At 44.7% G+C, this 72089-nt stretch overlaps 2 protein-coding genes, 2 long non-coding RNA genes and 2 pseudogenes across 4 annotated transcripts; 4 read left to right on the top strand and 2 right to left on the bottom strand.

The window, feature by feature from the left end:
• Positions 1-27390: 27390 nt before the first annotated feature.
• LOC136485931 (uncharacterized) lies at positions 27391-29055 on the top strand. Its single transcript, XR_010766611.1, has 3 exons — positions 27391-27674; positions 27766-27874; positions 28363-29055. It is a non-coding gene; the product is annotated as an uncharacterized lncRNA (long non-coding RNA).
• A 5876-nt stretch (positions 29056-34931) lies between these two features.
• Positions 34932-37047, bottom strand: LOC136485930 (pentatricopeptide repeat-containing protein At4g28010-like; annotated as a pseudogene).
• A 1831-nt stretch (positions 37048-38878) lies between these two features.
• Positions 38879-40188, top strand: LOC136485929 (uncharacterized). The gene is made up of 3 exons (XR_010766610.1): positions 38879-39198; positions 39285-39499; positions 40003-40188. It is a non-coding gene; the product is annotated as an uncharacterized lncRNA (long non-coding RNA).
• Positions 40189-41849: 1661 nt separating this feature from the next.
• LOC136485928 (L-type lectin-domain containing receptor kinase IX.1-like) lies at positions 41850-49069 on the top strand. The gene is made up of 3 exons (XM_066482726.1): positions 41850-43455; positions 47473-48010; positions 48130-49069. The coding sequence occupies exons 1-3, from the start codon at positions 42585-42587 to the stop codon at positions 48761-48763; spliced, it is 2043 nt and encodes a 680-aa protein (XP_066338823.1). The 5' UTR covers positions 41850-42584; the 3' UTR covers positions 48764-49069.
• Positions 49070-58112: 9043 nt separating this feature from the next.
• Positions 58113-60276, bottom strand: LOC136489872 (uncharacterized; annotated as a pseudogene).
• Positions 60277-62264: 1988 nt separating this feature from the next.
• Positions 62265-63926, top strand: LOC136489870 (ETO1-like protein 1). The gene is made up of 3 exons (XM_066486389.1): positions 62265-62362; positions 62664-62958; positions 63561-63926. Exons 1-3 carry the CDS (start codon positions 62301-62303, stop codon positions 63924-63926), a joined length of 723 nt encoding a protein of 240 aa, XP_066342486.1. The 5' UTR covers positions 62265-62300.
• The last annotated feature ends 8163 nt before the right edge of the window (positions 63927-72089 follow it).

Here is a 72089-nt window from a genome sequence, read left to right as displayed (position 1 = left end):
AGTCTCCGTTGAGAAATGCCGTCTTTACATCCATCTGATGTAATTCCAAGTCGTAATGTGCCACTAATGCCATTATGATTCTGAAGGAATCCTTACATGAGACTGGAGAAAAGGTCTCATTGTAATCAATCCCTTCTCTTTGTGTAAAGCCTTTTGCCACAAGTCGGGCTTTATATCTCTCTATATTCCCTTGAGAGTCAAGTTTTGTTTTGTAGACCCATTTACAGCCTACTGTTTTGGCTCCTTTAGGAATTATCTCCAAATCCCAAACTTTATTTGCATTCATTGATCTCATCTCATCTTCCATGGCCTCAAGCCACTTTGATGAATGGTCACTTTTCATGGCTTCTTCAAATGAGGTGGGATCATCCTCCATTTGAAATTCTTCAGTGTTGTACACTTCATAATCAGCAGGAATAGCTGATTTTCTAACTCTTTGAGACCTTCTAGGGGCCTCCTCAATTGGCACATTTTCTGTTTGAGGCTGTTGTTGCTCCCCCTCATGTGTGGCAATAGGTTCTATAGGATCCTGAGCCACAGGTTCCTCATCATCATTCATTGTTGCCACAGGCGGGATAACAACAGGTGCTGGCACCACAGTGTCTTGTACTGTTGGTGCAGCAACAGCAGGTAGTGAGAAAAATGGCTCATGAATGATCGGAGTGGGTGCATACACCCGCTTCTCTTCAAGGTCAATTTCTCGAGCTACCATGCTCCCCCTAATCATTTCATCCTCTAGGAAGACAGCATGTCTCGTTTCCACAAACTTTGTATGTCTGTTAGGACAGTAGAAACGAAAACCTTTTGACTTTTCTGGGTAGCCAATGAAATGGCAACTCACTGTTTTGGGATCTAGCTTCCCAATGTTTGGGTTAAAAACTTTGGCCTCAGCAGGGCTCCCCCACACACGCAAGTGGTTAAGTGAGGGTACCCTTCCTGTCCACAACTCATACGGTGTTTTGGGCACCGACTTACTTGGTACTCTATTGAGAATATGAATGGCGGTTTTTAACGCCTCCATCCACAGACTCGTGGGTAAAGTGGAGTAACTTATCATACTACGCACCATATCCATCAAGGTACGGTTACGCCTTTCAGCTACTCCATTCTGCTGAGGTTCGCCCGGTGTTGAATACTGGGCGACTATACCATTCTCCTGTAAGAACCTTGCAAAAGGTCCAGGAACTTGTCCATATGGGGTATGCCGACCGTAGTACTCTCCTCCACGGTCAGACCTGACTATCTTAATCTTTAAATCATGCTGATTTTCAACTTCTGCTTTAAATATTTTAAATTTATCCAACGCTTCTGTTCTTTCTTTAATTGGATAAATGTAGCCAAACCGAGAGTAATCGTCTGTGAATGTTATGAATGAATCATAACCATCCACACTTTTCACAGGAAAAGGACCACATATGTCTGTGTGAATAATCTGTAGAATTCCTGCGCTTCGTTTGGCATCTTTCTTAATTTTCTTTACATACTTTCCTTTTATGCAATCTCTACATTGTTCTAACTCTGAGAGCTCTAATGGAGGAAGAATATCATTCTTAACTAGTCTTTCTATTCTCCCCCTCGAAATATGGCCTAAACGACAGTGCCATAATTTCGACAACGCATCTTGAGCTCTCTTTCGTTTTCTGTTTCCATTGTTCGATGAGGATACATTTTCATTCACATCACATACGGAATTAACATTTTCACGAAGTGATAACAAATAAAGCTCGTCTTGTCAGAAGGCAAGACTAATACATTTATTATTAAACAATATCTGACATTTGCCATTTCCAAAATGGCAATCATAACCATCATGGTCCAACTTTGAAACACTAATCAAATTTCTTTGCAAAGAAGGTACATAAAGAACATCTCTAAGAATAATTATGAAGCCATCAGCAAGCTCTAACGGAAGATCACCAACGGCCTCAACATCTGCTTGTTCTCCATTTGCGACTTTAATGAAACTTTCGCTTCTTTGCAAAGTTCTCATCGAACGGAATCCCTGTAATGAATTAGCAACATGAATAGTTGCACCTGAATCAATCCACCAAGTAGATTTTGAAAACTTTACATACAAGGATTCATTTACGAACGTAATAATGTTCTCACCTTTATTCTTCATAATCATCTTTAAGAAATCAGGACAATTCTTTTTATAATGTCCTGTCTTCTTGCAGTGGAGACACTGGTCTTTAGCCACTGGGAATTGCTGGTTCTGAGACTGTTGCATGGCACCTTTTCCAGATGATTTGGAGGAAGAACTGTTATTATAGTTCTTTTTCTTATCTTTTAGGTAGTTGACAGAACCACCTTGTGAAACTTTTATTCTTTCCTCCTCCTGCACACACATGGCTATGAGCTTTTCCAAATCCCATTTTTCAGGCTGTATGTTGTAATTAACAACAAATGTGTCAAATTCTTTGGGCAAAGAAGCAAAAATCAAATGAATAAGAAACTCATCCTTGAGTGCCAAATCCATTGGTTTGAGCTTAGATGCCAGATTGCTCATTCTCAGTATGTGCTCTCTAATGCCACTGCCGCCACCAGAGTACCTTTCTGTGACCAGCTGCTTGATCAGCTGGGTTGCATATGTCTTTGAAGAGCCAGTGAACTGACTCTTTATTCTGTCTAGGTACTCTGTGACCGTGTCACAGTCTGGAATTGAGCCCACAATAGCAGGCTCAATTGTGTTCTTTATCACTGCCAGACACTTCTTGTTGGCAGTGACCCATTTCCTATGCTCAAGGTCATAGGACATCTTTACGGGAGCAAAATCCCGCTCTCTGTTCTGCCATGCAGTATCAGTCTCATCTGTTTCCCTCACCGGTGCCTCAGGTTCTTTAGGGCACGGTGTGGTGACAACCCAGTCAACCTCAGCGAGGATAAAGGCCAGGTCTATCTTTTTCTTCCACTCAATATAGTTATCACCTTTTAGAGTGGGGATTTCTTTGATACAACTCATCAAGTTGTATCCTCCTGAAAACATAATTCAAATAGGGTGAGAACAGAAATAACAACAATAATTGTATGCCTTAGTTTAACGTTGGTCAAAATTAAAACATACAATTATTTTCTACACTAATTCTACATCACCGTTGGGCAGAAATAGAATTAATGTATAACAAAAAAACATTATAATATTGTCATTAATCAACGTTGGTCAGAATAACAACAACATTATAATCAATTTAAAACATATCCATTTTCAAAATTAAATTCTCCCGTTGGTTCGAATTTAATAATGAAAATTACATCTTTAAATATGCAGCGGAAACTTTAACATTTAATAATCTTTTCCTATTTTCCAGAAGCAAATTTACCATTTACTGAACAAAAAAATATCGTTGGATAAATTTTGTACAGAAATTATCATAAAAAATCAATTCAAATTGATCAAACTGTTTTCTGGAAAATAAGAAAAACAAAAACTGTGACTTTACTGTTCATTTGACCATTTCGGCCCAGCCAGCACACGCGCGGCCCACGGCCTGCCCACGCGCGCGCGCGCGCCAGCGACTCGGCCCAGCTGCCGCGGCCCATCCGCGCGCTCCAGCGCACCCGGCGCCCAGCCGCGCGGTGCTCTCTCCCCCGCGCCCAGGCCGCAACCTGGGCCTGGGCCGGGATTTCGGCCTGGCGCCCTTTCCCGCCTGGGCTACGGCGCTGGCCCAGTCGCGCGTGGCCGTCCATCTTCATCCGACGGCTGCCCGCGCGCGTCGCGAGATCAAAACCCCCCCGGCCAGCTCCGATACCATTGTTAACTTTACTTATATCGACTAGAGTAGATCTAGGCCGGTGAACCCATAGAACCGTGAAACACATGCACATTTAGACCTAAAACACTACACCGAGAGGGAGATAGGGGAGAGAGGGCTGGTGATGAACCTGAGCCTCCAGATGATGTCGCGGTTGTGCTAGCCATGGCGGGTTCGGTGATGGAGGCAGCACACGGGCAGCGACGGGTGGAGTAGAGGTTGCACGGACGTCGATGCAGTGCGGTCGGGCGTAGCAGTGGCGACGGCGAGGATAAGCGGAGCTTCCCGTCGCTGGCTGCGCGCCCTCTCGAGATCGGAATTAGGGTTTGTCGGTGGGTTTGCGGCTCACGGCGATTCTCGTACTTTGAGCCGCCGGCCCCCACCTCTTTATATAGCGCAGTGCGATGGGGGCCCACCAACCATGTAGGGTTGGGCGCCCCCGATCAGGGCGCGAGACCAAGGCCCAATAGGCCGTTGGGCTTACTGGTCAGGAGATCAATCTAACACCATGACCACCCGGAGCACAGTTCCACAGACTCCGTTGTTGCCCTCCTCCAGGATGAGGAGGAGCAGGCACACAACGACCGAGGCCGCAAATGCAGTCGCGTTGCAGTAGTAGAGAAGGTGAGGTATCGGCCATGGTGGGTGTCCAAAAGGATTAGGTCACCGGCGAGGTGATGACCATCCTTTGTGTTGTTGTCGTCCTGCCAGACTCCTCCTGGCAGGTTGAGGCCGGCAACGTATGTCACCGCCACAACCAGAGTGGACAGTAGAAGAAGGTACTTCTTCAGCTTGTACTCTGCTGAAGGATTGTTGTCCTCGGACTGGGTCGGTGCCATTTGGTTGGAGGGTGCTCTGCTTTTGCCTGTTGGATATTGCTTGCTAGCTTGTTGGTGGTGGAAAGAACACTCTTGAGCCGATGTGATTGAACCGGTGTGCTTTCGAGCTATTATTTGTTATATAGTAGCAAATATTCTTGTGCGTTGCAACCGGAGAAAAAATACTAACATAATCAAGTCCAGTAAACAATTAAACATTTGTTTGCAAGGAATAAACAATTAAACGTAGCTTAGACCTAATTCTAGGACTGGGCATTCAGTTTTATTCCTCACTTTTTAGAAACTTCAGTTTCCAACAATGAGTAACCGATCAGTTAATCATAGAACTAAAAACCGATAAGTTCGGTGTCGGTTTTTACTTTATTTTTTCAATTTAAGGTGAACATAACCGTCGTTCTCTACTGCGCAACAGAACGGACGCAAGAAAACCATGTACTCACGTGCATGGGATTGCCTGCACTGCCCCCGACTGCCATCCATGCTGCCGCTCCGCTACTCGCACGCATGGCAACACCTCCGGAGGCCACTCGTCGCTCGCCTCGTTGCCTGTAGCCGCAACCTCGCATGGATCCCGTGCGCCCTTACTTCTCTGCAGTTGCCGAGTTGGCGGAGGGGGCATGGAAGGAAGGCTGGAAGGGGCCACTTGGTTGATGTCGAGCCAATTAGCTAGGCTAAGGCCCAAGGCTAGCCCATATGTGTTTAATAATACTTTAATATATGGTTGCTACCTCTTGTTTTACGAGAAGAACTCTGGTCATCAATGTTTCTGAACTTTGTGATATGACAATATAAAATAGAGTTTAGATTTAAGAATGTTATAAACTTTTACCTATTAAAAATCGGCCTCAGGTATTTAGTTGCTGGCTTGTTGCTAATGGTCAATGACCGTGTGGCCGGGCCATGCGCTTCCGCCCACGCTAGGGCAAAGGCCAGTGTGGCTACGTCCTCGGTGCTCGGCCATCCCGCCGGCTAGGCAGCCACCCGCCCACTTCTCCTGACTACTAATCTGGTAGACAACTGTTCTTCTTGGCCCCTTTGATTCACGCAAGTAGGAGCGCGGAAACCGGCACTGCTTGTCGACGCCCAACGGTAGCAGTGTCCTGATCTGGTTTTCTGCGCCGTCGCTTGCTGTCCAGCTTTAGCCTAGAGTTCGATCCGAAGCAGGATGGTAGCTATACAGGATTAGGATTCGTATCTTTACAGGTTACCTCAAGGAACAAAGTTGCCTTTTGTTAGCCTGAGATTATTGCCGTGCTACACGTGATTGGGGATTAAATTATTCTCAGGATTGCTGTTGCTAGTCATGAGACCAATTGGAATTGTTTCCTACTTATTTTGCAGAGAGATAGAGTTGTAGCTGTAATCCTTTTGATTTATTGTCCGGTTAATTTGTTCTTGCATGACCCAATATATTTTGGAATCGGACTTTGTATCACGCTAAACAACAGCTATTCTAACTCGTATGAACATGACTTATATATATATGTAAGTCCATCCGATAGATAGAGGGAGACGGACAAAAAATAGGTGGTGAGAAATTTTGCCTCTTTATTATTAGGTATAAATATAGATATAGATATAGATATAGATAGCTCTGCAAGTGCATATACATATATAGCTTGATGTGATGTTTCCTTATTAGCATCTGTGTGTCAGCTAGTCGTATCATGACTCCATCAGGTCATCTCGGTCAAAATTTTATATATCCTTCTTCTTCCCTTTTTCCTATACCTAGCAAGAATATAGCATGTTTTTTTTTGTTGTTTTGTAACTTAACAAGCATATCAGTCATGGTCTTCAGCAGTCTTGGTCACTATGGAGACTTTTGAGTTGTCAATATTCACACGCAAGTTAACTCCCATTCCCATTGCGAAGACCAGCAATTAACAGCAAGTCGACTCCACGACTAGTGAACCAACACACATCGAAAGCTGATTCCAAGAATGCAGAAGATGCTGTATACTTCTGTAATCAATATGACATCATGCTACTTGTGTAATCAATATGACATCATGCTCTTCTCTGATACTTGATCTTTGTTTAAACAGCTCTTGCTCAAGTGCTACTATAATTGCATTCTTGTAGTCAAAAAAAAAAAAAAACATACAAGGATTCATGTTCACACAAGTTCATGCCGATGCATGTTATGCTATTCACATCGTGTAAGGATTGATCTAACCTGCCTTAAGCTCATTTATTAATGCATAACGAGATTCTAGAAACTGATAGGCAGGCTGTCGCTGTATATATGCTCGTCATTCTTTTGTAATATATACAGGAAACATATGACCGAAACATATATTGTATACAAACATCTATCTATCTATCCTACTATTACTAATTAGAGACCCTCAACGGAGGCACCACGTTAATTCTCACCAGACGCACTAGGAAAAAAAAAGATAAATTCTAAAAATTCTCACAATTTTAATAAGAAATATCTAGTCTTTGATTTGGTAGACTCTAATCATCATCATCGATAATGGACATTGGATCTGTAGCTTATTGAAAATTACCCATGTCGATGCGGGACCCACAGGATACCCCGCAAGAAAGAGAGAAGATCTAGTCCAACTAGGATTCTTCCCATGTAATCTCAGTAATAGAACTATTAAGTAATCCTACTAGGAAATCTCATTGTAAACCGATTAGGACCCTGGCCTCCTGACTATATAAAGGAGGGCAGGGCTCCTGAAAGAGGACAATTTGGTACGAGAACACTTCATAATCAATCCAACGCAAAGGCAAACGCCGACTGGACGTAGGGTCGTTACTCGATCTACGATCGAGGGCCTGAACCAGGATAAATCGACTGTCTCTTGCGTTCACCATCGAGTTCAGCATACGCCGAAGCTCGAACTATACTGCCACGGTACCCCTGTGGCAGGATATCGGTGGTAAAACATCGACAGCTGGCGCGCCAGGTAGGGGCCTTCGGCGACTTTGCATCCGAGAGCTCGATGGACCTCAATAACATGATCTTCCCGACGGGATCAATTTTCATCTTCGGCTCGTGGATCTGCGAGGCAGACAACTACGGCAAGCTTCAAAGTCATCTCCTCAAAGATCTGGATCATCATGAAGAATCCTCTATTTCGACAACTACGACAGATCAACTCATCAGAAGATTCGCGCAGCTCATAATACCCGATTCGAATAAGATTCCATCCGACTCGAATTCAAGCTCCGTATCCGAGATGAAGTCTTATTCGAGTGCTTTCAAAAAGTCGAGTTCTTGTTTGGCAAGATTCCAGAATACAACCCAAAACAACTCGGATTACCCTCAGAGTTTTTTCAAAAGGCCGAGTTCTTTTCCATTTGGGCTGGACAACACGACAAAATCCTATCAGGGACAGTTTGAAAGGTCTTTCAAATCAACACTTGGGATACCACTGACAGGAGCTCAGGAGGGTCTCGTTCTAACGATAACATCGCAAGACTGTATCATCCACTGGCCAGGATCTGTTCCTGAGGATAGCGGAACCCAACTAGTCAGCACAACGACAACAGCTATTCTACCTTACCAAGAGGGAGACTCAATCTACGACGTCGAGGCGCACACTGAAGTCATCAGCAACTCCGACAGTATGACAACTAACGACAATAACGGAACAACTCATGCACGGGAAGTGTTGATGGTTCGACACCCTCGGTCGCCATTAAACCCCCCAGAAGCACCCGATGTCAGGTCATCAGATGAATCAGAATCCAACATATCACCCTTTGCTCAGGGCTACGATGGAGAAACCGAAAGTCAGAGACAGGCTCGAGAAAGGAAAAACAAGTTGAAACAAGGGCGCCAGCACCACGCTCGACAGCGTAGAGAAGCCTGGACTAGATACGAGTCAGAATTGGCCGAATACGACAAAAGAAAATCACAACAAGAGGCCGAAGGGAGACGCACAGTGAGTACGCCTTACGATAAGATTCGAGAAGCATTAGAAGAACTTAGGGCAACTTCTCATCACGGGGAGAAGTACGAACAGCTCCAGGACTTGCTCCGGTCAACGATCCCAAGAACACATGAAGAGAGAACCCGATCAAGAATACCTGCCAGATCAACAACCCATAGGCAAGAAGATCAAAATCAAAGGAAGTCCGCTTTTGAAAGACTTGGACCAGGCGGAAGCCATAATGGGGAAAGCAGGAGGGAACATAGTCGGGGCCATCAATTTGAACAGCCAAGGAAGACTAGGAGTAGAGGGCCTACCCAGACAGCCTCGCAGAATTATTCCCATCAAAACAACACTTGGCCAGAAGAAGGAGCCGAATCCGAATTCAAGGAAGCCGGAACGCATGACAGATTCCCCTGTTTTGCAAACAGGTTGGCATCAGTTCGATTACCTCACAAATTCAAACCGTCTAATCACTCCAAGTATGATGGCAAAACCGAACCAAGACAATGGCTCAGAATATATTCACAATCAATTGAACTAGCCGGAGGAGACGATGATATTAAAACCTTGTTCTTCCCCATGGCACTGGAAACGATGCCCCTCCAATGGTTTGATAAATTGAACCCAGGATCGATCAGAACTTGGGAAGACTTGCAAAGAGCCTTCTGCGAAAATTTCGCAAGTATCATCAGACACCCGATCACTCATGCCGAACTGAAAGGACTCAAGCAAAAGGGGGGGCGAAAGTCTCAGAAATTACTATCGGCGATTTGGTGAACTGCGGGCTCAAGTGCATGACATCACCGAACGAGAAGTAATTGAAGCTTTCTCTCATGGAATCATGGCTAGGTGGCAATTTCAAGACTTCTGCAAAGAAAATCCGAGAAACAATGAAGAATTCAGACGAACAGTAGAAAAAATGATTACTGCAGAAGAAAAAACACGAGAAAGGTTCCCGGATAGAAGCAACCAAGACAACCCGGATAGGCAAAATCATCGAAATAACAGACATCAAGAAAAAAAGCGTAGACCAGACAATACCGTGGCAATGGCCGACAAATCAAAGAAGTTTTCTAAACCCAGAAGATATGAAGACATTGAAAACATACGTTGCCCATTACACCCTAGCGGGAGACACACCATCGGAAATTGCTACACTTTTAATGATCGATACACGAGAAAAGATAGTAAGGAGAACACCAAAGAGGACAATCTCAAGAAAGATGAAGACAACCACGAGGACAAAGGATTTCAAAAACCCAGGGGAACGATAGCAGTAATCTTCTCAGGAGCTCCAGATTGCACAAGCAAACGTCAAGAAAAACTAGCACTACGAACCATCATGACAGCAGAACCGGCTACACCAAGATATCTCAATTGGTCACAATATCCAATCCAATTTTCAAGAGAAGACCAATGGACTAGCGTAGGGAACGCAGGCCATTACCCACTGGTTTTAGACCCAACTATTGCCGGGATGACTGTCACCAAAGTACTAATTGATGGGGGAGCTGGACTCAACATCATCTTTTCAGAAACTCTAAGGAAGATGGGACTACAACTCGCTGGGATGATTACACCAACAAGCACTCCCTTTTACGGAATAGTACCCGGCAAAGCAGCCATGCCACTCGGACAAGTTACTTTACCCGTCACTTTCGGAACTCCTGCGAACTATCGAACAGAGTTTATCAAATTTGAGGTTGCGGACTTCGATTCGTCATATCATGCGATCCTCGGACGACCAGCACTGGCAAAATTCATGGCAATACCACATTACCCGTACTTATTGCTTAAGATGCCAGGACCCAACGGTATCCTTTCTCTTCGAAGCGATTTGAAGCGTGCTTTTGACTGCGACGTTCAGGCGATCCAAATTGCGGCAAAAGCACAGGCCGACAATGGGAGAAAACAAATAGCCACAGTTGTTGCAGAGATAAGCCAAGAAGAATTAGAAATACCGGCTAAAAAGCCCAGCATCATCACACCACCAAAAGAAGCCGACATCAAGCAAATCGATTTGGGCACTGGCGATACCTCCAAGACAGCAACCATCAGTGCTCACCTCTCGGCAAAATAGGAACTCGCGCTCACCAACTTTCTTCGGGACAACAAAGATATCTTTGCCTGGAAGCCGGCCGACATGCCAGGTGTCCCAAGAGAGTTGGCTGAGCACAGAATTGATGTTAATGAAAACTCCAAGCCTGTAAAGCAGCGGCTATGACGATTCTCACCCGACAAAAAGGCAGCGATTAAAAAAGAAATCACAAAACTGATGGCAGCCGGATTCATCAGAGAAATCCTTCATCCGGACTGGCTAGCAAACCCGGTCCTTGTGCAAAAGAAGAACACAGACGAGTGGCGTATGTGCGTCGACTACACGGATCTCAACAAGCATTGCCCAAAAGATCCATTCGGGCTACCACGCATTGACCAGATAGTCGACTCAACAGCGGGGTCTGCACTATTATCCTTTCTCGATTGCTATTCAGGGTATCACTAGATTGCATTAAAAGAACAAGACCAGAGCAAGACTTCTTTTATTACCCCGTTCGGTGCTTACTGTTACAAGACCATGTCGTTTGGACTAAAGAACGCTGGTGCCACATACCAAAGAGCTATACAAACTTGCCTTGGAGATCAAATCGGTGAAAATGTGGAGGCATACGTGGATGATGTAGTGCGTGGGATTGAAGCCAGCACTAAGCAAATTCGAGCTATAACAGAAATGAGGCAACCTAGGACTATCAAAGATGTTCAGAAACTAACAGGATGCATGGCGGCCCTCAATCGTTTCATATCAAGACTCGGAGAAAAGGGGTTACCCTTCTTTAAACTACTAAAGAAGACAGACAAGTTTGAATGGACAAAGGAGGCTGACGAAGCTTTCAAGAAACTTAAGGCATATCTAACATCCTCACCAATTCTCACACCCCCAAGGAAAGATGAAGACATGATGCTATACATTGCGGCGACTACTACTGTAGTCAGCACGACAATAGTCGTGGAAAGAGAAGAAGAAGGACGTGTGTACAAAGTACAGCGACCGGTATACTACATCAGCGAAGTATTGTCTGAATCAAAAATCCGGTACCCGCATGTACAAAAACTACTCTACGCCCCTACTTATCACCTCACGCAAGCTTCGCCACTATTTCGAAAGCCACAAAATTACCGTGGTGACAGACTTCCCACTCGGAGACATTTTACACAACAGAGATGTGATAGGACGTATATCAAAGTGGGCAGTTGAACTTGGAGCTCTTAACATCGACTTTACCCCACGGAAAGCAATCAAATCTCAAGCCCTTGCCGATTTTGTGGCCGAGTGGACAGAAATTCAACAGCCTTTATCAGATACAATCCTTGATCACTGGAAGATGTACTTTGATGGGTCGCTCAAACTAGGCGGAGCCGGTGCAGGCGTTCTCCTCATTTCCCCAGAAGGAAAACAACTCAAGTACGTCCTTCAGATATTATGGCAAGCTACAAATAACGAAGCAGAATATGAAGCCCTCATCCACGGGCTACGAGTGGCAATTACCCTCGGAATAAAGAGATTACTTGTATATGGCGATTCAGCAGTAGTCATCAACCAAGTAAACAAAGATTGGGATTGCACAAAAGAAAACATGGGTGCTTACTGTGCTGAAATACGGAAACTTGAAAAATATTTCCAAGGATTAGAAATTTTACACGTACTGCGCGATTCCAACATTGCAGCAGATGTCCTTGCCAAGCTCGGATCAGACAGAGCAAAGGTTCCACCCGGCGTATTTATAGAAGAGCTATCAGTTCCCTCTATCAAACAACCCGGTGAGACATCCAACGAAATTCAGGCTAAAGGCGTTCAGATCTTGGTAATCAACACCTCATGGACCCAAGTTTTCATCGACTATATCAAAGAAAATAAATTACCAGCAGATAAAGCGGAAGCCACCCAAGTTGTTCGCAGAAGCAAAAACTACGTTTTAGTAGGAGATAGACCCTATAGAAGAGCAGCTTCATCAGGAGTACTCCTGAAATGTGTTTCATTTGAAGAAGGCAAAGAGATCCTAGACGAGATACACTCAGGTTGCTGCGGAAATCATGCTGCTTCAAGGACACTGGTTGGAAAAGCATTTCGCACCGGATTCTACTGGCCAACCGCTCGAAAAGACGCAGAAGAACTTGTCAGAAAATGCAAAGGTTGCCAAATGTTTGCAAGACAAGCCCATGTGCCAGCTCACAATCTTATCTGCATCCCACCCGCTTGGCCTTTTTCCTGCTGGGGGCTGGATCAAGTGGGACCCCTGAAGAAAGCAAAGGGCGGTTTCGAGTACATCTTTGTGGCAATCGACAAGTTCACCAAGTGGATTGAATACAAACCACTCGCGAAGTATAGCGCAACCAAAGCAGTCGAATTCATCCAAGAAATTACGCACCGCTTTGGCATGCCCAATCGAATCATCACAGATCTAGGCTCCCCCTTCACAGCTACAGAATTCAGAAGCTGGGCGCAAGACTGTGGTTTCAGTATAGACTATGCATCTGTTGCACATCCAGAAGCCAATGGACAAGTAGAAAGGGCCAATGGACTCATACTAGCCGGATTAAAACCAAGGTTATATGAAGAACTAATTGATTATGGGTCCAAATGGATTGAAGAATTGCCAAAAGTAGTATGGGGGCTACGAACTCAAATAAGCAGAGCAACAGGCCATTCACCCTTCTTCCTAGTTTACGGATCAGAAGCCGTACTGCCTGCCGACTTGATCTGGACATCACCAAAGATAGAACAATACGATGAAGGAGAAGCAGAACAAACAAGAAGATTAGAACTCGATAGCTCAGAAGAAGTCAGAGTAAATGCCACCCTCCAATCAGCCAGATACCTACAAGGTTTAAGGCGGCACTACAACAAAAGTACCCATCCTCGATCATTACAAGTTGGAGACTTAGTACTAAGAAGGATACAAAAGACTGACGGACGACATAAGCTTCTCAGTCCATGGGAAGGTCCGTTCATTGTCACAAAAGTCACCGGACCGGGCACATACAAGTTAATAACTGAAGATGGAAAGGAAGTAAGCAATACATGGCACATCAGTCAGCTAAGAAGATTCTACGCGTAAAAACAAGATATGCAAGCCACAAGGGACCAACATTCACAATCGTCGAAAGACGATATTCTTCGACAACATATGTATTTGTTCATATTCATGATCAATAAAGATGATATTCATCCACAGCATGTCTTATCATGACTTCCAACGAGTTGTTTACCCGAAATAAAAAGCAAAATGGCTGAAAACACGCCTGAGCTTCCCGGCCGAGAGCAAAATAGCTGAAAATACGCTTGAGCCCGCCGATGAGGGTAGCTAAAAGCTAACACCCGAAACAAAAAGCAAAATGGCTGAAAGCACGCCTGAGCTTCCCGGCCGAGAGCAAAATAGCTGAAAATACGCTTGAGCCCGCCGATGAGGGTAGCTAAAAGCTAACACCCGAAACAAAAAGCAAAATGGCTGAAAGTACGCCTGAGCTTCCCGGCCGAGAGCAAAATAGCTGAAAATACGCTTGAGCTCGCCGATGAGGGTAGCTAAAAGCTAACACCCGAAACAAAAAGCAAAATGGCTGAAAGCACGCCTGAGCTTCCCGGCCGAGAGCAAAATAGCTGAAAATACGCTTGAGCCCGCCGATGAGGGTAGCTAAAAGCTAACACCCCGAAACAAAAAGCAAAATGGCTGAAAGTACGCCTGAGCTTCCCGGCCGAGAGCAAAATAGCTGAAAACACGCTTGAGCCAGCCGATGAGGGTAGCTAAAAGCTAACACCCGAAACAAAAAGCAAAATGGCTGAAAGCACGCCTGAGCTTCCCGGCCGAGAGCAAAATAGCTGAAAATACGCTTGAGCCCGCCGATGAGGGTAGCTAAAAGCTAACACCCGAAACAAAGAGCAAAATAGCTGAAAACATGCTTGAGCCCGCCGATGAAGCCAAAACTAGTCAACCAAAACTGAACTCTAAAAGACCCTCCAGCTCCTCGTTCCGAAAAGCAAGAGGCTCGGGGGCTACACTACATCCAGATAGGAATACTTTTTCCTCAGAAAAAGTACAAGCGCCACTCAAAAGGCAACATTCTATGCATTCTATGCCGAGTCGTTTTCTCATAGCGCGGTGTCAACACAAAGATTTACATCTAACAAGTCACAGCGCGGACAAAGCACTCGACAAATCGTGGGGTCTCATCAGGATAACACACAGAGTCGTTTTGTGAAGCAGAGACGAAAACAGGACAAAATACTCAGCAGGACAAGTAACTTCGACCACACCCAGGCAAACAATACATCAACGAAAACAAAGAATCTTCATTTAAAGAGGAGTGTAATATTACAAGAAGCTTTACAAGAAGCCGGTCAGTCGGGTCAGGCATTATCATCAGGAAGGGAAATGTCAATATCTAGATTTTCTGCAACCCTACTGGCTAAACCGTCGACCTCAGGCTCCATCCTCTCAACGGCGTCAAGGTATTCTTGGCTTTCAGCTTCCTCTGCTATCTTGGACAGAGGCGCCTCAGGAGCAAGGACCCGGACCTGGGCTAGCACATTTTTGGTACATATTTGGGCACACTTCTTCGCAAATTCTTGGAAACGACCTGGAATCCGGGGAATGAACTACGCCCAAGATTGCCCGTCATCCGCTGGAGTCCGGAGAACATCGGCTACTGAACGAAAAGATTTCCACAGAACATTCCAATTTTCAGTGGCCGTCGCCAGCTTCTCGGTCAAGCTTTCAATAGTTCTTTGGGCCTGCACAAGATCTCTATCAGCTCCGCGCCTAATCAGCTTAGCAAGGGCAAGTTCTTCCTCAGCATGAGTAATTACCTCCTCAGCCTTATTATGGCTAGAACGGACTAGAGCCTTCATCTCATCGATGCTCTCCGAGAGCTTCAGCTTCTCAGCTCGGAGAACTAGACAGGACACCCAAGAACAAGTCAGCGAAGAAAAAGAAATCAAAATACAAGAAAAAACAGGCAGAGCCCACGGCACCTTTGCATTCATTCTTCGCAGACTCCGCCGCGGTCTCCGTCTCCATTACCCGGGCACGAAGGGTTTTCTCCTCCCTTTGGTGCATTTGACATTCTGTCTCCAACTCAGCCCGGAGAAGGTCGAGATCGGCTTTTAGAACATCCACCTCAGAAGACAACTTTCTCTCATTTTCAGATGAGAAAAAGAAGCCAGAATGATCACGGGAGAAAGACTGAGCCAAAAGAGACAAAGAAAAATAAGACGTAAGGACAGAGGAAAAACTAGCATGCAAAAAAGGAACGGCAGTAAAACCTACCTGGAGTTTCTCACCAAAAGAAGTCGCTAGGGTCGATAGGCTCCCCCAGGCTATGGTCAGCTCCGACAATCGATGGGTGGCATCGAACTGTTGCACCACGTCATCGGAAAAAGAAGGACCGCCGGAAGCAAGAGAAGGGGAAGGAGAAGCCGGATGGAGCGAAGAAGGAACGACCAAAGCAACCTTCAGGGAAGCCGGAGTCAAACCCTCAGAAGGACCCGGCGCGACGGCCACAGTCACCTCCGGAGCGGCCAAGGCCGCAACTTCGCCAGGTAGCTCTGAAGCCCCCACAGCGACTCCATCAACAGAATGTTGTGAGTCCTGAGGCTCAGAACTCGTTGGCACGGCGGGAGGCAGAGAAGAAGTCGAGGAAGGAGTAAGAGAAGACGAAACACTGAAAAGTGATAAAAAGGAGCGCCGATAAGAACCAGAGGAAGGAAAATAAAAGCCAAAAAGATAAAGCTGGAATCTACTCACCCGACCACTCTTTTCTTTGCGAAGCCGAGAGAAGGCCTCGCAGGGGGAACCATGACAGTAAAAACGCCCCTGCCACCCGGCGACGAGAGCGGAATGGCTGGCAACGGAGCCGCGGAAGGAGCCGGAGCTGGAGCCGCGGAAGGAGCCGGAGCTGGAGACGTGGAAGAGCTCCGTACTGAAGGAGCGGTAGAACTCGGTACCGGAGCTTCCAAAGAACTCGACACCAGAGTTTCAGAAGAGGTCGACACGGGAGCCTCGGAAGAACTCACTCCCGGCCTCCGATTACTTCAAAAAAGATCAATACTAAAGATCAAGACCAAGAAGAGAAATTCAATGCAACAGGAATATGAAAAACGACTCACCGACGCGTGATGAGGGGTACTTCATCATCTTCTTCCTCCTCAGCCAAGGAAACCAGAGCACCTGCTGAAAAGAGGGTAAAAAGTACTCGGATCATGAGAGAAACAAGAAAATAAAAGAACAAAGAGTATTAAATGTGCTCACCTAAGAGCATGCTAGCAACAACTGGAGTACCTGGGAGAGTACTTGGTTTGCGAGGCTTCTTGGAAACAGGCAGGCCAGATGAAGACCCATCCGTTTGCCCCCTCTTCGGGACACTGCGAGGACCGCGAGGGACTAGACGAGGAACATATTCTTCATATACATCAACAAATCCGGAAGAAACCCCAGGAAGGGCGGCAGAGGTTTGGGACTTACTAACTGCAGAAGTTCCTGCAAGTCTATCTCCAGTCTCCGCCGCGACAGGGAAAGCGTCAGGAGAGACCGGGTCGACAAAGTTCCGCCCAAACTCCTGCGAAAACGGATAAAACACCGAGTCAAAGGAAAGCTAAGCAAGAGCAAACGCAGCTAGAGTGCATAAAGTACTCAAACAAAAAAAAATAGACAACTCACAGCTGGGGGCGGGTTGTTGGCTAAGAACTCGGTGACAGCTGGGGGAATAACGCTCACCCCTTTCAGCATCTTCTGAAGACGCTCGAGTACCTCCTCACCGGTCAGCTCAAGAGCTGGGACCATGCGTGAAGGATCCTCGGCCCCAGAATACTCAAAGCCGAGATGTTCCCGCTCCTTCAAAGGCTGAACCCGGCGACGAAGAAAACTCGAGACGATACCAAAGCCGGTCAAACCCTGCTGCTTCAGCATGTTAATCCTATCAAGGAGCGGCTGGATCACTTGAATCTCAGCAGGCGATTCAAGTTTCTTGTCCCATCGGTCATTCACCACAGGGCCAGACCCGGGATGAATGGCAAGGGAAGGGATTAAATTGGCAGTATAAAACCACTCGGCGCGCCAATCCTTTATAGAATCGACCAGATCATAGTCAAAAAACTTAATTTTGAGACCCTGACGAAACTGAATTCCACAACCGCCAAGAACGCTGGTCTCTTCACGGCGGGGCTGAGGTTTCAGGCAAAAGAAAAAGCGAAAAAGAGACAGAGAAGGAGGGATTCCAAGGAAAGCTTCGCAAAGGTGAACGAAAACAGAAAGATGGAGAATGGCATTGGGGGTTAGGTGGTTCAGACTAATCCCAAAATAACCAAGGAACTGATGAAGGAAAGCGGAAGCAGGAAGGCAAAGTCCGGCGCGGACAAAGGAAACAAAAAGGACAATCTCACCAGGACCCAGAGCTAGAACCCGATGTTCGCCCAGAACCCTCCATTCAGCGATGACTTTGCTTTGGATCAAGCCATCGCTAACGAGCTCGCGCAGCTGGTCTTCGTTTGTTGTTGGGGCCGGCCAAACCTTCTGAGCAGCCCTCATAGCCACAAACTCCTGATTTTGGATCAATGAAAGGGATGATTCCTCGTCTACGAAGGTCGCCTAAGACTTGCTTGCGGTTTTCTTCTTTCCCATGAACTGGTGGAAGCAAGAGAGGCGCTAAATAGGATGAAGGATGATGATGCTCGGGTTACGGCAGCAGTGGCGGCGGCGGATTCTGAAAGCTAGGGTTTAAAGGCAAGAGTTGGGCAGCAAAGGGTCTTTAAATAGATTTTTCAGCAATACAAACGGCCCACAAGGCCCGATAGAACACAATGTGGGAATGCGACGGTCCATTTACCGACGCAGTTAAAACAATGGAGGGCACAAATCCATACAACAGTACAAACCAACGGGCAGATTTCAGACTTATCCGTCCAGCACCACGACAGGTTTATCAGATCGCTACAAGAACAACTCGCCAAAACAAGAACAAAGAAGGAAGAAAGAAAAGGCTACCTCATAAAGGAACAAGAGAACCCGGTTATTTGAGAAAGAACCCGGTAATCTCATGGATAACGGGGATCGCAACAGAAAAGTAAGAGACAACTCAGAAGACAAGATTAGTTACATTACAAGAAGAAGATTACAAATCTTAAAGACAAGATTCGTTACATTACAAGCGACTTCAAAAATAGAAGATACAATCTTACAAGACCCAACGAACTCGGCACTACGAAAAGCAAGGTAGCAAAGAGGAACAACAGGTTTATCAGATCGCTACAAGAACAACTCGCCAAAACAAGAACAAAGAAGGAAGAAAGAAAAGGCTACCTCATAAAGGAACAAGAGAACCCGGTTATTTGAGAAAGAACCCGGTAATCTCATGGATAACGGGGATCGCAACAGAAAAGTAAGAGACAACTCAGAAGACAAGATTAGTTACATTACAAGAAGAAGATTACAAATCTTAAAGACAAGATTCGTTACATTACAAGCGACTTCAAAAATAGAAGATTACAAATCTTACAAGACCCAACGAACTCGGCACTACGAAAAGCGAGGTAGCAAAGAGGAACACACACACGGCTAGGCTCTGGAACGACTACGTGTCCCAAATTGCTACTCAGAAGGACAAACCACCATCAGCTACGCTGTTTTCTTCAAAGGAAGGACGCAGTGCACTCAAGGCGGAAATCGGCAGCACGGCAGGGCAACTTGGAGCAGAGAAAGCCGGCGGGCATCTGTCTACCCAAGACCGATGTGATACTGCATATGGTGTTGATCTGCACCGGACAGTCTCAAGACAGGCGACGAGGATCAACCCGGAACTGCCAGATGAAGAAACGAAGCCCGCATCACAAGACTTCCTCCAACTACCACCACATACATCCTGGCACAATGCTGTCGCGGGATTAGCCTACCTCTAATCCCTATCACAAGACTTCCTCCAGCTACAACAAAACACACAGGAACTACAAAATATGCCCGGGGGTTGCTCTACTTCACAAACTACCATGCTTATATCCACGAAGGTTTCAACGGAATATCCAATAGATGAAAACTAGCGCTCCGGGACTGTATTTATAGACCAAAGGAGCGGCGCACATGGACCAGGAGCACCGATGAAATAAGCCTGACAAAGAACACAGTGAAAGGACAGGACTCAATAATGGACGACTCAGGCGAGAGGAAAACAGTGCTCGAAGACGAGCATATTCGGAAGAATATACCAGCACAGTACAACCCGTGAACAAAAGGCATTTACACTCAACCACCACCATACAACTACATCTGACAGCAGCAAACTATCAGAGAATACGCCAAGACCTCGCATCCGAGTTCTTCCTGAACAAAACAACACGGATATACGCTCGGGGGCTCGGCCAGCAGCATAGCTTAATCAACACTAAGCTAGGGAGTTCGGCCTTCATTTCAATTACTCCCGGGGGCTCAGAATCAAAGACAAAAGACAAAAAGTACAAGAAACTCAAGACTACAACGACGACGACGCATCAGGACTTTTTCAACCGACTTCTTTTTCAAAAGAAAAGAACTCGGAGAAGGCACGAGGCTGCGGGATACATAGCCCCAGAATTTTTTGAAGACAGGAATCTGGACCCTCCAACTTTTGCAAGCAAAAGCAAGAGGCTCGGGGGCTACACTCAGTGAGTGCAATTTTTATGAAAAATTGCACCCACCAAAAAGAACTCGGACGTAGGCTCGGAGGCTGCAAACCGCGAAACTACTCGGATGATGGTTTAATCCAAGACTAAAGGACCGCCTCGGAAAGATACCACAGAAACTACTCGGATGGTGGTTTAATCCAGGACTAAAGGACCGCTTCGGAAAGATACCACAAAAAACTACTCGGATGATGACATAATTCAAGTCTCGGTGAATACTTCAGAACCCTCCAGCTTTTTGTTCCAAATAGCAAGAGGCTCGGGGGCTACACTCAGTGAGTGCACTTTTTCTTCGAAAGAGCGCACGTCACCAAAAGACATTGCGACAAAAAGAACCCGGAACGATCCATATTCGAGTTCTTTTTGACAAAACTTCAACGAACAATCAGAGCAACTTCAAGACAAGATCCTCCAGCTCCTTGTTCCAAATAGCAAGAGGCTCGGGGGCTACAACCAGATGGATGTACTTTTTCTTCACAAAACACTCACCACTCGAAGATCCCAAGAAGCGCTACAAGGTCTCACTCTAGAAAGCACTCGGATAACATTCTGTTCCTACCTAACAAGACTTGAAGGAGCAAAGCGAGACTTTCAGAGCTCAACCATGAAGTGCTCGGGGGCTTGTCGATGCGGGACCCACAGGATACCCCGCAAGAAAGAGAGAAGATCTAGTCCAACTAGGATTCGTCCCATGTAATCTCAGTAATAGAACTATTAAGTAATCCTACTAGGAAATCTCATTGTAAACCGATTAGGACCCTGGCCTCCTGACTATATAAAGGAGGGCAGGGCTCCTGAAAGAGGACAATTTGGTACGAGAACACTTCATAATCAATCCAACGCAAAGGCAAACGCCGACTGGACGTAGGGTCGTTACTCGATCTACGATCGAGGGCCTGAACCAGGATAAATCGACTGTCTCTTGCGTTCACCATCGAGTTCAGCATACGCCGAAGCCCGAACTATACTGCCACGGTACCCCTGTGGCAGGCTATCGGTGGTAAAACATCGACAACCCACCACTGCTATTATGAAAAATAAATAAAGTAACCCCTTAATTTTGCATGTAAATTACCCACCTCTGCTATTACAAAAGATAATTCAAAATAACCCCCTAAATTTGCATCTAAACTACCCACCTTAGCCATTATGAAACATAATTTAAAATAACCTCCTATCATTGCGTCTAAATTACCCAACTTTGTCATTACGAAAGATAATTTAGTCCTCGAACTTTGTATCTAAATTATCCACATATGCCATTATGAAAGATAATTTAAAATAACTCCTAATGATTTTATAAATTATCTACCTTTATCATTATGAAAGATAATGCAAAGTAATATTCTAAGTTTGCATTTATCATATCCATATATGTCATTATGAAAGATAATATAGGGTATTTCTTTATATTTATAGGTACATTAGTCATTATAAAAAATAAACAAAAATCTCTGAAATCTACACACAAATAGTAATATATATTATTAAAAAATAAATCAATATCCATGAAGTACGATACACATATATATTTCTAATTCACAGATAAAAAAAATACTTAAGACTAGAACTGAATAAAAAAATGCAAGCCAAGTGTCGGGATGCAAGCCAAGTTTCAACTTATGTGTAAAACAATACTACTAGGACCTAGACTCTTTTTGATAAAAAAAATTGAATAAAAGATAAAGAATACTAGAATTGCTAATTAATATGCGAAAAATTGCAACAACTTGATTAATAGTTAAAATATAAATAAGCTATAGATTTACTATTTCATGAAAAGGGTTGTATCAAGAGTTTATATATCTTAAGACTAGATTTTGACTAAATATATTTTACGCTGGAGAAAAAGATAAATACTAGAAATTCTAACTAGATCCTAAAAATTTTCGTAAAAACCATAAACATCTTACCATTAATTAGGTATAACCTAATCACCATTGATAATAATAATAGCTATTGGATCTATTCTATTTTCTAAATAATTATCCACTTATGCTACTATGTAAAGCAATATAAACTAACTCATGACTCTAATTTATATTGTACACATATATCATTAAGAAAAATGATCTAAGGTAGACCTAAATTTGCATTACTAATGTCCTCTTTTTATGGTCGATAATTTACATAACTCAATTTCATCTCATTATTAGAAAAATTAAATAACCCCTCAAATATAAATCTAAATTATCAACATCTCCTATTACAAAAAATATTTAGACAACAAACAGAGCATATATATATTTGTACATTACCCACCTCTATCAATATTAATATATCAAGATTTGATTAAAGTAAATATATGTGTCGTGCCAACATGCAAGAGCAATAAAATATATATGTTATGTTTCATTAGATAAAAAATATTTCTTAACAACTCATATAGTAATGATACTAACAAATTATTTAAAACCATATAACCATAACTATAATTTATCTAGACTATTACTTTAGATATATTTATATATTTTAACTAAAATATTTGACATGTCCATATTGATACTATAACCATAACTTCAAATATAATTCCTCGATAGAAAATTTCAATCATCTTGATAAGTAAAGACCACGGGTGGCTATATTTTCCCGGCCCTTTAAGAATACTCTAGAGTAAAATGTCGATCATTATAAGGTATACGTATTAAAATTGTCTTAAGGTTAGCATATCTACCCCTGTTTGAGATCTCATTTCAAACTCTATGACTTATCTTAAGTGATATGGTAGATGTTTCAAAAATGGCTTATGCTATTGTAGTACTTAAAAACATACTATATGGCCTAAAATACTTATTTTAAAAATGCAGGAAGGAGAGTAATGAAAGATACAATAAGAACAAGAGTTTCAACTTAACTTGAGGAGATAAAAAAATCCATAGCAGTTGATAAGAATAAATTTTGAAAAATCAAAATTTAGATTCATGGCTTCATAAGATACATGATGCAACAAGAGCCACCATGATTAATGATAAGGTTTCAAAGTAATTGCATATTTAAAATATATAGAGGTGTCATGCAAAGCAAAAATATGAATATGGATAAAAAATATATAGATTAGTTCCTTGAAAAAATAGTAGATAATAAGTTCATGATGATTAGATAAGGCTACTGAGTATCTACTATGTATATTATGTTAGAAAATAAACAAAGAGAAAACATACAATTTAATACAAGTAGTTCTTTATTAATCAGATATACCCCTCTATTACAAATTATAAGATGTCTTGAGTTTTCTAAATGCATAACTTTTGTTATACACTTAGATGTATTGTCCAGATAGATAGTAAGAAAAATATGTCTAGAAAAGCTAAAATATCTTATAATTTGGAACGAAGGAATTATTAACATACCTAATAATTATATCTCCTAAAATTCTAACCCGTGCAAGAGCACGGGTTGATGGACTAGTTATATTAATACAACAGAATAAAAAGAAGCCCTCATGGTCGCCTAGAGGGCCTAGAAATTACGAGATTGATCGGCAAAAAAGGGAAGAATATCCACCATTGTATTTTATGATAGATCTACGGTCGAGAATGAATAAACACAACTGGGAAATTTTGGTTTCCAGTAGTAAAAGTATTAAAAAAAGAAAAAACATGCATAGTTAAATTTTATGATGATCTAATAATGGCCGAGAATAAATAGAGTATAAAAACAAAAGAATATGGAATGTTAGATTTTATGATAATCCAACGTCCGAGAATAAAAAAAGTATCGATATCAAATACGACTAAATATGCTCGGCAGTCCACCGAGGGGGATACCCACGATGATAGATTGATCGGAGAGGTGCGCGTGAATAGGAGCAAGATGGTGACAGAGACATAAGATTAGACAGGTTCAGGTCGTCAGCTCGACGTAATACCCTAATCCTGTGTTCTGCCAGTTTGTATTGGCTATCATATGAGATTGAATGTGTTCTGAGGGGGTCCCCTACCCACCTTATATAGCCCTGGTAGGGTTACATGCCGATCAGGTCTAAGTTCAATCGGGTAACAGATAATCTTTACATGTAATCTTACATTCGGCCATATCCTAATAGATCCTATGCTATCTTCAGGATGTCGCCGAGGTGCCTTGAGGCGTACACCGAGCAATGCCGTGTGCCACAAGCCTTCGTCTTGTGGGCTGAACCGTCCCTGCTAGGGCGGCCCATGTCCATCGCCGTGGGTACCCGGGGTCAGACCCCGCACACCTAAAATTATGAGATTAATCGAAAAAAGAAAAGAATATGCAGTGTTGGATATTACAAGGATCAAAGGGCCGAGAACAAATACACTAATCTTATCAAATACAACGCCTAGAAATTATTAAGAGATTAATTGGAAAAAAAGAAAAGAATATGAATCTTCGAATTTTATGATGATCTAATGGCTAATAATAAGTAGAGTATTCATGTCAAATACAAAGCCTAGAAATTACGAAGATTAATCAGAAAAAGAAAGAAATCTTATGCATTGTTGGATTTTACGATGATTTAACCGCCGAGAACAAATAGAGTATTTGTGTCAAATACAAGGCCCAAAAATTATGACATTAATCAAGGAAAAAAGAATATGTACCACTAGACTTTGTGATGATCTATATTAAATACAAGGCCTATATATTATGAGATTTATGAGGAAAAAAAGGAAAAAGCAATGTTGGATTTCACGATGATCTAATAGTCAAGAATAAATAGAGTATCTGTGTCAAATACAATTAATAAATAACTCAATTCAATTGATATCTAATATGGCAAGAAAAATATTATAATCTAATTAAGATACAAATGAATTAAGACAGTACACATGGGCGCAAATCAAAGCTTCTGTTGACGGCAACTCGATTGCATGCAATTAGATGATGCCAACGAACAAATTCCAACAAAACCGGTTATCTGGTCAAAATTAGAAGAAAAAAATTACTAAGAATAGTGAAGAATTTTTTAGGACTACTCATCACAACCTTGGGTGTGTAACCTACTCATCACAAGTCCACAACCTTGGGTGTGTAACCTAACTCGTCACGCATCGAAGATGCCACTTTGGACCGTGGCCACATGGGTGTGTTGGTCACTTTTGCTTGTTCCATATTCCTGATAGATAGCCTCAGTGGCGTGGACGTACGGTGACTGCTCACGGAGTATATATGCGCTGTCGTTGTTCTCCATACTGTGTGAGCCTGTGAGGGCACCCAAGCCTACTAGTAACAGGCAGCAACGTACTACGTACGTGAGTATAAATAAACCATGCATTCCACGTTTTGATTCCGTGGAATGATTTTACAGGACAAAGTACTTTCGTTCCACGCCCACCGCATCTCCTTTCTTTCCAAAGCGACGACAAAGCTGGACACTGACGGTGCCTCGGGCCCTCGGCTCGCACGGAGCCACTCCACTTTATTCCCTGTCCAACTCCAAGTCTCTAAACAGGCTAGTAGTTTGGTCTCTATTTATCAGAAAAAATAGAAACAAGAACAATTTGGTCTCCCACTGATCCAAACCTGATCCTTCTCTTTCAGTGGAAGTAACAGTACATGTACAAGTCACATCGTTAGTGCCATTGGCGATTGAAAAGTTCGTTAGATTTTTTTCCTGACATAATCTATTTATCAATCAGTAACGAGATGGCTATGATGAAGAAGTAAATCTCAAGATTTGCCGATTTATTTTATATTCATTTACACAGACGAGTTGAGTATGTGTATGCGCCTGGCACCACCTCTTCGCATGTTAGGTGGTGTTTGGTTCCAAGAACAGGGATGGTTCCAGGATATCCCACCTTGTCCAGCGTTTGGTCCATAACTGGAGAGAATATTCCTTGGAGATCGAGGGCAACCTCGTCTACCAAAATTGAATGGATTTGTTTGTCCCACTTGGGACACGACTTCTTGCGCGCGTATGGCAAAGCATGGGCCACGCTGGAGTGAAGAAGAAGAGGGCAACATAGTAGAGAGGGCTGCCATGTGGGCGTGCTCTGCGGCCGGCCCGTGCGGTCAAGCTCCACCTCGATCCCGCTGCGTGCGGCCATGTGGGCGAGCTCCGTCGCCGGCCTCGCCACGTGCGGCCGTCGGGCGAGCTCCCCAGTTGGCCCGTGCAGACAAGATCTGCCCCGACCTCGCCGTGTGCAGGCATGCTCCGCCGTTGGTCGCGTCTAGGTGAGGCCTGTCCCCGACCCTGTCACGTGACGCCGTGCTCTACTGCTGGCCCCGCCGCGTGCGGCCGTCGGGAAAGCTCTGGCCCCAGCATGTGGGGGTGCGGCCGTTTGGGCGACCCGATCTACGTGCCTAGGAAAGGGAGCTGACCAGATGCGGGAGGGAGTAGAAAGGGAAAAAAAAGACTGACACATGGGCCCTACATGTCCGTGTCTGATACTACTTTGGGTGTCTCCAAACAAAATAGAAATTGGAACAAACTCGACCTCCCTCAACCAAACACCAAAATGGGATCGTCTCATCTCTGAAAATTGAGATTATGGGCCTGTCTCATCTCTAGGTGTCTCCCAACCAAGTGCAGCCTTAGCCATACCGATCGAACCATTGGCGTCTCCAACTGTTCCATGGAGGAGTATACAGTACTATGCCTGTGTGACTATGCGAAACTGCGAGTGCACCGTAGCGCAGGGTAACACACGTATAGCGTGCACAGGGAGAAGCGGGGGGCCTAGTGACATGCATTGAACCACTGAATTGCTGTAAGGTGGGACGTTGGGCACAAAACAATCCTTGAATTTGTGCAGTAAGAGCAAGTATAATAATAGGCTGTGAGTGGATTGAACGTTGAGGTGGGGGAAAAAGAAGCAGAGAGAGAAAGGAAGCGTGCTGTAAATTTACAATTAGCTTATACACAAGAACTAAAAACTTTGTGATAGAAAAAAAACATGTATTAATAATGAAGAACTAACTGCCACATGAGTGGCCGAAAGCAAATTTTTCCCGTCGGTGCAAACGACTCCTCTCGGTTGCACCGCTCCGTCACGGACGCCTTAACTTTCCCCTGCGTTTCTACTGTACCGAGGGGAAAAGGTGCTGACACCGACAGGGACGCCCAGAGCCAAGAGTCTGCAGCTGAGCGCGCGCTCCAATCGCTGGCGTGGCCCATGTATCAGAGATAGAAGCGTGAAAAAAGAGCGTGCAGTGGACAGAGAAGAGTAGTGCGCGAGGGGAATTTTTTTTCCCACCCTTATCCTCTCACGCTGCCCCCAACCAGTCATCTCGCATCCCCGCCGCCCATGCACTTGCTCGCATAAGGGCAGCGACCCGCCCAAGCGGGCGCATCCGCCGGCGCCGCCGCCGCACCACCCAGCCGCGTCCGCCCGCCGCCACCGCACCCAGCCGCGTCCACCGCCGCCATCTCACCCCCACCCGCATCCGCCGCCGCTGCGTCCTCCCAACCTGCGCGCAGCAGCCACCGCCGACCCCACTCGCTAGATTTGCGGTCGCGGTGCCGAGACGAAGGCGCAGGCACAGCAATGGTGCACTAGCCATCGGTGGTGCAGCAGCCATGGTGAGAAATCTCTCTCTCTCTCTCTCTCTCTCTCTCTCTATGCCAACCTCTTCCGCTCAGATCTACTCTGTCTCTCTCCTTCAATTAGCAGAGGACTCATCACTTCGTCGCTGGGAATCGGGTGCGGTGGCCACGGCGACAGGATTTCTCCACGAAGAGCGACCGGCGAGGCTGCAATCCCCAACAACCTAACCCCCCGGGTGAGCTCTAGTCCAATGGCACTACAGCCGTTTCTGTGATTCTAGCATACTCAATCTATTGTTCAAATCTCTAGTGGTACTATGGATATTCATATCTTGGAAGGATGTGCTTCTTCGTGATTAGGATCTAGGAATGGCTATATATGTATTTGTGAGTAAATTCAGATAAGCTAGAGATTCTGCAATTCAGATAAATCATGTTTGCAATGCTATGCTAGATATCAGGTTAACATGAATGTAGAAAAATAATTGTGTGTATGTGGTTCTTTAATTGTTTGGAACTATGTATGTGCATTGTCTGGGAAAAAAGATAGGAGTGGTTGAGAATGTATTTGATTATGTTTCTCTTTTTCCCTATTCTTCGGAGGCTTTCTTTTATTTTTTTTTTAAATCTGCAGATACTATGGCCATGTTGTATGCCACTATGGCACACCCATTTTCTACTCCATCTTTGAATTAAAGCACTCTCTTTACAATTGTTTCTGCAGATGCATGGCTTTGAGGCGCCATGGGCCGGTGAGTTCTCTATGAGCTACATCCCAGCACAGGCGAGTTTGCTGCCCCCACTGTAACATAACTATAGTTGATTATTACTGCTTACTTTCAGTTTTGGAGGCAAGCTAAACAAATGATGTACTGAATGATTTCCTAGTCTTAATTTGGCTTTGAAAAGCATATTTGGATCTGAATGCCATATACAGTGACTTTGCTACCGTCACCTGTTAGGCTGTTATCACTAATAATCCATAAGTGCATGAATTTAGCCACCAAAACATTTTTTTTGTCATCTCTGTGTTCTTAGAATTTTTTTATGTATAGTATTCATTTATTGTTCCATATCTGTAGTATTCCTTAGAGATTGCATCTATTTACAATTTGCACTTGTTTCTGTCCTATGAATAATAAGAAGCTATCCATTTGCACTAGTATTCCTTAGAGATTGTAAAGAATACTTGAGTGTTCTACTCTTATGCTAAAGGTGTCTGCTGCACAGTGAAATGTGTCTTTAGTGAACGAACATATTACGCTTTGAATATATCCACAAAATGTAATCCTAAGGTGCTGCAACGATGCAAGATTTCTAGTTTACTTGATAGTTATATTTGTAAAGATTATTTTTGTAACTTCAGTACTTTTATTTTCACCATGTGGCTAAACCGCTTTCAGTATTGAGAAATAACTTGAGTGTGTGTCTATATATATATATATATATATATATATATATATATATATATATATATATATATATATATATATATATATATATATATATATATATATATATATATATACACACACACACACACACACACTAAGTTTGGTGCCATTTATAGTGTTTGCACAAGTATCCACTACTGGAGACGGCCTCTTTGCCGAGAGCCTGAGGCCCTCGGCAAAGGCCCATTAACCCTCGGCAAAGGCTTTGCCGAGGGCGGCCCTCGGCAAAGAGCTCTCGGGGAATTTTGAGTCGGCGAAGAAGGTCTTTGCCGAGGGCCCTTTATCGGGCACTCGGCAAAGCCTTTGCCGAGGGCTGGAGCGGCACTCGGCAAAGAAAAGCAGCCGTCACGGCGTCGGCGCCTAGGACGGAGTCTTTGCCGAGGGCCGTCTCCGGGGGCCCACGGCAAAGAATTATTCTTTTTTTTTTGAAAAATCTCTGCCGAGGGCCTCCAACCATGGCCCTCGGCAAAGAAATGTTGCAGAATTTTTTCAAAAAATCTTTGCCGAGGGCAATGGGACGGCCCTCGGCAAAGAATTATTCTTTTTTTTTGAAAAAAGTCTTTGCCGAGGGCCTTCAACCATGGCCCTCGGCAAAGAAATGTTCCAGAATATTTGCAATGAATCTTTGCCGAGGGCAATGGGACGGCCCTCGGCAAAGGACCCTTCTTTGCCGAGGGCCTTGGTCATTGCCCTCGGCAAAGAGGCAGAAATTTAAATTTTTTGTTTGTTTTTTGCATTCCATCGACACAAGCATTTCATATATATACATATATATATATCAACCATCACATATATATATCACACAGAACCCATTTTCTCATAATATATCACAACCATAATTGTGAACCATAAATCACAATATATTACAACGACAAGTCACATGTTCATCATCATTTACATGTTTATTACGACAAGTTCATGAAATCCAAGCACAAGTCAGAACCATAAACCACAAATATTACAATAAAGTCCAACCACATCACCTAGCACTAGTCCTCATCAAGGTAGCCTATGAGACGGTGGTGAATGAAAGGCGGGATCACCCGGTAACGCACTACCGGGATGATTGGAACCCGCTGACGGAGGCTGCACAAAGGAGCAGAAATTACATGTGTGAGTAATCCGAGAAAACAGTTTTAGAACTTAGAGATTGCATCTAGTAAAGTAATCTAGTGATCGACGTGCTAATCAAGACGCTGCATTCTCCGGAGCTGCGGTGCTGCACTGGCTCTCCTGTCCTGTGTCAGGTGGTCGCCGACACGCCGTAGAGAGCCCGGGCAGGTGCCCAGGGTCGCCGGGCCCTGGGTCCTATGCAGATTACCATGGAAGCATGAAACTGTAGCTTTTACCTTTCCTCAAAAACTGCAGCTTATACCAGTTGCTGGTTGTTTTTCGTTGAAGTGGGACCCTGAACATTGCATGACAGAAGTGTAGTCATGACGCATACCAACTGAAAATGAAAGGGAATTTTCTCTAATGTCATTCGTTAAAACTTGTATCTTTCATATGTCACTAAAAAACTCAAATCTTATCGATGCCACTACATATAAATTTCAATCTCTTTCACGCCATTACTGATCATATTCTGATAGTCTTGGCCAATAGACATCGAAAAAGCCAAATTACCCTTCTTCTCAGGACACAAATTTAGTTGTTTTCTTTTATGCTATCTTTTGTGGCTAAACAACTTAATCGAAAACTCAAATGTATCATTTCGAAAATTTAAAAGTATAAAAGCTATGATGTCCGATACCAGAAAAAGCTATGATGTAGTTATTTTTTGAAATAAAAAAAAGAGTTAAAGGACTGAATATGTGCTTTTTGCAGTGGTCAATATTTGTAGTAAATGTGAATAAAACAATAACAGCTCAAGCAACAGTATTCTACCAAGTAAATACAGCTAAAACTTGCTAGTATGGAAGGTAGCTCAGCTTACAGAATTTTGGAGGACTGTCTCTGTTCTCCTTGAGTCAATTGATGTCCTGTGCCAGAGGCGTAGTAGTCGTACAACAGCTTCAGCAGATTCTCCTTAGCAAGCTAGTTACATTTGCGATCAGATCCATCTGTGGTGTCTAAAAAAGGGCGTACCCAGTGCAGAGAGCTCCCGCTCTGTGCGGGGTCTGGGGAAGGGTGGGCCTGGTGCAAGCGGTAGAGTCTTACCGCCTGTGACCGGAATGTCCTGGGTTCGAGTCGCGGTCTCCTCGCATTGCACAGGCGAGGGTAAGGCTAATTTTCAGTTATTTCCTAGTTCATCAAACAGTAAACCGGTTTTTCTATATGTCAATAGCATGTATTCACTACAGGAAAACGCCTCTTTGCCGACTGCTTGCCCCGGTCGGCAAAGGCATAAACCCAGTCGGCAAAGGCTTTGCCGACCGCAAAGCCACGTGGCAGTCGGCAAAGAGCAGTCGGCAAAGCCTGGGTTGGCAAAGGCGGATTTGCCGACTGCCACGTGGCACACAGTCGGCAAAGCCTTTGCCAACTGCCACGCCAGCAGTCGGCATAGCCACGTGGCGCCGTCAGCCCTGACGGCAGGCTTTGCCGACTGCTGGTTCCTCGGCAGTCGGCAAAGAATTTTTTTTTTCAAAAATTGTTTGCCGACTGGCCGCCAGCTCGGCAGTCGGCAAAGAAAGAAAATATTTTTTTTTGAAATGTTCTTTGCTGACTGCTTTCGGAGTTGCAGTCGGCAAAGGTATTGCAGTCGGCAAAGACTCTGTCCTGGGGTTTTTTTGCCCAGCTTTGCCGACTGTAAACAGTCGGCAAAGCTGGAATTTTTTTTTTGCTTTTGTTTTCTGTTTTCTCGCATCAAAACCCTGCAAAATCACAAATTATAATCCAATTTCACCAGAAGCACCGGTAGCACCATTTATATCACAATTTCATCACATTTGTCGCCAACATCACCACATATATCACAATAACGCACAACATCACATATATCTCACATATATGTCACAATAACAACCACACAAGTGCATTACAACCATCACATGAAGTCCAACACGTCGAACACCACAAGTCGACGTCCATCACACGAAGTTCAACATAACAAGTCTAGGTCCATAACGAAGAAAAGAAATACATGACAACAACTTCGACGATACGGTGGATACATGATAACAGAATCGACAAGTACCTAGCTCGTCGCGCCGTCCCCGGTCTCGTCGTCCGCTCCGCCCCCAGGGTTTGCCCACGGAAACCCCCTTGGACTAAACTGAGGCACCTGCGCGTACTGCCACCCTCCGCGCACCGGCGGCCACGAGTACGTCGGAGGAGGGCCACGCGGAGGTGGATACGGTGGATAGGGTGCAGGTGGTGGATACGACATCATCTGATGGCCGGGACCTCCAGGAGACGGGTTCGAACCCGCCGACTGTACCTGCACAAGTTAAACGCCAAGTGATGTCATTAGTATCTGCAGCATGGACGCACAAGTTAAAGCAAGAGTCAATATACTCACCGGGGTCCCTCCAGGAGCGACAGGAGCAGGCACAGGAAAAAACTCTGGAGGAGGAGGCGGTGGAGCGAACATTGGAAGAGGAGGCGGTGTAGACGCCCCGGGCGTCTGCATGGACTACATGTGGCGGAAAGAGGGGTCATACCGCAGGTGCCGGTGAAGAAAGGCTAGCGGGGCAGTGCCGAGTCGTGCTCCTCCAGCTAGCCTCCAATGGGAGCCCTCCTGAAAAAGAAAAACAATTAGTGAGAACGAAAAATTTCGGCAACACCTCCCCTGTACGGGAAGGTTACCAAACCTGCAAGAAAAGACGGCACGATGGCCGACAAACACATATACATGTCAGGCACGATGGCCGACAACCACAAATGTATTTCCAATCCATGCAGAAGAATATAAGCAGGTATTAACAAAGTAAACTACTACTACTAGTAGTACTACTACCCTCGTCGTCACGGACGGCGTCACCGGCGCGTGGAGCAGAGGCGCGCGCGAGGACGGCGAGGCGGGGACGGCGCGGCGAGGCGAGGACGGCGCGGCGAGGCGAGGACTGCGAGGCGAGGACGGCGCGGCGAGGCGAGGACGGCGAGGCGAGGACGGCGCGGCGAGGACGGCGACGCAGGGCCGGCGGACGGCGAACGGCGCGCGGACGGCGGACGACGGACGGAGCGGGGCACGCCGGATTGGGGCGGGGCAGCGACGGCGCCGGGGCGGGTCGGGGCGAGGCCGCGGCCGCTGCGGGGCCGACGCCGGAGCTGCACGCGGCGGGCGCCTGCAGTGGGCCGGATCGGGGCGGGGCAGCGCGGTGATGGCCGGCAGGGCGGCCGGGCGCCGGGAGGGGCCCAGCGCGGGGGGGCCGCGCGGGGGGGGGGGGTGGTACGCCCGCGGGGGTGCCCGCGCGGGGGGGGGAGCGCGGCGGTTGGAGGGGTGGCCCCCGGGGATGCCGCCAGCCGGGGAGGGACCTCGCGTGGGGGGGTGGCACCGCCTGGAGGGCCGCCCGCCGGGGGAGGGTCGCCCGCCGCCGGGAAGGCGCGCGCGACCGGGGGAGGAGGAGGAGGGGATCTGCCCCGGCGCGGAGAGAGGGAGGGGAGGGGCGCGGGGGAGGGGAGGGCGCGGGGGGGATGCGCCGACGGCGGCCGAGCGACGGCGTCGACTCGGGGGCGGCCTGGGTGGTGGCGGCGTGGCGACGAAGGTTATGGGGCAGGGCTGGTGCGTGATTTTGGGGAGGGGAGGGCCGGGTCCCGCAGCGGATAAGGCGACGTTTTTCTTTTTTTTTTATTTTTTTCCCTTTGCCGACTGCCAGCATGTGACGCAGTCGGCAAAGGTCTATTTTTTTTTCAAAAAATTATTTTTTTTAATTGTTTTAAAAAATACTTTGCCGACTGCTCTGCTCCCTGGCAGTCGGCAAAGGTTATTTTTGATTTTTTTCTCAGAAATTCTTTGCCGACTGCCATCCTCCCTGGAGTTATCACATGTGGAGATGTCCAGGTTTTAGCCACCCGACGTCGCCACTTGCTCGAAACTTTCTCAAATTTTTACCACAGCCTCCGCATGCGATGACAAGACACGTCGTCAAGTTTCGTCATTTTCGGACTCCGTTTCGATTTTATAAAATTTAAAAACACTTTTCACGCGCGTGGCTCGGCGTGTTCCGACACCAACACGGTCGAAATTTCACGCGAGGCCCCGCACACGCCCTCAACATGCTCCAAACATCATGAATATCATTTTCTGAATCGCCGGATTCCATTATTTCATGTACCTGCAGTTCAAATCTGGAGCTGCCGGAAAAAATCAAAGAAACAGAAAAAATCTACGGAATATAGCAAAATAAATCAAAATGATCCCAAACTTGGAATATATCATGTACTTACTGTATCAAGGCAACACAAAAAACTGGGATCGAAAATCAAAAAAAATAAAAATTCTTTGCCGACTGCCAGGGAGGATAGCAGTTGGCAAAGCCTGCGCCTTTGCCGACTGTTGACGGAGTGGCAGTCGGCAAAGGTGACGGTGTGGATGGCGTCAACCATGGCCTGCCTTTGCCGACTGCAATTCTTTGCCAACTGCCTGGCAGTCGGCAAAGCCAGGCAGTCGGCAAATCCTGCTTTGCCGACTGCAGGAAATTCCAGTTGGCAAAGGGACCTCTTTGCCGAGTGTCGAAAAAAAACAGTTGGCAAAGAAAATTGCAGTCGGCAAAGAGCCAGTTTCCTGTAGTGATCCTCAATTCCAATTTCCATCAACAGACTGATATATGTTGAGACGGCCGGATATTTTGGAACAGGTAAATCAAGAAAGATTAAAAAACACACAGATACAAGTAGTGAGAAAAAAACTGCAGAATGGTTCAAGAAACCAGAATATTTGGTGATAGCGTTATTTTGAGGCATTACGCATGAATAAACATTGTAAGGAAACACATCAATCGAAGTGATTACGACTACGCCAAGACGGAAAATGATAGCCCTTGTACAGGATTGCTGGTAAGAAGACGCACACATGGGCAGGAACCAGGCAAGCTGAGTCCAAGGAAATGATATTTAACTTTTTTACAAGAGGATCAGCAGGAGCACTCACAGGGCACGACTGGTCAAGGCTACATGATAGTGGTGGACGGGAGTGAGGGATGGTGGAGCTGATTGCAATATTGATGGCCCATGGCTGTGAGGGACCGAGGCGGTGGTGGCAGACCAGAGCAGCGGCGTCTGTTCAGGAAGGCGGATAATGGTCGAGATAATTTTTGGATCAAGAGCTACATTCTTGGCTCTCATTTCATATATCAATTTGAGAACCTTGTTTATCTGGCCTTCAGCACTATAGCCTTTGATCAGTGAATCAAATACAGCAACATCAGGCACAAAGCCACTTGCAGTCATCTGTTTAAGCACCCTCTCAGCTTCTTCTAGGTCTCCTAATTTTGCATACATGTTGATTAGCATTGAATATGTCCCAGACCCTCAACAAGCATATCCTTAATCAACTGTTTAACCATTTTCGTATCCCCTGATTTGCAAGCGGCATGGATCATTGTGCTATATGCGACAGCATCGAGCCCGCAGTTCTTATCCATTTCATTGAACAGAACCATAGCTTGCTCCATCATTCCCTGTTGACACATAGCTGCAAGCAAAGGAATATAGTGAAATAGCTCGGCTTTTATCCCATGTTGCCTCATTGTACGCAAGAACATTTCCGCGCGGTCAACTTCCCACATCTTGCTGAAGCCATTTATCAATATGCTATAGGTGAATGAATCAGGTTCCAATCCAGAACTAGCCAGCTCATCCATTAAGTTCATAGCCATCTTAACCTTGTGAACCCTAAGGAATCCACCAATCAGATAATTGAAAGTCACCAAGTTACACATACACCCCCTCTCGGCCATCATCTCACGAACTTTGACTGCTTGTCTCATCCGACCGATCTTACATAGTCCATGTATAATTGAGTTGAAAGTCACCACATCAGGCTCAACTACAGTATCTCCCTGAATCATCTCCTCAAGCAAACCCATTGCCTCATCCATCTCAAGCACACCAGAAAGCCCTGCGATCAGGGTATTGTATGTCACAACATCCGGTGCCACACCCTTGTCATCCATCTCCTTCCTCAATGCAAGCGCCTCCCTTACCGATCCTTCCTTGCACAGGGAATTGATGAGCACATTGTATGTCACTACATTTGGCTCCAGCCCCCGCTGCACCATCATGTCCTTCACCTTTGCAGCCTTACCCGTCCTTCCCTCTTTACACAAGTCATCGATTAAACCAGTGAACATGATCACATCCGGTTCGATCCCCTGGCGGGACATTTCTTCAAACACCTTGCCTACATCCCGCCACCTGCCGGACCTGCAGTACCCACGTAGCAAGCAGCTGTACACGACCACGTTGGGCTGAACACCACTCCCGCACATCTCAGCCAGCAGCTCCAACGCCGCGTCGAGCTCTGCGGCGTCGCAGAGCCCACGGACGAGCATGCCGTACGTGACGACGTCGGCGCAGACGCGCTGGCCTGCATGGACCGGAGCAACGCGACGGCCTCCCCCGTGCGGCGTGACGCGCAGAGCCCCCGCATGACCGTGGTGTCGGACACGGCGTTGGGGTGGGTGTCCGGGTGCGCCTCCTGCGACATGTTGGCGAGGAGGGAGAGCGCCTGGTGCAGGTGGTCGCCACCGCCCACGCGCTGGCGGCAGAGCGCGGCGAGGACGGTGTTGTAGGAGATGGCGTCGCGAACGTCCGGGAGCGCGGAGAGAAGGGAGCGGGCCTCCGGGACGGGCGCCCCATGGAGGCGGCGGTTGAGGAGCGCCGCGGCGTCCGCGCGGCCCCGGCGGAAAAGCACGGCGAGGAACGGTGCCGCGGGGCGGGGCGGCTTCGGGGACGAGGAGGGCGATGGGGTCGGCAGGTGGGCGGGCGAGGCGGAGGCGGTGTCCAGCGCCCAAACGAGACGGGGCTCCAGGCGCTTCCTCATGGCGGGGCGCGGGGCGGCGGCGGGGCGAGCAGCGGCGGCGGCGCGCAGCAGCGGCGTATGAAATGTGGGCGGGGAATTTGGGCCAGGCCGCTGGCCGATTTAGGGTTGGGCCCTTTGCCGAGGACCCAGATCCAGGGCCCTCGACAAAGATTTTTTTTTTTTAAATTTTCTTTGCCGAGGGCCATTGGCCAGGCCCTCGACAAAGATCCCCTTTGCTGAGGGCCAGGCTAGGCCCTCGGTAATTTTTTTTTGTTTTTTGAACCCAGTTTTTTTTGTGGTGCTATAATACATTATTTAAAACTCAATTTTAAAATTTGGGCTAATTTTGATTTTTTTATATATTTCCCTAATTTATTTCTTTTCGTTGATTTTTTTTAATATTTCAAATTTGAATTGCAGGTGGATGGAATAATGCAATTTAGTGATTCAAACAATATTATTCATGGTATTTGGTGTATGTTGAGTCCCTATCCACGAACTCGCATCAAATTTCGGGCATCTTCTTCACGTAACATGACGAGGAACTTGTCGGAAAAGTGTTTTTAAATTATAAAATCCATACGAAGTCCGAAAATCACGAAACTTGTCGAGGTGTCATGTTATCGTATGTGTAGGCTGTGGTAAAAAATTTAGAAGGTTTCGAGCAAGTTGTGACGTCGGATGCCTAATACCCAGACATCTCCACATGCGATCACATGTGGAGATGTCTGGGTATTAAGCATTCGACGTAACAACTTGCTCGAAACCTTCTCAATTTTTTACCACAGCCTACACATGTGATAACATGACATCTCGCCAAGTTTCGTGATTTTTGGACTTCGTATGGATTTTATATAATTTTAAAACACTTTTCCGACAAGTCAGTCGTCATGTTACGTGAAGAAGATGCGCGAAATTTGATGCGAGTTCGTAGATAGGGACTCAACATGCACCAATTAACATGAATAACATTTTTCGAAATACTACATTGCAATATTCCACGCACCTACAGTTCAAATTTGACATATTCGAAAAAAAATCAAAGAATCGAAATAAATTAAGGAAATATAAAAAAAGTCAAAATTGGCCTAAATTTTAAAATTGAGTTCAAAACAATGTATTGTAGCACCACAAAAAAATTAGGCTAAAAAAACCAAAAAAAAAATCTTTGCCGAGGGCCTAGCCTAGCCCTCGGCAAAGGGCTTCTTTGCCGAGGGCCTCGCCTCGGGCCCTCGGCAAAGACGATTTATAAAAAAAATTTGGCCGAAAAACTGGTTCCAAAAAAAAATCTTTGCCGAGGGCCTGGTCTAGGGCCCTCGGCAAAGACTTTTTTTAAAAAAAAAATTACCGAAAAACTGGTTTCACAGGAAAAAAACCTTTGCCGAGGGCCTAACGGGTGGCCCTCGGCAAAGCTTGACGGGAATGGCCGCCGTGACCCAACGGGCCTAATTTGCCGAGGGCATCTTTGCCGAGGGCCGCGGCCCTCGGCAAAGATTTGATTTACCGTGGGCCTGTCTTTGCCGAGGGCTGGACCCTCGGCAAAGGCCTCTTTGCCGAGGGCTGTTCTTTGCCGAGGGCTCCTGTGGCTGACCCTCGGCAAAGAGTGTCTTTGCCGAGTGCCCGAGATTTGGCCCTCGGCAAAGCACGCGTTTCCAGTAGTGATCAGATTGCCTATACGATGATTGGTGCCATTTGCATGAATTAGCAGCAGCTTAGACTGCATATTCTTATTCTTTTTGCTGTCCAGACAATTGCCTATACTATGATTGGTGCCATTTGCATGAATTAGCAGCAGCTTAGACTGCATATTCTTATTCTTTTTGCTGTCCAGACAATATTTTGAATCTGAACATTTTGATTCTAAAGATAGGTTCTAGTGTACTATCTTGTTGAAGTTTTCTAAACTACAGTTAGATAGTAAGGAGCTTACTATTATGCATACAGGAAACAGTGCCAATTATCTTGAACCGATGGCTTTATTGGTTTTGTTTATCCATGATACACATGAACACTGGCTAGGGATACTAGCTGTATAATTAGTAAAGTTTCATGCTTGGTTCAGTTTTAACATAACTAATCATTCAAATACATGCTGACAGAATGCTTGGTTCCTTTCACCATATAGATATAAGAGAATCCTTTTCTTGCAGGTGAAAAGGATCAAACTGCTTCTGCAGGACAAGACACTTTTCAGCTAGTTTAGGTAAAAAATATTCATGCCTACTTTACCTTTCCTCACTTAATAGAAGCATGCATATGCCTACAGTTGATTATTTTCACATGTTTCAGGTTATCGACCATATATGGACTGTTTTAGTTCTTTACAGAAGCAAATTTTGCTACTTCTATAGAATGTGGGAAAGGGGAAGCATTGTCTTTACTTATATTAGCTTGAGCTCCAACTCTCAACCTCAGATTTGTACTGAATGCCATATAGAGCGACTTTGCTGCAAATTTGGATCTGAATTCCATATACAGTGACTTTGCTACCATCACCTATCTCCGTAGGTTCCCTTCTTCCCTGTCTTTTAATATTGACCGAATGATTTCCATGTTTTATTTGGCTTCTTTGAAAATCATTTTTTGGATCTGAAGATAATTGTCACTTACGGCTGAAGGAAGTGTAAGAATTTTTTTTAGGAGTGTGATCAGATTGCCAAAACAATGAATTTGGAGATTACTGTAATGTTCATTTATTCTGTACAACATAAATGAACCCCAATATAGTATCAGGTTGCTTTGTTCTTTGACTGATGGTTTATTTGGTGAACTGAAGTAAATAATCAGATTTGCTTTAGTTACAATATTCCTGGTTTTATAGATATAGCAGGTTAGATCTTGCTTTCTCAGCTTTATTGTCATCTTGTGTGGCCATCCCTGCTTGTAGTGCTCTCTATGGTCACTTTTTTAATTCAGAGACGTTGGACAAGCAATCAACTATATTGTTTTACTGTATATTTAACAAGATTTCTCATGAATCGTTATATTTTTCTTGTTTTGGTTGTAGGATATGGAGATGAATGGATGTGTAGCAGCTACTGTGTATTGTTGTCTAAGGGCTTGTAGGAAGTAATTACTAAACTTCTATCTATTTCCTATATGTTAGTTGCATGAACTATAGCACTATAACTTGGGTCTGCCTTATTTTGCGAGGCCTTTAGAATGTAGCTTAGATTTATTGACCATTGAACAATCTAATGTATGAACAACTTGGATGATGATTATATGTACGACACTTGAGTGTAACATTTGATGCTGGTTGGTGTGTGGTTAAAAGGATCGGCTTTGATTTCAATAGTTCAATGAGATTTTATATACATTAGAATGAAGTTTCCCTGACGGTCATGCACTGACAGAGGAAGACTGGACCTTTTTTGACGGTATGTAACTGAAAGGAAAAGTTTAAACCTTCCCTGACGGTACTGTAAGCGACAGGGAAACTTTGAACCTTCCCTGATGGCGTCGTACCAACAGGAAATATTTTCCCTGACAGAGAAGAAAAACCCGACAGGGGAAATCTCTCCTGACGGTAACTGCCGTCAGGAAATGGTCCCTGGCGGTTTTCCGTCAGGGAAGGTAGACTTTTCCTGCAGTTCATTCCTGACGGCTAATCCCTGACGGTAACCGTCAGTAATAGGCTTCCCTTGATGGTTTGGGCCACTTTCCGTGACGGTTCTGGCCGTCAGTAAAAAAGTTGCCTGGGGTAGTCAGTGAGATGAAAGATGGTGTATAAAGATTCTGCGTTATTATTATCATCTAATAACCTTGCTCTAAAGGGGAACAGACAGTTGTGGTCATGGCAGAGTCACAGCCACCGACGACCTTGGCTTGGCTCTTGAGTCTTGAGCCACCGACGTCCCTCAAGTCAGTTACTCCGATCTAGTATGTTGTTCGTTGTTGGCATCACACTGAACACGAAATCGATCGAGAGCGTTGCAGCCCACGATCCCAATCAAGAAGGAAATGATACCGGTGGAACTTTTTTCGTGGCCCTTATCTCTGGCCTCCTCGGGCATGCGCCTCAGGCCCTGCGTGAATCAAACTGGAGTTCTATATACACACATGGTAATGCAGGTGCAGATACTGGCTGGCGTAAAAACGATGATCTGCTCAAAGGCGGGTAGAACCTGGCGCACTTGGTACATGCATCTATGTGTGATGACTGATGAGCACCTGGGCGCACTCGTGCAAACACGAGACACACACCCAGATAGACCGGTGCAAAAGCAAGAAGCTGGTGCTGAGGGGCCACGTACTCTGTACGTGTGAGCGAGACTTGCGAAAGTTTGCCGCCGTAGATGCCTGTGCTAGTGTGGACACGGAATTACAATAATTAAAGCATTTGTGGCCTCTGAACGAATATGATTCCTGCGGTCCTGCCATTCAGCTTTGCCACATATCCCTCCTTTGAGTGGAAGGCCAAACGGTATCCACTAATCTGCCAATAAGACCGATCACACCAATAATAGGATCGAGACATTGCTAATGTCTTTTTGCAAAAGTTTTATATTTTCCAGATATAGACGCTTATATATATTCACTATGAACACTTAATTTTTTTTTGAGGTAATCGGGGGGCACCTTTTCATTGCATTAGAGCTGAAGAACCACTGCAGATCAATTACAAGAGTAGCACAATACCGAGGTGGTAGCCATTACATTCAGTCTAGGCTTACATTATGGAACAACTAAATTACACCAAAGCTCAACTACTGAGCGTTCTGCAACCGGGAACCGGTGCGACCACAGATGAGCTGCATCTCTGAAGTTTGTAGCAAGTCGGCTGGTAGATGGTGGCAGACTGTTGAAGACTACGTCATTGCGGTGTTTCCACAGCATCCATTTCTAGTTGTGGATTTGTATAGGTGGCTGCATCTAGAGTTACCTCTAAGTATCAATTTGTAGTAGCCGCCTCCGAAAATACGTGCTATATATGACCTCTGAGGAACGTTTTTACGAACCAGATTTCGCAGATTCCTCACGAACACATAGATATGAGTTTTGGAGGAAAAATTGAGAAAACCTCGGTCCGGAGATGGATTTTTCAATTTGCGTTGGTTTTGATCTTTTGGGAATACCTTCACAACTTCCCTAGAAGCATCCCTGCAAAATTTGGGATCAATCAGAATTCGCTTGAATCGAATTTGCCGGTTGTAGAGGAAGTTTTGGGCTGTTGTGGACCGTAGAACCAGGCAGGCCGGTTTTGCTAGGCACCGTCGCGTTTTGGTGCCCCTTTGCTGCGTCTTTCGCTGTTTTTCTTCCACGTCTTTCCCGCTGTGTTCTCTAGTCAGTCTTGAGTACATGTGGTCACCAGTTGACCTGTGTCGACTCGTGTCATAAGATTTGAAGTTTGTGAGAGCTTCAGGGTTGTGTTGGGATAGAGACCAAGTTTCTCGCTAGAGCGGAGAAATTTCTAATTGGCTCCCATTCATCCTCCTCTGGTCACTCGCCTATTCGGTCCTTGAGAGAGTGATCTATAACAAACACAACAGTGCTATTGTTCAGGTATATATAAACATATATGGAGCAGCCAGGGCAAACAAGCTACCTACTAGCCCATCGGTTAAGCCATTCATTCTGATCAGTGCCATGGCCTGGGCTGCAAGCAGCGCGCAGCTTCTGTTCCTCTTCCTCCTCGTTTCCACTTGCTTTCTCCCAACCTTATCCCAGCAAACTAACAATAGCTCTGTAGCAGTACACTCGCCACTTCCGCAGTTCTCCTTCAGCTTCAACTTTACCAATCCATCCAATTACGACCAATCAACAGACATCCTGCTCGAGGGCGATGCGAAGGTGAATGGCAAACTAATCGACCTCACCTGCGACTCGTTCGAGCAGAGCAGCGATTCTTGCACGGGGCGGATGTCGTACAGGCACCCGGTGCCGTTGTACGACGACACTACCCTGGCGAGCTTCAGCACAAGCTTCACCTTCCAGATCCTATTCAACAAAAGTTTGGCGAGCATGCCCCCCGGCGACGGCATAGCGTTCTTCCTCACCGGTTTCCCGTCAAGCATGCCGCCACGCTCAGAAGGGCAGAATCTCGGCCTCATGAGCAACGACGCCGCGCCCTACGGTCCACAACAGTTCGTCGCCGTCGAGTTCGACACCTTCTACCAAAACTTCGACATCCCAGATCCTAAATACTACCACATAGGCATCGACATCAACTCCGTCCACTCAAAGAACACCACAATGTTGCCCTCTCCCCTGGAGCTGGAAGGCAACATGACGGCGACAGTCAAATTTGATAACATCACCCAGATACTAGTTGCCTCCCTTAAGGTTGGTTCCCATCCCGAACCAATTGTGGTCACTTCTCAGCTGCCAGATCTAAGGACGTTGCTTCCGCGGGAAGTGGCAGTGGGGTTTTCGGCGTCCACCGGCGCAGTCGCTGAGCTCCATCAGATATTGGCATGGTCCTTCAACTCCACTCTTGTTCCGACGATCCCACGTAAAGGTATGTGCAGTGCACTGCTTGTGTATCACAGATTTCTCATTATTCTTTGTTCACTGGCGTTTTTTTTTATTACAACCCACACACTCCATACTCACACCACACGCACACATATGCGTGCGCATCCGTACACATGTAAAGAAGAGATTGAGAGGCTCTCTAGCCTAAGCGCAATACCATCGAACGCGCATGCGTGTGTATCCTAATTTTTCTAGAAAAAAAATCCAGAAAAAAGTACAACACCAGAGTTTGAATCTTGGTGGGTACCTTCCCACTTGACAACCCTATTAGCAGAGCACAGGCCCCTTCACTTCTTCACAGGCGTTCTTGACACAAGCAGAAAATACCGTGTTTTTTTGTCTTTTATTAGTCATACTATGTCCTTCACAGGTCACTCGCTATATCATGCTCCATCTACTACAAATGAAAGCGTAGTTTAGTTTTGTCTTAAATCAAACTACTTTAATTTTAAGCCAAATTATTCTAGATGTTGGTGAAATTGCTTATAAATAAATTTGATATTGCTTAAAAACATGTTCAATGAAATTAATTTGATATTCTAAATGTTGGTGAAATTGCTTATAAATAAAACTGCTTCGATTTGAATACTTAGAATAACAACCAAGTGAACTACAATTTGAACAGATTAAGATTTTTTTTAGTGTTCTTTTCTTTTTTACAGAAAAAGTAGCTGGGGCTATTGGTTTTCTCCATACTTTTTTCTTGAGCGACAACGTATGTAATAGTGAATTTCAGATATTTCCTAATGCTAAAAGAAGGAAACTAATAACAAATAATCCCCAACCATATTTTCCAACAAAACACCAAAGAAAGCTTCGACCACTTACAAACTTGTTGACACTTTTAAAGGAACGCGTTCAATCATCAGTCTAGAATGATCTATACCAACTGTATACCAGAATTCAATATTACAAAGTACTCCTATGTCTTATAAAAAATCTATATGTTAAAGTACATTGTAGGTGACTTTTTATGTACGGAAAATATGTGCATCTTAGATGCAAACATGCAAACAATTTAAAAAAAACATGGTTTGGTTATACAATTTTTTTGAATCTTGGTATATCCACACTGCCACTCCAAGAGCTAGATAAATAATGCAAGAGCAACTCCAAAAACAAGATAAACAAAGTCTCTATTTAGATTTTTAGCAAAATAGTTTTCTCCAATATTTTGGTAAAACAACCCCATAATAAAACTATATAGAAAGTTACTGTCTTAAAACTACCCTTAACTCATAGCTTTCTGTATATATATATATTGTATGAAGCACATATATCTGCCCCGTCTCATCGATTTTTAGTTTCTCTAGCAGGTTTATACACTACCACAAATCCAGATTTGCCTTGAATACCCAAAACCGCCAAGAAAAGAGCTTAAACCGCTAAGGAAATGGTTCTTGGCCACAAACCGTCAAACAAATTCACTAGATAGAAGATAAGGGACATTAATTTCCTTGGGGGTTTTGGCACTCAAAGGATGATTTTCTTGGAGGCTGGCCACCAAGAAAATTAGGACCATACTTAATTCGCCAAAGGGCCAAGAAAATGTTACAGCCGCCAAGTAAATTAATTTCCTTGAGGGCCAACAACACCTCAAAAAAATTATCTAGACTGCCAAGTTAATAGTTGTTTTCTTGGCTGCCGTTAACCTCCAAGGAAATTGTGATTCCTTGGCTGCCATTGACTTCCAAGGTAATTGTGATTTCCTTGGAGGCTAGCCCTCAAGTAAAGCTTACTGCCAACAAAAAAAATTCTTGCCATAATAATTTCAAGATTCTAATCACTAAAATCAGGCACACGATGACATGCATATAGATCATTATTATGGATCCCAACCATGATATTGATTCAATGTGTCAATATGAATTTTACAAACTTACATTCAATTACATATAAATTATGCACCAAAATGAAAAACTGATCAAGCAATACAACATTATCTGGGTCAAAATATCACTACTTTGGGATTTCAAATAGGCTCCTTAATGCTACTTTGTTCCTTCCTCATTCCCTTTGAGCTCCGCCGAAGGAGCTCACCACTGACCTTCAAGCGCCGCTTGAGGGGCTTGCCCCTGACCCGCAAGCGCCGCCGGAAGGGCTCACCCTTGACCTGCACGCGCCGCCGGAAGGGCTCGCCCCAGACTAACACGCACCACTAGAGGGGCATGCCCCTGCAAACTCGCATTGTTTGGACAGGTGGTGGCATCGTCGGGACTTGGAAGATGAAGGATTTGGAACCGAGAGAGGAGTGGCCGGGGTTGGCGGCATCTGAGAGGTGGTTGAGGGAGTCAAGGGCTCACAACTAGGGTTTTGTAATTGCCTGGCATATCTCAGTCGTCCAAGGTTGATCCAATGGGACGAGCGAAACATGCTTTAAGATGGGCTGAGGTGGGCTGCATCCATGATACGGGCTTCATTTTTAGGTTGAATATTGTGAGATTGTTGTTTTGTCTAGTTTTAAAATAAGTAGGAAATCCTTCTAAAGTAACATGAAAAATGTAATATACTATATATAAAGTTATTGTGGAAGAGTTTTAAAACTTTTTGAATAGATTTTATATTTTCTATAGTTTAAATGAATTTCAGTGTGTTTATTCAAAGTAACTCTAAATTGAATTGTCTGTACCTCTAAAAATATTCAAAAAATCATAAAAATATCTTTTGGCTCATAAATTTCACTTTAGCCCATATCTTGGAGTTAGACAAAAAAGCACGTGTTGTTTGATATGATGTGTAGTTCAAGTTGATGTTACTTTCTAGAACCACGTAGAAAATCACTTAAACCTTAGAAAATAGCAAATCACTTTGAAAATTAATGAAAGTCCTAGATAACACGAATTAGGTGTCTAGTTCTTGTCAAAATTATGTTGGGACACATAGGAATCATGTAGACCACAATTATTATAATTTGTATTTTAGAAACATGTCAAGTACTTACAAGCATTTCATTGGGTGCCAATCTCAAAAAAATTTGATAACCCCAAGAAAATAATAATTTACTTGACGGTTTAGAATAGCACCCAAAGAAATAGGTATTTTCCTTGACGGTTAAGAATAACACTCAAGAAAAAAGTAGTTTCCTTGACTATTTACAATTACACTCAAGGAAATGAGTAATTTCTTTGGAGGTGCTTAGAAACCGGAAACACCTATATTCCTTGGTGGTTTACTTCAACCTCCAAAGAATATATGATTCCTTGAAAGTTCAGTACACCGCCAAGAAAACTGCACTTTTCTTGGCGGTTTGATTTTGGCACTCAATAAAATCCTTGGCCCTCAAGGTAATTCGAGATTCTGGTAGTGATACATTTTTGTGTGAGCAGTAAATTGGTTCCACTACCCAGTGACCGGTGTTGTCTTCTCCCATCCTATCTTCTACCTATAGATGATAAAAAAAGGTGGCACGACACTAGCACGACACTGGCACTATTAGTCACAGTGTCTTATTCATGCCACGCCATGCCGACATCTCGATCTAGGCACGGCACTACGACATCTTATCTATGTCGTGCTGACACTATGGGCATGGTGGCACTATGTGCCCGTGCTGGCCCGAGGCTGCACCTCTTGCCAAGTCACCATTGCCGGTTGCCACGACGCCCATGCATTGGGCTGCATGGGCCGTGACACGCAGCCTCCGCTTGTGGAGCCGTCGTCGCCCGCTCATTGAATTGGAGCCGCGTAGACTCTGTCGCGCGTGCTCCATGGGGTCGCCCACATCGGTAGGGGCCACGACGACTCCACCTTGTGTGGGAAAAAGAGAAAGACCGAGAAGAGGAGAGAGAGACAAATTAGAGTTTTTGATGTTTATATATGGCACTTTATGTGAATCCAACGGCTCTCGGTTAATTGAGAACATCCAACAGCGGGGACATATCGCCATATCGGGCCAGCATAGTGCCGGCCCATTAACCCTCTCGGTGAACGTGGGATTCCTTTTAATTCTATTATATTAATATAATAGATAGATAATAGATATATGTACACATAATGACAGGTCACGACAACAAGACAACTATATTGATTATTATTGGAGGACTGGTGTTATTGGTGGTCGTGGTGTGGCTTATCCTGTCTTGCTGGAAGTGGATAAACAGACACCGTGGCATTGAGAAGCAAGGGAAGCAGGGGCCTACTCGGTTCAAGTATCAGGATTTGGCAGCCGCGACAGACAATTTCTGCGAAGAGAGGAAACTCGGACAAGGTTTCTTTGGGGTAGTCTATAGAGGATACTTGAAGAAATTGGGATGTGATGTAGCGGTAAAGGAAATCCTGAATAAATCAAATGTTGTGCCAGGACCAAACAACGACAGCCATTTTTATGCCGAACTCAACGCTATCACTTCTGTAAAGCACAAGAATCTCGTCAAACTCGTTGGTTGGTGCAGGGGAAGCAGCTGCAACTTTGTTGAGTTCATGTGCTGGTGCTGGAAGAACAAAACCAATAATAGGCTCTTCCTTGTCTATGAATTGGTACCCAAGGGAAACCTTCACGACAACCTACACAAGGAGGAAACACTACCATGGGAAACAAGGTCAATAAGACGTACATTCCCTCGCATATATATGTACTTTACTTCAATTGAATATCTCTTATTATTACAACTTTTAAGGTTTATTACATACCTCGCTCTGTGTTTCTATCTATAATCAGGTACAAGATAGTGAAGGATATCGCATATGCCCTTCTTTATCTCCACCATGAGTGTGATCCCTTCATCTTGCACAGAGATATCAAGCCAAGCAACATACTTCTTGATGACAACTTCAATGCTAAGCTTGCTGACTTCGGCCTATCGAGGATCGTTGATAATTCTGACAGTTCAAGGATCCTCACTATCCCTGTAGGAACCGAGGCTTACCTAGATCCACAGTGTAAGAAGCCCGTCGGGATGGTTGAGTTCAGCCGTAGCTCCGACGTCTACAGCTTTGGCATCCTCCTGCTCGAGATCGCCTGCGGCGAGCAAGGCGGTATGCTTATTAGGGAAAAAGTCTGGCAGCTGTACATCAACAGGTCTCTCCTGCGGGCCGCTGATGACAGGTTAAAGGGCGAGTTCAGTATAAGCGAAATGGAGACTGTGCTCATCCTAGGGCTCTGGTGCTCCTACCTTGATAATAACAAGCGGCCTAGCATGGAGCAAGTAATGGCCGTCCTGGAACATGGCAAGCAACTGCCAGATCTCAACTCATTGGACACTACTTCTGTTTCGGCACAAATGGAAACGTACATCGACCCGCAGGCACCTACCTCTGCTGCCAGCTCCTCCTACGAGCAAATGCATGAATGATGAACCTTTATATCTTTGGTCTTGGTGTTACTTGGTCGTGCTGTCGTGCATTGGCGTATGCGTGGTAAACTGGTAATAATGGCGACGACTGGCTTCAGCGTCTATATATGGCTCTGCTACTAATAGCGCATCTATGTATATTGCTTTTACCATATAGAAAACATGAATCAAGCATGCTGCCCTGCATACATCAAGTCTTGGTTACATGTGTATATGCTTTTGTTTGATGATGGCTTTGTGTATTGACTTTTTAGTTTTTACAGAGACCGGAACTCTATTTACTAATAAAGATTGAGGATTTGTTAGTTTTAAAAAGTTATGTGTTAGATTTGAATGGATATCCAATTTGCTCAAAGACCAGTGTGAACGCGAAAGATATGTGTTAGATTTGAATGTCCAGCAGCATTCCTGATAGCAATATTTTGGGCTTTGAACAACTTGGACGCACCCGCCACACCCTGCTTGCCGTCGATTCTGATTTCAATTTGCTTGAGGCACATGAACTGGTCAATGCTGATAGAAAAGCCATGTGTTTCTTATAAAATCGAGAATGCAAACTGCTCGTATCTCTCGGTATCGTTGAATTCTCCTGCACAAGGAGACCACCATATCCCCAGCTCTGTCAGTTCAGAAAGGTTGCCAAGTCCCTCCATGGCAACTGTTCTGCTCTGAAAAATGTCAAGCCGTGCCAAATGAGAAAGCTCCGCAACCTTCCCGATCCACTCCTGCAACCTCATCTTATCACAAAGCAGATGTTTCAGCCTCTGAAGAGTGAAGATACACGACGCTCGCAGGAAGCTCTTGTTCTGACGGACCACGAAGATTTAGCGTTGCCAGGTGCTGTAGCTGGCAAATCTGGTGAAGGAGTTGGCTTATGGCCGTGTCCCTCATGCTCAAGCACCTTAGATGAATGTCCCTCCGCAATCTCCACGACATGTCGGTTCTCCAAGTCGTCGCAGCCCTCCAAGTCCAGTATCCTCAGAAAGATGAAATCCCCGAAGGAAAGTTTCGGCAGAGCACCGCCAAAGATAAACAGTGAGCGGGTATGAGATATGTCCATTGATTCCGGGACGCCAACATCTTTCTCAGCATTTCTAACAGATAGCCGCCGAATCCGAGTTAATTCGCCGCCCGACTCGGACGCGTGCTTTCCATTGTCCAACAAGGTGGCAAAATTCTTCTCTCGAGTTAATATGCGTCTGACGAGGCCATGGATCGTATAAACCTCTGGTTTACCTTCATAATACCCATGACCGCGACATGCCGGCTGGACCATGTTTCTGCTGACGAGATCATCAAAGTAGCTCTGCCCTGCTTCCTCCAGTGTCATCTCACCATGTTCTTCAGAGACAAACCTTTCAGCGATCCAGCTGCTCACCGTACGGTCACGGCTGATGGGGCGATCCGCCGGAAACACACTACTCAGGTACACCAAGCAGGTCTTCAGGTAGTGGGGAAGAGCATAGTAACCCAGGAGACAGATCTCTTCCGTCCCGCTGCTGCTGCTGGTGCTTAGACCAACGCAGCTGCAGATGCCTTCCCATACAGGCCTCGTGCGCGGCTTGTTCGCCAGTAAGCCCGACATGACGGTGATGGCCAGCGGCGAGCCATGGCATTGCCTCAGGACTTGGTCGGCGACCTGTGCCAGTTCCGGAGGGCACCTGTCCTCTGAACCGAAGACTCTCCTGTGGAACAGCAGCCTCGCGTAGTCCCCCGTGAGGCTGGACATGTAGTAGAAACGGGTGACCGGAAATATTCCGAACCGAACCGCATCGTTTTCTTGTCCGACTTTACCGTTTTTGCTTTCGCATTTGAGATGTTTCGTATTTCAAATGTAAAAGTAGAAAACGGTTTACACATTTTTCGACCGTTTCCTACTTTTCTACTTTTAATTTGAAATATTCCGAATTCAAAATTCGGTTTAAACCGAATTTGGCCAACTGCACAGGTCATATAGCCCAATTACAGGCTACTCATCACGCACCTGCGTTCTTTCTACTGGTGGCTAGCTGTCCTCTCTTATAGACGGCGTCCAGCCTCATCTCTCTTATTATGTATTTGGTCGTGCACTTGTTTAATGATATGCACTTAAACTAGATCATGCACTTGTTAGTTGTGAACTTGTTATGTATTTGGTCGTGCACTTGTTTAATGCTATGCACTGTGGGTCGGTATTTCGTATTGAATTTTCGCATACCGACCGTGTTCGCCATAATTACGCTCGAATTGGTTCGTTTCCGAAATTCTAGATATTCCGTAATTTCGTGCTCGTTTTCGTGTCCGGCTTGTCCGCTTTCACTTTCGCTTTCGTATTTCAAATGTAAAAGTAGAAAACGGTTGATGAGTTTTTCGACCGAGTTAGACCGTTTTCATCCTTATGAGGATCCTGCTGCCCAACCTGTTCCACGGAAAACAGAGATTCCAGCCGTCTACTAGACACATGTCGTCCAGGACAATTAGATACCTGTTGCAAATTTCAGTGTGGATGATGTGTCAGCAAACACCATTATTGTGCATTCTTTCATGACAAGAGAATAACAATTTGTGGAAGATAAAGCACGATACTCCTTCCATCAAAAAAAAAATAGACGATTCTCATTTCTTGAGGAGTTAAACAATTTTTAAATTTGATAAAATCGATTTAAAAAAAACACTTCTTCTATATTTCAGGTGCCTGAATTTTAAGATAATTTCAAGCAACACTCTTGTGCTACCAATTAGTACAAGTAAATTGTTACTTTTGTGATTTGTTATTTGTCTTTGTGCCATAACATATTAAATTTTTTGTCTTTGTCTGACTATAGAAATAATTGTAAATTATTAAATTATCTTTGTGCCAACACATATCAGATTTTGTTAGGTTTGTGCTTTGTCTAAATTTTTTTTCCTCAGAACAAAAAATTGCAGATTGTGCCTACAGAAATTACAATGAACTAAAACTGAATTTTAGTATAACTATGCAATAACCGCCACATGAAAGAAACTAAAATTCAGACACATGAAATTTAGCAAATCCTAAACCTATTTAGAGACATGAAATGCTATAATATAAATTTAGTTAAACTTAAGGAACTTTGACTTGTGAGTACGCACCTTTTATGTTCTAGGGACCTGTTGATGAGCTTCTCATCGTCCTTACAGAAGAAGGCGAAGCCGCCGCCGCCGCGCGGGTCCTTGACCTGGCCAAGTATGTCGGCCAGTACTGATTGCCAGCTGCAGTTCTCCGACGCCGACACCCAAGCCCGGTAGTCGAAGTGGCCACCGATGGCGCGGTACATCTTGTGAGCAAGCGTGGTCTTGCCCGTCCCGCGTCTCCAACAATGACCACCACCTGGCGCTCCGACGATGCCGCTTCCCCATCACCACCTTCGCCCATGAGCAACATCCTGGCCAGCTCGTCCCGCTTGCCGTCCACACCGACGAGCGCCGCCGCCGGCACCAGCACCAGCACCACCACCGGGACAGGGAGGATCGTCCTCCACCACCGCGGGCACGATACTAGCCGCAGCGTTGGCATCTTACGCCGTCCTGGTGCTGCTAGTATTCAGCTCAGCAAAGAGCCGCTTGGTGGCCTCCGTCGCGCGAAGCTCGACGTCGGAGAGCTTCCTGTGGACACGGCGGGCCTCCTTTGCCATGGCCCACCAGTTCCTGGCGCTCGGGAACAAGAACGGCCCCCGCCCGCGCGTCGTCAGCGCCGTCGGGCGCCTCCTCCTGTCCACGGGGAGCACGAGAGAGAAATCGTCGAGGAAGTCCTCCGTGTCGTAGCAGAGGGCAGAGCTCCCGGAGCGTCCTCGCGCTGTACCCTGGCCGTGCCGCCGACGGCGACGGCGACGCGTCGAGGGAGTCGTCCGCCGCCACGTCGTATCCGTATCCGTATCCGTAACCGTGGCACAGCTCCCGAAGCGCCCTGGACCTCGCGCGGTGATGCTCTGGCGGCGCCGCCGCCGTCATCTCCCGGACGGCGCGATCGACCTGCTGGCGTATTCCTCCGTGCGCCAGCTGCCAGCGCAGGTCGGCCCGGTCCTCGTCCGCCGAGACCTTGGACACGATGGACAGCGCCGCCAGGAGGTCGGTCCTGATGGAGGCGGCGCCTCGCCTGGCCCCTCGCGGCAGGCCGTTGCGGCGGTGCTGCTCCTCGGCCTCCTGCAGCAGGGCGTCCAGCTTCGACACGACGGCGGCCACCGCCGCCGTGGTGCCGGCCATGTTGTGGTGTGATGACCGTGCCCACCCACGTACGTATTGCGACGGTGTAACGGCGAGGTTGGTTGGATTGGATCGGATCGACGACGAGGATGGCGGAGCTGGCTGATCCGGGGTGCTGCAATGCTGGAACTATATATGGTGGATTGCGTCGATTTGTGAGGAAAGAACGGAAGTGTTTCGCAATCAAATTTTGGCTGAACATCTCCTTCATTGTTTGGAACGCGAGATCCACCGACGCACGTATGCATTTTTGGAATTGGATTGGAATGCAGAGACGGGGAACGCCGTCCGTCCGGTTGCCAAGCGGATGGCGGCGATACTACGGTGCTCGCTTCTGCCTGCCTGCCTGCCTGCCTGCTCGTGCTCGGTGCCCTGAAAATTTCAATCAAAATGGGAAAATGGGAAACTGAACTGATATTTGATACTATTCCGTACAGCATAACCACAATTGTACAAATATTAATGTTGCAGTTGTCAAGGTTATATGCAACACACAACAGGTTAACAGGCACCACTTCTTTTTAAAACAGGATGCGCGCCTCGGATCACAGTTACAGGCATGCATTGGCATCTGGGAAGGTGGGGGGCAACACGGCAGTTGACCCCCAAATCCACTTTGGTGAACGTTCACTACTTTTCAAATGAGCGATCACTTTTTTCACTGCTCTTCACTCCGTGGCGTGTGCAGTCCGACCTGTGTCCTGTGTTTTCCACGCACACTGCACACTGGTTATGACGACAAGCAGGTACGTCCCCCTTTCTCTATTTATTTTTCATTTTATTTTTTTATTTCTACTTTTTTTTCTTTGCCTTTTAATTTTTTTATACATTAACCTATCTATTTTATATGATCGTATATGATTCATATACTAGTTGTACACGTATAACATAAAGTTGTGCACCATGTTTTTCATATTTCAGTTGATATGTTATGATATTAATTTGCATATCTAAGTCCTAGAATATAACTTATACGTCCAACTTTACATCTAAGTCATTAATCAAGTTATATGTCTAAGTTATACAAAAAAGTTTTTACAATATAAGTTATCAATGTTGACTTATACATATAAGTTTGTTTACCTAATTTATGAGTTATACAAATAAGTTATTATAATATAAGTTATCAATATTGAGTTGTACATACAAATTTGTCCATCTAACTTTTAAGTTATACAAGTAAGTTATTATAATATAAATTATTAATGTTGACTTGTACATATAAGTTTGTTCATCTATATCTTATAAATCTAACTTTTTACATGTATACCATTTAATTTTGTCACGTAGTGAGTTATATTATATAAGTTATGCGGATAACTTGTCACCTAAACGTTATATGTACAAGTTGTGTGCATAACTTGTCACGCAACGTCAAAACAGAAACGTGTGTGCGTGAAGAGAGAAAGACAAGCGCGTGTACAATTATTCGTTGAAGTTATGTTGTCTAATTTAGTTATCTAAGTTATGTGCGCATGGTTCTCAAAAATAAATAAAAAAATAAAAAAATGCTGCAGCGCGTGCAATCCAGCCAGAGAAGTGAAAAGAGAATGGAATTCCTGCGCTGTCCAAAAAGAGAAAGAGAATGGAGTGCCTGCGCCGTCCGAAAAGAGAGAGAAGTGAAGTGAAATGGCATTAGACTATCTTAAATAGGTGTCAGGTGGGGATGAATGCTTTCCTATTTAGGTAATAGTTGCTGTCCGAAAATTGTTCCCTGGCTTCATTTTCGATGAACGTTCGCCAATTAGTCGTCTCGCAGTTGACCCAAGGAATGACAAAGCAGACCAGCATTGGAGACGAAGCCACTGTACCCTGTGAGCAGCAGAGATAGACGGCCTCAGTCCTTGACATCCGCGACGCCTTCAGAAGCTATGTGAAACCTCACTTCAGCTTCAGCCAGGCAGGGAGAGCTTATATTACTTTACAGACTGAACTGCCAGCCAGGCAGGGAATTAGTAATAGTAAGATAACGATGTAAGGTATTACGTATATGCAAAGAGCTATCTAAGTTGGACACCGATACCTCAGCAGCCCACGAAAAATATCATCAAACTACTTCTGATCGATCCACGCCCCACTCCTCCCGGCGTGCTATATGCATCGCCATCTCAACATATCCTCTTGTAGTAGCCCTAAGCATGACAACTCACTTCTTCGACCACTGTTCTTGGCTGGAGAGTCTTAGCATCACTATCAATGTTGACAAAAAGGCAACAGGTAAACTCGAGACGACCCCAACGATCGTGCCTTATATTTGATGTCTTTCATGGCAGTGATCTAGTGGAGAAACATGTGTTCTGATAGCTAAAATTACAACAAAATCACAAAACACTACTATAGAAGTTAACTGTAGAGGCGGCTGTAGGGGCGGTTGCGCCAGCCGCCCTTCCCAGGGTGTTCCTACCGCCCCTGCAGTGCCCTCTGTAGGGATGGCTGGTAATATCAGCCGCCCCTATAGTGAACTTCTGTAAGGGCGGCTGTATCACCAGCCGCCCCTGCTGTGTGTATTTATAAGAGCGGTTCAATCAAGAACCGCCCCTACAGTGGATTTTCCAGCAAAAAAAAAAATAATTTAAATTCAAATCTGACCACACATATATATATAATTCAAATTCGAATCTGACCGCCACAAATATACATATATACATCCACAAACACAAGACCATTATTTGAATTGACACCACATTCAAATCGTCACAGATCATCACAAATCATCACATATTACATATAGAGAGAGAGAGGTCCCATTGCCATTACAATTCACAGATCATCACAGATCAGTTACATTTAAAGTTAGCCACACCAAATGGCACAAGTTCAAACAACAGCATAGCTGGCACAGTTCACAGATGATGCAGCCACCAACAGTTCACAAACCATGCAATGCATCATTCACTGGGCGATATTGCATTAGTTCACAGACCCATCCACAGCTGTTTGTGACCAAAGTGATCTGTCATATAAGTTAACTGTATTCAGTTAGTTGTATATTGCTACACAGGCACACGGCTGAAATTGATTGCATTGACACTGGTAAAGAAGCACTCAGCTGAAATTGATTGCATTGACACTGGTAAAGAAGCACCCAGCTGAAATTGATTGCATTGACACTAGAAAAGAATAAACCATTGCTCCAGCCAAGTGAAATACCTCATGCCTCAAATACGTTACAGCAAGATTGTGCAACCAAACAGATTGCGCAGCTCAAGTCAGTGACATGCTGCTCTAATAACCATCTGTGTTTCTACGGCTCCCAAATGTAAGAATCCAGGGGGCTCAAATGTAATCACATCTGAACTAAAATCACGCACCTGCAGACAAGGAGGCAAGAGCAAACAATAGCAGAGCAGCTCACTGCCGGATCTTGTGCTAGAGAAAGAAATAATTCAACAAGTCAGGTGGCTGTAATTATAAACACAAACAGCAAAAACCGTAATATCTGTAAACCATGGTACTACGCAGTACAAGGCTGGCAGAGATTGACACAGCTCCATCAGTCCAGAAGCAGCAAAAACTAAGAGGCAGCCCTACTAAAGAACTTGGTTACGGAACAACACATAAGTGCTCTCAATGTCATGTATTATACATATCTATTTTTTCTCAGATTCTCAATGTCAACATAAAATAAATTACACAAGAATATTACTGCAAGGACACATGATGGATAGTTAACCTTGCAACAGCATAACAAGCTGTTCTATTTATAATTCATGGAAAAATATTATAGCTACTTGATTAAGGAAATAATTATAGCTGAATAACTTGTGCTAAACACGACCAAGTCTGGTGGTGCTACTGTATCGAGCACTCTTGGTGTACAGATACCTTCAACTGAATTGAACTACGATTTTCGTTAACTGTGAACTATGAACAAACTACCGTACTCATGCAAATCAATTTCATTTGAGCATGAGAACATATCTTAACAACTTAAATGAATTAGGAACACATGTTAATTTTGTGCTCAGAAAGAACTGACATGTTTTCATACACACTTTTTTTATAGAACATGTTAATTTCAATGTAACTTAAATCTAAAATAGATTAAGAGATGTTATTCCAACCCTGCAGCTAAAACTGATCATACACAGTGCGTATAGTTCTGAGAGACATGCACACAACGAGATAGGACAAGACCTAGATAATTTGCTTGGTTAAATAATTCACCTCCACGCGCGGAAAAAGCAACCCCTGTTCAAATCCACCTGCTCTCAAGTGGAAGCGGCTGCCCCTGCACGTATGAACTGAAGCAGGCAAATCACAGAAGCATTTTGACGAACACCTGCTGGGCTTCACATGTGCCACCAAACCAAATCCACTAGCAGCTCAGTCCTGCAACAAATATAATTAGCAAACAATGCACCCGCAAAGAAGAAGAAATTCACACCAAAGTCCAAACCGTTCCAAAGTCATTATAACATAGTCCATTAAGAAATCCACAAGTCCACATGCAAAACAAAGTCCAAACCGTTCCAAAGTCTGATCCAAACCATACCACAAGTCTACATTGTCATCAACGGCCTAGGGCTAGCCTATCAGTCTCCCGAAGGTGTTGGTATAGAGGATTACTACCTAAGTCGGAAAGAAGATGATGGTAAGTGTCTTTATAATACACAATCTAGTCCATTATGAAGTTGCAAAGGTCGCCGACCATCTCTAAGAGCTCGTCATCCTTGTATGGGTTCCTTCTCGTGTCTTTATCTTTCTCCAACTACAAGAGAACAAGTTTAGGTTTACTATATCACAACATATGCGAATTTTTCATACTACGAGCGAAGAGGTTCAAACTTACCAGATTGGGGTTTCTGTTATAGCCACCGATGGTACTCATCATAATACATGTGTAGTATCCACAATGTAGACTTCCAGGCTTCTGCTTGGGGCACTGTGTGTTTTGCATATGGAGATGTTAAGTAATGCTATTGATAGACACGTAATATATGGAGTACCAAAGTAAATGACACTTACCGCACATAGAGTTTTGACATACAACTTTTCCTTCCTATTTGGATGATGTCTCCCCTTATGTTCCTGGACATAGTGCCTGAATGTCCTGTTCCAATGGTTTTAGCAAATGCAACTTGTTAGTATCCCACATTGAACCTTACAAGTATGTATACAAACATAGTAGCTAAAATGAGGATTGTCAATATGTATACGTCTTGACAATCTCTATGAAGTCTTTGTATGTCTCGACTGGGAAATCCACTGAATCAAAGACCTATGCCATGCTATGTGAGAGCCAGACGCCTATGCAAATCCAGTGATCGCTGCATGAATTTAGTCATAGAAGGAACACATAAGCTCTTTTACATCGAACAAAGTATATTGAACAAAACTAAGTATATAGTCGAACTTACTTGAAGTGGTATGGTATCCATATATTATCGTGTTGTTGGAGATTTTTAAAACATAGGGCAATGTATGCCGCAACCTTGAGGGACTCTTCCAATATTTTCTTGTTCCTGATGTCCTCTTTCTCCTTAAGTGTCTTTCCAGCTCCTAGTTCTTTGCAATCTAGTTTCCACTCTTTAGGGTAATTAAAATTTGTTGATGCTATAGGTGAAGGGTCTATATACCCGTGTTTCAGAGCTGGCCTCTTTTTCACAAAGTCCGCTTGCATTCTATAAATCACGGCGCGAGTTAGTTACAACAAAATCAAAAGATTACATTCATATCATATCGAGAGGGCAAGGACTTACAGGCACCATATGCGAATTAGATTCATTTCCATTCATCCGAGGTGGAAGCATGCCTGGATATCCTTAAACTCAACGGCAATTTGCCCACCTGGGGCTCCAAATGTGCCGGCAGGGATCTATGCTTGTAAGATTTCTAGTTCTGTTATCTGAGCACGCAAGTACCAATCGTGGAACTTTCTCATTCCATGTGGCAAGCACTGTATGACTCGGTTTGGTAGGAAGTTCTTGCCTTTTTCATATTTATCTGGGCAATCATTTGACCATTTGAGGTTATCAACAGCTGGATACTTGTTAAACCCTTTGTGCAATTTGCTAGTGGTGCCCTCCTCAGAAGCTGGTGCTCTGAATTCTTTTACTTGGTTCTTAGCCTTGAACTGATCATGGGCCATCCACTTGTGCACCGACGAGATGTCATTAATGCCCACATACGATGGCCTTATCTTAATTGGGATTTTGTTTCGAGCTTCCCATTCGGGCATGTCCTTGTCAACTTGTGCATCACCTGCTCTAGGGGCCACTTGTTCTTCACGTATCGGTTGTTCACGAGGCAATTGCTGTTCATGAGACACTTGTTGTTTATGTATCGGCTGCGCTTGTTGAGAAGGATGTTGCATCTCATCATGCATTTGCTTGGTACAAGCTGGAGAAGGACGTGGCATGTCATCATGCCCATGCTCGATACAAGGTGGAGAAGGATGTGGCATGTCATCATGCCCTTGCTCGGTACGAGGTGGAGAAGTCTCTAGCGTGTGGTGGTCATGGTCATGGGCCGGTGAGTATACCTCCCCGTCCTCGACGGGTCGCTCTAGAGGATGAACTTTAGTCGGAGTTGGCGAAGACTCGGTCAATACAATGTCCCGTCTATGCCAGAGGATGAACTGGTTCATGACGTCTCCGAGTAACACGAGCCCCTCGGGAGTAGGGTGTTCTATCTTCCAAGTCATGAACTCGGGCTTCACGGTATGCACCTCGACCCGAGTGTAGTCTTGCGGGATGTCCCTATTATGCCACGTGCCGCCCGAAGGATGTGCCACGCCCGTTGCCACCTCAATGATCATGTTTTGCCTGCCCATCGGAACCACCAATTTGCAACTGGTTGGCGCCCGTATGCGATCGACGGGGGTTCCGGTTGCATTGGAACCTTGACTGCTGGGAACATCCGGAGGGCTACCAACTACCACCAGTTGTCCGGGCGGCCCTATTGGTGTCTGTGGCTCCATCGTAGACAGTCCTTTCTCCACCAACATCTTTTCAACTAGAGCCTTCACTTGGCGCTCAAGATTAGACTCTCGGTCTCTGCCATGTTTCTTGTACATGTGCCTCTCCTCTATGAATCCGTGCTTCTAGGACATCCTCTTCCCTAGCCCCTGGTGCGTCCTGTGTGCTCGGGGTTTCCCAAGGCAATGGTAAGCTCGTCCCTCTCTCTGGAAGGGTTGAATGCGCCCTTCTCCTTGTCTTCAGCAAGTTTCAGTATCTTTGATACTACCTCTTCGGTCTCCGGCTTAGCAAACTTGAGGCTACTACCGGATGAATCCACACTCCTCGCGTATATCCACTGTTTGAGGCATGGCTTCAACTTCGGCACTTTCGTATTCCCGACAGCTTCGGCCTCTGCGTCCATCTTCCTAAAGACCTCTTGCTTACCAGCGTAGCCACCAGGGCCTAGACAAGGGTAGTGTTGGTTCTTCTTCGCCTGCTCGCTGTTACGGGCACTGAGGGCCAATGATGCCTCTGAAGTCTTCTCAGCCACGAGCTCCTCCCATTGACTAGGAGTTATGTTGCCATACTCGTGGAAAGGAGTTAACTTCTTTTGGATAAAGTTCTTGTTTAGATCCGACCGCCAACGTCGGAAGCTCTGCCCCATTATCTTAAAAGCATTTTGTTGTACCAACTCGTGTGTTCCCTCCGGAAACCTGAAGTTCTGCTTCAGCTTCTTCCATAGGTCTACCTTTTGGCTCATAGGTACAAGATTCTAGCCACGGATAGCTGGGTTCAACTTATCTCTAATTACAAACCCGATGTGATTACGGAATTTCGCCCTGTATGTATATGGCTCAAGGATCTGCCCGTCTGGCCCGACCTCCGTTATCACATAGCATGCCTTGTCGTGATATTGGTTTGGCTTTCTAATCCCCCCTCGTTTCCTCTTTGGCTGGGTAGTCTCAGTTGTGGTTGTGTCCTGAGGTTGTGGAGCGGAGGCCTCAATGTGAGTATCTATGGCTCCTTCCTCTGATCTCCTTTGCCCCGCTACGTATTGTCCGGCAAGACGAGCCGGAGGCCGACGTCGTCTTTTCAGAGGTTGAGTAGGGACGACCTGTGTATCCGGCAGGTCAAAAGTGTTAGCAGAGGTAACATAAAGCCATAGCATTAGCCAAATTTACAAGCTACTAAGGCTTTATCCGTACCTCGTCGTTCGGATCAAAATCCTTGTCCAACTCGTCCTCCATTGGCCTCCGTCTGGGTTCTTGTGGGAAAGGATCCTCGGGACTTACATATCCCCCTGATGAGGTGTCGTCATCATCATCCCCTTCTTCGCCTTGGGCATCCTCTCCGCCTTCTCTTCCCTAGGCTCCCCCCACTGGATCCTCATCATCGACAGGGTCCTCCTGAGTAAGCATCACTTCTAGACCATTTTCTAACTCGTTATCGAACTGCTCTTGAGTAAGCTGGTCATCTAGTTCTTGCTCTCCATGGGATGGCTGCTCATCATTCACGGGGCATCGGGATGCACTCTTTGATGTTCGCGACATTTCGTGCCTTGTTCTAAGAGATGCAAGAAAAAAAGTAGTATAAGTAGTAGAAGTAGTAGTACTAGTGGTAGAAGTAGTAGTACTAGTAGAGAAGGGAAGTCACGCGCCCTGTGCCTACACCTCTCGTGAGGAGGGGCCCCCATCCATTCACGCCAATTGAGAGGGGGTCAGAGGGAGAAGGCAAGAGAGGAGAGAAGGGAAGAGAAGAGGGAACCTAGAACTAGTAGAGCCGGATCCCCGTCGACCCGCGTGTGGCCGAGTGGACAGCGCGACCCTGTGCCTCTCCGACAAGGTGAGGTGGGGTGGACTGACTCTGCGAAGCAGTGGTACAAGGTATTGAAAGCAAAGAAGGCAGGACTAGACGCTGCAAGGAAGACTGAACAAGCTGCAGCCACACAAGGAAGACCAGATGGGGGTGTTAAGCGCCATCCATCCTTGGTGCTACCACTGAGTTAGATTCAGTGGCCGCTCATGAATGGTGGCAAAGCTTCTGTAACAGCGACATAAACCGCCAAAGTGACAATCTCTTCTCTGTTTTTGGAAGTTATCTGAATCTGATCTTTGTTTGGTTCCATTCCACTGAACACTGATATGTTGGAGGAGTTCTTCACTCCTTTGGATGTGATGACAATTATGTGATCCTATATTTGCTAAAATTATGGCTGCATTCGGACGAGCAAGCTGCACAGCATCGCAGGCTACAGCTGCATATATAGAGCCATAGAGGAAATAGAAAATATAAGAGGAAAGCCAAGCTGCAGCTAAGAGAAAACATAAGAGGAAATACGAGAAAAGATGAGAGGAGAGCTGGGCTGCAGGCTGCAGCGGCATATGCCCGCAGCGTCTGTGGATGATATAGGGTCCCTCTCTGTTATATATCAAATGCTGGAGTCAGATAATGCCAAAGGAGTTTTGTACTTTAAGCAATCTTTGCTTCTTTTCAGGTAAATAAATTAATTTATGTTATTGCTTAGAAGAATAGTTTGCCTAATCCAATATTATAGAGTAACACAATAATGGTCATAGTAGATGCTCATGCTATTGCACATGTTTTGGCAACTTGGCGTCTTGGCATGTCTTGCACCTACTAGTATCATGTGTCTGAAAGCTGGAATGTTCTCACATGTTTGTCTTGTCAGCATGTTTGCACTTGTCTTCTGTGCTAAGTGCTAACTTACTGCATGTTTTTTATGATGTCGCTAATTGGGGTGTTAGGATTGATATGGTTTCATTTTGTGTTATCAGATTAAACTGTCCTGAGGCGGCAATGAGGAGTTTGCAGCTTGCTCGTGAGCATGCTGCAAGTGATCATGAAAGGCTTGTCTATGAAGGATGGATATTGTATGATACTGGCCACTGTGAGGAAGGACTGCAGAAAGTGGAAGCAGCTATTGCAATACAAAGGTCATTTGAGGCATTTTTTTTTCTGAAAGCTTATGCTTTGGCCGATTCGAGTCTTGATCCTTCGACCTCAGCAACAGTTGTATCACTTCTAGAAGATGCATTGCGGTGTCCCTCAGATAGACTTCGGAAGGGTCAAGTAAGGGTTCTTTTTCCCTCTGCATCATTTCCTGAATTTCACTTAGCTAAATGGACCATGAATGATCAGGAGCCGCTGTCCTTTTTCTGCCTTAAAATGCTGCATATGTTGGGATTTAAGACATCTTGTACCAAAAACAGGAATATAGTTGCCACTATTAAATTTTTCCTAGACTTTCATCATTCTCCTTGGAAAATATGAAGTGGAAATTTATTGCTACAATTGTTGAGTAGTCGCTTTTTTTTGGGGTAGGGAGGGGCCTTAGATTCCTGCTATTGCTTTCATTCTCCACCTATGCATTTGTTCAACTGCCAGGTGTTGCTTAATTTTGTTAGGAAGTTAAGATGTCCTATTAATTCATTGACCATTGTTGCATTAAGTATGGGAATGACACTCTCACTCTTAAAAATGGTTGTCCTGTTTCTCCTAACATGGCAACTGATCGACTAGATTATTGGGTACTCACTAAGTTTAATTTTATTTCCTACCAATTAGTTGGCCTGTTAGCTAAGTTAGACCCCCACTGCCCTGTTTATGTGTCTTTATCATTCTAGTTTGAGGTGTGCATAACTGCAACTTACAGATAAATATTTAACATGTAGGCTCTAAACAACCTCGGAAGTGTTTATGTGGATTGTGGGAAGCTAGACCTGGCAGCTGAATGCTACATTAACGCCCTAAAGATTGGCCACACCAGAGCGCATCAAGGCCTTGCAAGGGTTCATTTCCTTCGGAACAACAGAGCTGGTGCATACGATGAAATGACCAAGCTGATAGAGAAGGCCAGGAACAATGCATCGGCATATGAGAAGAGATCCGAGTACTGCGACCGGGAGCTGACAAAAACAGACTTGCAGATGGTCACCAAACTCGACGCTCTGCGAGTCTATCCCTACAGATACTTAATCACTCAGCAGGAGGAGGAAATCAAGCCGAGAACCTCGTTACAGTGGGGGTCTCATTTATGAACTATGAAATGTTTTTTCTAATAATAAAATCCTTACATGGGGGGTCTCCCCCGCTGTATTTAAAGTTCAAAAAAGAAAAGGAAGACAACTCCACCTAATCCTACAGTATTAAGTATTAACACATTAAAAAGACCTACTTGCTTAGCTTGTCACCCGAAGCACACGGTCCAAAAGATGATGTATTACATGGTATTCAAGTCTATATGCTACCAATAAACGACATAAAACATCTCTTCAAATTATCAGAACAAACACGTAGCTAATACTCCAAACTAAAAGCGAAGAAAGTGAATAAGCTGAACTCCAGCATCTCTAAATGCAAAACCTGACCAAACTGTACAACCACTCAAAGCTAATTGAGAGCTAACTAATACAAATAACTGATAATCTCCTTGTGTTGACTCAACCGGAACATAGATGATCCAGAGCCATCCAGACAGAGCCGGACTAAAACAGAACATGTTGTACCCTACATGTATGGCCAACAAATAACATCTCAACCTACAATATTGCACATGTGCTCAGAATGAGAAGCCAACAATACAGGATGTACGCGGCTATACACGTTTGACAAATGTACCTAGAATCAGTCCAATTCTAGCACAGTTTCAACTACATCGCAACTGTGAATGTAACTAAAAAAACAGGACGCCTAAGAACAAGCAGAATAATGAATCTATGGGCCTTCTACTTGCCAGCTGAGACAACCTAACAGCAGGTCCTAATCCTTGGCCCCGAGGTCGTGGAAAACAAGAGGGCCGGGGGGCGATGACCATGATCCCAAGCAAACTCCCAAAGCAAGATGGAACGGAAAGAAGAGAGTGGGGGGAACTTGCCTGCTGGACGGCTCCCGGCAAGAGCAGACGTACTGTCCCCCCTTCCGGCCGGCTGACGGCAGGTTGTCGCTGGCACGCGCACCGCTCAGGGGGGACGGAGGATCGGAGCCACGAGGAGGAGGACGCGGCCGCCGGACTAGTGCAGCGGGGGGGGGGGGGGGGGGGGGGGGGGGGGGTGGAGGAGGACGCGGCCGCCAGTGATTTCGGTCGCCTCGCCAGACGCCGACGCACCGTGTCGGCGGCGAGGGCAGGGGCGGCGACGCTTCTCTTGACGGCAGCAGGGTACGGCGGACCGGCGAGCCCTAGCCGCGCGCCGTGGGAGCTGACGGACGGGCCGCGCCGAGGAGCGCTCCCAAACCCTAGCCGCCGTCGCGGCCTAGGGAACGGCGGTGGATGGGGCGGGGGCGGCGGTTGGGGTCAGGGAGGCGGTGGAGGGGTCAGGGAGGTAGCGACGGCGGCGCTGGCGGCGAAATTGGGCAGCCTGCAAGTGTATGATTTCGCCCAAAGCGATTTCGCCCAAAGCGACGGTCAAATGTAGGGGCGGCTGAGGTTATAAGCCGCCCCTACATTTGAATTTTTTTTTCAAAATACCTCAGAGCCGCTGTAGGGGCGGCTAAGGTTATCAGCCGCCCCTACAGTTGAATTTTTTTTTTCAAAATTCTAAATGAAAATTAATTATTCACATATAAATAATAAATAATACAGTATAAAATTTTATAATTATTTTTTTATAGATATATTTACATATACAATAACTAAAACAACTACAACAATTTAAAATTACAAAATTGAACCTTTAAAAATGGGGAAAAAAATTAAATTTTAAAAAATTAAAATTAAAATTACTAAAATAATTTTGAGACACCAAATGATCTCAAATGAAAATTTGATAAACATCAAAGTTGTACAGGTCATGAAGATCTACAACTTTTATTTTGGTTATATAGTCATTTGACAAAATTTGAACCTTTCAAATTTGAAATTTTAAAAAATGACAAGTTCGAACCAAAATTTGACACCCAAAATGATTTCAACATAAAAAGTGATGAATACCAAAGTTGTTCAACTCATTAATATCTATAACTTTTATTTTAGTCATCTTGTCATTTGACAAAATTAGAACCTTTTAAATTTGAAATTTTAAAAAACGACAAGTTCGAACCAAAATTTGAGACCCAAATTGATTTCAACATAAAAAAATGATGAATACCAAAGTTGTTCAACTCATGAATATATACAACTTTTATTTTGGTAATTTCTTCATTTGACAAATTCTTAGCACACATTGTTCACTAATCTTACACATGTCTCATATAGTTTATAAAACCTTATGAGAGATGTGTCACATTTGTGAACAATGTCATTACCACTTTGTCATATGAAGAAATGACCAATACAAAAGTTGTAGATCTTGATGAATTATTCAACTTTGGTATTTATCACTTTTTCAGCTGAAATCATTTGGGGTACCAAAATCTTGTCTGAAATTGTATTTTTTTTAAATTCAAAATTTAAATTGCTCAAACTTTTCATATGTATATATTGACAAAACCAACAAAATAAATTGATAGAGAATGATTTTAGAAAATTTTAGGAAAAAAAATTATCAGATTTGAAGTTAGTATGAGGAAGAAAAACTAGTTACAAAGTTAACCCACAGATTAAAAAAATCACATTGTTCACTATGATCATGTAAAGATCATCTAGAACAGTGTGATTTCTCTTTTTAATCTATGGGTAAACTTTGTAACTAGTTGTTCTCCCTCATACTATCTCCAAATGTGATGGTTTTTTCCTAAAAATTTCTAAAATCATGCTTCAGCATTTAAGTTTGATCAAACTTGGATGTGACAATGTTTTACACATTTTAAAATTTGAAATTTGAAATTTGACAAGTTCAAACCAAATTTTCAAACCCTAAATGATTTTAGATGTAAAAGTTATGAATACAAAAGTTGTTCAACTCATCAAGATCTACAGCTTTTATTTTGGTTATCTTGTCATTTGACTAAATTTGAACCTTTCAAATTTTGAAATTTGAAAAAAGACAAGTTGAAACCATAATTTGGACCCCCAAATCATTTCAACTGAAAAAAAGTAATGAATACCAAAGGTGAATAACTCATGGAGATCTATAACTTTTATTTTGGTAATTTCATAATTTGATAAATTCTTAGTACACATTGTTCACACAAATATACGTGAATGTAGTATCAAACACACACATAAATGTAGTTTCAAACACACATACATAAATGTAGTCTTACATACATGAATATAGTCTCACACACACATACATGAATGTAGTCTCACACACACATACATAAATGTAGTGTCACACACACATACATGAATGTAGTCTTAAGAACACTGACACACTTACATAAACTAGCTAGCCCACCGTGACAACTTTCCCCTTGACATCTTTTCGTTCCCATGGCAATACATCTTTGGGTAGGTTCTTTTCCACAGCCTCGATCTTCTTACAAAAGTCTGTGAATAGCGGCATCTCATCGCACTTATTGTAAGCTTCAACATCGTCCACGCCATCAACTCCGATGACATGTTGTTTCCCGGAGGCCACCGCGTGCTTTGTCTTCTTCTTTGGGGGAAGGTTACTTTGCGAGTCGGGCATATAGAAGACTTGCGCGACACGTTCAGCGAGCACCCAAGGGTCATCCTGGTAGCCTACATTCTAGAGGTCGACGACTCTCTGTCCGATCTCATTGAATTGATGTTGCTTGATCCAGCGACATCGAAACAGGGCCACCTTTATATCCCTTCCATAGTCAAGTTCCCATATATCTTCAATTATGCCAAAGTACAGGACCTTTTGCCCCACTCCGTCGAGAGCCTCTATTCGGACGCCGCTGTTCTGATTCACAGATTTCCTGTCATTTGTGTCGGTATAGTATGTGTACCCATTGATGTCATAAGCATTCCAAGACGTCACCTGTTTCGATGGCCCGGCCGCCAACCGACTGATGGTAATAGAATCTATGGTTTCTCCAGGCTGTATGTTCTGGTCCTTCAACCATGATGTCAGGCGTTGCTTATGCAGTTTCATGACCTAATCATCTAAACGGCCATTCCTCTCGGCCATAATGATAGCCATGTGTTCATCAATGTACGGTTGCATCACTGCCATACTCTGCAAGACACTATAATGCGCCCGACTCACCTCTGTGTAATCATTGTCGAGGAACACTTTCCTACCACTTGTGCCCTTCCTAGCTAGCCTTCCCTTGTGACGAGAATCGGGATTACCAATCCCTCTCTATACTTTTAGCCACTCTTGGCAGCACTCGATGACTTCTTCGGAATTGTAACCCTCTATCATGGAGCCCTCTGGGTGTGTTCGGTTATGCACGTATCGGCTTAGAACCGACATGAACCGCTCGTAGGACCACATTTCATGCAAGAAGCTAGGACCTAGCGCCTCGATCTGATGAACTAGGTGATTCATGAGATGTACCATTATATCAAAAAAGCGGGAGGTAAACACATCTCTAGCTGGTTCTGGGTCTCCACCATGAATTCATGTAGGTCACTCAGCTCTTGCCTGCGAATCGTCTTCTGTGAGATCTTCGAAAAGAAGTAGCACATGCGGGTGATGGCCATCTTTAGGAACTCTGGCTTTATAGCCCTGATTGCAATTGGTAGGAACACTGTCAGCATCACATGACAATCATGAGCCTTGCAGTATGTTAATGATAGGTCCTTCATCGACACTAGCTTCTTCGAGTTCGCCGAAAACCCAGCCGGCACTCTAACCCCCCTAAGGAAATTGCATATAGCTCTCCTCTCCTCTAGGGTTAGGTTGAAGCTAGCCACGGGAAGACTGTACTTGCCATTATCCTGCTGTATCAGCCAAAGCTCCCGCATCACGTTCAGCTGCACCATGTCTTTCCGTGATCTAAGACCATCCTTTGACTTTCCCGTGTCCATCAAGGTAGCCATGAGACTCTCAAAGACATTCTTCTGCACATGCATCGCATCAATGGCATGGGGGACCTCCAAGTCTGGCCAATAAGGTAGGTACTGAAAGAAGATCGATTGCTTCTTGAATGGTACGCCTTCGATGGGAGGTGTGCTTCTATCTCTGATCGTTCCATCCGGATTCTTCTTTCCATAGACGACGTGTATGTTTTGGACCATTCTGAACACATGTTCTCCATTACAACGTCTCTCTGGAGGGGGTTCATCCTCCAGGATGTTGCCATAGTATCTTAGGTACAATTTGCCGCGGTACTTGTGACCTGTCTTTAAAAAGCGTCGGTTCCTTATGTAAACTATCTTCCTGGATCCATCTAGGAACACCCATTTAGTACCATCCAAACAGACTAAGCATCCAATCTTGCCTTTGAACTGTCCAGACAGGGCAAACAGCGCGGGGTAATATTGGTGGTAACAAATATTATTGCTTTGCATATGAAGTCCTTCTGCCGGAACGCATCGTACATTGGCTACCCATACCTCCATAGCCTCTCCATTTCTTGCATCAGAGGCTCCAAGAACACGTCTATATCAATGCCTGGTTGTTTGGGGCCGGAGATAAGAATGGTGAGGAGAAGGTACTTCCTCTTCTGACACAAATACGTTGGGAGGTTGTACATGGTCAAGATGACTGGCCATGTACTGTGGTCGGTCATCCTCTCATTAAAGGGATTCATTCCATCGATGCTCAAGCCGAACCGTACATTCTGTGGGTCATCACTGAATTATGCTTTGTACTTGGCATCGAACGCTTGCCACTGGCTAAAATCGGCCGGGTGTGCGATTGTATCATAATCCACCTTGCGCTCATCATCCCACCATGTCATCAGCGTGGCTTCCTTAGGGTTTAGGAACATACGCCTCAAACGGTCGGTCACTGGCAAGTACCACATAACCAGGGCAGAAATTCTTCTCTTATTTGCATCGTTGCCTAATGGAGTTTCCTCTGGGGGCTGAGATTCTTGCACCACCTTCTTCCCACCCTTCTTCCTCTTTCCTATGGAGGCTTCCACCCCACTTTGAAGGTCATTGTTCTTGTACCGACTAGCCCCACACCTAGGACATGTATCTAAAGTCTCGAACGATGTGCCACGCCAAAAAAAGATACAGTGGTTGGGGCATGCATGGATTTTTTCAACCCCCAATGTGAGTGGACTTATAACCTTCTTCGCTTGGTATGTGTTGGCGGGAACTGTGTTTGGCCGTGGGAGCAACCGTGACATGAGGCACAACAAATCATCGAAACTGCAGTCCGACCAGCCATACTTAGCCTTCAGGATGAGTAGCTCAAGCACAAAACGTAGCAGTGTGAAGTATGTTGGGCAGCCCTTCTCAGCATCATACATAGTCATCTTCGATGCTTTTGTCACCCTCTCAAGATTTTCTAGACCTCTCTTGCTCTTTTCTAATATTTCTAGTCCAAAGGCCCCAAGCATTTCGTCCAAGTTGTCACCGTCATCTGCATCTCCCTCACGTGCTTCGCCATCATTGCTGGCACCACCAGCATCATCGCCACCTTGTTCATTGCCAAAGCCACCACCTTATTGATTGCCAAAGCCACCACCTTGTTGATTGCCATAGTCACGATCCATTTGTTGCTCAAGATCGTCTATGAATCGGGACAAGTATGCTTGGGTTTCAGCTTCATCAGCTAGATCATCGTCGCTGTCATCAACAACCACTGTTTCACCATGATAAATCCACACTGTGTAGTCCGGAACAAATCCTCTCCTAATCAGATGTTCTTTGATGGTACTCACATCTCGAAATGCAATAAGGTTCTTACAATCTTTGCAGGGACAAATAATCATGTCACTATTCTCTTTCAACGTCGCTGCATGCTTCTCTGCGGCTTTGATGAATTTGTCCACCTCATTACGAAAAAGAGCGTCGTGTCTTAATGAACCATACATCCTAGAGTTCCTGTAGTCCATCTTATAGAAACAAAATAACCAAAGAAAGAATATTACTCGAGAATAATTGTATATACCTGAGACACGCACCATGGTAGTAGAGGATAGTTAATTAATTGACTATTAATGCATAAATATTTTAAAATATAAATTAATTGGTTCAAATAAACAATTTCAAAGAAAACAATTAGCAACGTTTAATATTTCATCCACTACCTTTCATGCAAACTCCATTCCAATTTCATGGTAGAGGATAATTAATTAATGGCCTATTTATCCATAACTAATTAAAAACACACATTATAGAAAGGAATCAAAATAAATATTAAATGATAATTAGTAGACATGGTAGAGGATATTTTACACATTAGCAACAATTAAAATCTTACACATTCACCTACATGCAAACCCTAGTCACATAAAGAAAAAATTGAAAAAGAAAAAGAAAACAAAATCCTAGATCTAGATCTAGATATAGGGTTTCATGACACATGCACCAAACTTCACTAATACTACACTAAAATCAACAAAGATGTACTAACAAAGGGTGCAATCTTATTTCCCTACCTAATTTAGCCTAGTATAGTGAAAATTAGGGTCCAATTTCACTCATAACTAGCTCAAGCTCCATGAAAGAGAGAGAAAACCAAAAATCAAATTACTCACTAACCAACGAATTAAACTTTAAATAAAGAGTTGGAGAAGCATTTTCTTACCTTTTAGAGCCTCTCCACCAAAGGATTTGAGATCAAAACCTCCCCCTTAGTAGAGCAATTTTTAGGAGGAGCCCAAGGCCTCCCAACCTTTTTTTTTAGAAGAGTGTGTCCTGAGGTGGAAGAAGGGGGTGACTGTTATTTATTCGTGCGCCATCAGTAGGGGCGGCTAGTGATTCAGCCGCTCCTACAGTCGAACATTAGGGGCGGCTGCCGCCCCTACAAATGGGCACTGCAGGGGCGGCTGGTGATTGAGCCGCCCCTACAGATCAGCCCCAACTGTAGGGGCGGCTCAGGTTACTAGCCGCCCCTACAGTGCCATCTGTAGGGGCGGCTGGGCTGCTGGGGCCCGAGGACGCCCACTGTAGGGACGCCCCCAACCCCAGCCGCCCCTACAGTAAAAATACCCATGTTCCTACTGTGTGAATCTGGCGTAGTGAAAAAATATATCGGCTTTGGACATGCAATTGGTCTATTGATTCCCCAATGCTCTCATCTGTGAGAGGCTAACAAGCAGCACAAATTATTTTTCTTTTTGGAAGAAGCTCACCACAAGCAGAAAATCACAGCACAACTGACATCAAGGTAGAGTGGCATGGGTAACATGCATGAGAGAAGCAACTTGCTGGCATCAATGGTAGTTCCATCCTTTTTTTCTATAACGTTCCATCAAGTTAAACGTTCAGTCAATAGGTTTGCAGCTTC

This window comes from Miscanthus floridulus, chromosome 10, assembly GCF_019320115.1.
Source record: "Miscanthus floridulus cultivar M001 chromosome 10, ASM1932011v1, whole genome shotgun sequence".
Taxonomy (NCBI): domain Eukaryota; kingdom Viridiplantae; phylum Streptophyta; class Magnoliopsida; order Poales; family Poaceae; genus Miscanthus; species Miscanthus floridulus.
Note: the sequence above shows the minus strand (reverse complement) of the source record. Positions and strands in the feature narration are given on the sequence as shown.

Coding starts and splice junctions, on each gene's coding strand:
- LOC136489870 (XM_066486389.1), top strand. CDS start 62,301: ATGCTGGAGTCAGATAATGCCAAAGGAGTTTTGTACTTTAAGCAATCT. Junction 62,363..62,663: donor CAATCTTTGCTTCTTTTCAG/GTAAATAAATTA, acceptor TTGTGTTATCAG/ATTAAACTGTCCTGAGGCGG. Junction 62,959..63,560: donor ATAGACTTCGGAAGGGTCAA/GTAAGGGTTCTT, acceptor TTTAACATGTAG/GCTCTAAACAACCTCGGAAG.
- LOC136485928 (XM_066482726.1), top strand. CDS start 42,585: ATGGCCTGGGCTGCAAGCAGCGCGCAGCTTCTGTTCCTCTTCCTCCTC. Junction 43,456..47,472: donor TCCGACGATCCCACGTAAAG/GTATGTGCAGTG, acceptor ACATAATGACAG/GTCACGACAACAAGACAACT. Junction 48,011..48,129: donor ACACTACCATGGGAAACAAG/GTCAATAAGACG, acceptor ATCTATAATCAG/GTACAAGATAGTGAAGGATA.